Source organism: Cibotium barometz, chromosome 7 (genome assembly GCF_041138505.1).
Source record: "Cibotium barometz isolate CiBa-2024 chromosome 7, ASM4113850v1, whole genome shotgun sequence".
Lineage (NCBI taxonomy): Eukaryota > Viridiplantae > Streptophyta > Polypodiopsida > Cyatheales > Cibotiaceae > Cibotium > Cibotium barometz.
The window spans coordinates 40,480,969-40,553,057 of NC_141052.1; the positions used below are offsets into that span (position 1 = coordinate 40,480,969).

The window sequence follows — 72,089 nt, forward strand, 5'->3', positions numbered from 1 at the left end:
TGTTTTGCTTGGTATTGACCCCATGACTCACAGTGGGGTCGGTACCAAGCAATATAAATCAAACAGGATTTCGTAGACCTTTGTTTCGCTTGGTATTGACCCCATGATTCACAGTGGGGTCGACACTAAGCGATATAAAGCAGACAGGATCCCGGAGGCCTTTGTTTCACTTGGTACTAACCCCATGACTCACAGTGGGGTTGGGACCAAGAGAGATATAAAGCAGACAGGATACATGAGGCCTTTGTTTCACTTGGTACACTAAACCCATGACTCACAGTGGGGTCGATACCAAGCGATATAAAGCATACAAGATCCCGGAGGCCTTTGTTTTGCTTGGTACTAACCCCGTGACTCACAGTGGGGTCAGCACCAAGCGATATACAGTAGACAGGATTCCAGAGGCCTTTGTATCGCTTGGTATTGACCCCATGACCAACGTTATCACAGTGGGGTCGGTACCAAGCAATATGAAACAAACAGGAATCCAAGAGTCCAAGAGTCCAGAGATACCAATATCGCTCGGTACTAGACCCGTGGGCAACATGAGCCAAGGGGGTCAATATTAAACGATATGGGACTAGAAGGACCTCGATGAAACCTTGAGCGCTTTGTACAGACACTATTATCAACATTCACAAGCAAAATGTTAATAGAGGGTCTGAAAGAACTCTGAAATACCTGTAATGGATGTAGAGGCCGATGGCATTTGGCTCAGTTTGGGGGGCGTTGAGGAGGTTGATGCAATCGGAGACTCGGAGGACGATGGATGTAGCACAGCGATGGCGTTTGGCTCTTGCTATTTTATTAGATACTCAGAGGTGAAAAAAATGAACACATGCAAGAAAGTCGATGAGTGAGCACATAGTACATACCATATTCACGCATCCGTTAATGCGTCTGACCTTTTAAATGCCTGCACAAGTGGTATGAGTTGATAACGTCCCAAAACTCCTCGTGTGGTACTAGTTTTCTAAGTCCTAAATCTCCCTTAAGAGTAGTGTTCGGGGAGGATATTTTTGAGAAACGTACCCAAATTCCCATTGGACTCCTCTCAAACCAGCAAATCAAGCAATTTGGGACATACATTTTTAGAAATTTACACTATTTCATAAATTTTCTTTGCATGCTAAAATCCTTCTAGGTTTAAGTCTAATAGGAAATCCTCAAAGCTAACCGCCTCTGTGCGATAAGCTGACACCCATTTGTGTTGAGTTACCTATGTTGTCGTCCCTCTGCATATCGCCATCGCTGTCCCTCTGCATCTCCAACGCCATCGCCAAAGCTTTCAATATTTTCAGCAGGTATGCCCATCTCTCCTTCCCTCCCTCCGCCACCATGGAAACTAAGGTTTCAATTGAAATCAAATTTTCTAGAGTAGTAGTGGGTTGCAAATGTGTAAACTTGAAGGCCAAGTAAGTTTATAGGCCTTCAAGTCAATGCTTAGGGCAAGCCTTAAATTTTCAGGCCTGAAAGACAAACTATTTCAGCTTACAAAATACAACTAAAATGCAAAATATGCCGCTTGTATGTTTTTTATTTAATATATATAAAGGCTTCATCTATTAAAAAATAAATAAAACTTATTGACCCCTTTAAGTCTCTTTAAATTTAGGGGTCAGTACCAAGCAGTGATGGGCTCGTGAATTCCGCGTCAGCCCTATACCGCTTAGTACTGACCCCTCTTTTTTTGGTGCTAGTACCAAGCGATAGGGGGCTTGCATTGCATATCCAAATCTCCTTATCGTCGCTAGGTACCGACCCCATGTATAATAAGCGTGCATGTTCTAATGGACCAAAATGTTTTTTTAGGCATGTCTTCGAAAGAGTTGGACATTGTCTATACGAATCGAATGATGAGGCAGAAGAGTCTTATGCCAGAAAAGCTGTTTATGTTCTTGTACAATGCAGAAGCCCATGAGGGTTTGCATGAGTTGTCTTCAATGTTCAACAAGGAACTTTCTCTTGAGAACGTCATTAATTCTTGTAGGATTGTTCTCGGCGGTGACCGTGAGCAGGAGTATTAAGACACTGTTTCTGCCAATATCATTATGTCCGATGGTGAATGATATGTTCATCCATCTGATTTTGCAACAATAGAAAAAGTCATGAAGAGGAGGCTTAGCCGTTGTCTTGAAAAGATTCCCATCTCGCTACAGTAATAGAGTAGAGGAGAAATGCCCAATACACTCAAAGAAGTGTCGCCTGCTCCAATTTAGTTATGGTTTTCTTTGTTTTCTGCATCTTCTTACTAAGGACTCAGAGCCCCGAGACAGTGACTTTGGCAAGCACTCAAGTGCCAATCAAGGATGATGGGGTTGAGGAAGAGGTGGCTATAGATCCTTGAATTCTTTTACATCTACAGCAGTTGGATTAATCTCCGGTATCTCTAGTGACTCCTCATGTTCTTTTTATGAATTGCAAATGATTGAATTAAATTAAAATGCTATGCCTGTTCTTGTCAAGCTTCTCTGCAAAACAATCTGGTTTATTCCATCATTCGACATCTTGTTTGCAACACAAATTTACCAAACACAACACTCTTGTTTGACCTGCACAAACTGTTGTATTCTCTTCAAAACGGTACTATACTACACCCAAACTATCACAACCAGTGACCTTAATTTGCATACATACACCCAATGAAAACTTTGAGACCGCTTTGTAGTACACATAGTGTCTGCACAACCAATCATCCTTCCTGTGGTTCCAAAAATAGAGTTCTGCAAAGAATCGAAACTTACCCATAGTGGCCATAAACACCTGTGAACTGAAAAAGAGAGGTCCCAACGAATAGTATAGTTGCCCTATAGCTCTGCTCTTGCGAAGAAAGCTCCTCAATCGAAGCTCGTTTGCCAGTGCCTCTCGAAGAGCTCCAGATATAAGGGTGTAGTAGCCAACACAAAGGGGGAAGAGTAGATGAAGCTCTTACCCTCATATCGCTTCCTATGCTTCTCTTGCTTGCCGCTCAACCCTTAGCATTAACCAGGCTCTGATACCATGAAAAGATGCAGGAGAGAAGAGAGCTTGAGCTTTTGCAAGCACACACACAATCACACAAACCCTAGAAGAGAACACACAAGGTGAGAGGCTGAAAATTCTTCTTCTTCTTCTTTTTCACACAACAAAAGAGGTCTACCAAGAAGATAAAGTGACTAACACACATAATAGAGTATATAAAGCAGTCCATAATGTGAACACACTAAGAAGAGTGGGCAGGTGTGTGGACTAGTCAGTGTAGTCTAGCTGTAGAATCTCTAGCGAAGATATGTCGGTGCCAGCTACCAAACCAGATATAGTAATGTAAATGTCGGACGGTCATGCAGGATCCTCGTGAGTGACAACTCATGTTGAGCTTGATATCTCAACATAGACTTAATGGGATGCCTTCTTCAAATCATAACGTGCTTGAAAGATTGCAAACAATGATGTATGAACATAATCCATATGCATATGCACTTTGTCAAATGAGAGAAATGTTGTAGTCAAGTCCACATGCAAATTTGAGAATGGTCATCATCAGTGAAGCTCGATCAACCTCAAGGAAACACCCAGCTCACACAGGAAGTGAGGTAACTGCTATCATGCCGGGTCAAGGAGATGATTTTCATGTGAGGCATAGAGATATTAGAATAATGTCTCACACAGGTGCTATAAAAAGAATATGTAACTTGCATCATTCATATATGCCTCTATTATGTGTTCTGTTTCGGGATGGTTGGCATGTTGGAACTCTAGTCCATGGTAGGAATAGACAAGGTTCAAATGAGGAGACAAAGATTGTAACTCAATGGCAATATTATGCATATAGATTACAAATAAGGGAAGATACAAATGCCTACCTTCTACGCAGTTGTCAACTTTTTCAATAGTATGTTGTTGATGTATATAGTAGCGTGGAAGACTCAAGATTAGTATGGATACGTAATAACCAGAAAGCATTGCATGCTGAAGTATACCAAGGGCTTGTAGATATGGTTAATATAAGCGACAGGGTCAATAGAGTCTCTGGGAACATTGCTAGGATGCAGGGTAGTTCTACCATCTACATATACTAGGGGGGCCTTGATATATGCATCAACTATACTAGGATTCAATGGCAATTGTTAGGAAGATGGGTAAACCTAACCTCTTTATTACCTTTACTTGCAATCCTAAGTGGGATGAAATAAGCAATGCTTTACTGCCCAATTAGGCTGCCCAAGATCAACCTGACTTGATGGAAAGAGTCTTCTATGAAAAGCATAAGGATATGATGCACTTATTGGTGAAAAAATCATTATTTGGAAGGACAGTGGGATGTGTTTCTATTATTGAATTTAAAAAGAGAGGCTTGCCACATGCACATGTATTATTGATATTGGAAAGTGGATGTAAACCAACTGAGATTGCTCACTATGATATGTTGATATGTGGTGAACTTCCTGATAAGGTGATGTTTCATGAGTTGCACAACATAATCAATCATTGTAATGTCCATGGACCGTTGGACCATGTGGGGAACTAAATATGCACTCTCCTTGCATGGTTAACGAGAGTTGTAAACATCGGTGCCCTCGAAAGTTTTCTGAGACTGCTAGCGTTGATGACAATGGGTATCCAACTTACATGCGGCGAGACAATAGTTTCGGGTGCGTCTATTTAGCGAGCCAAGAGCAGTGAGCACAGAGCAGTGAGTAGAAATAAAGTCCTTGTGAAAGTGAGCAAGTAGGGGCATGGTATGATGTTAAGCGAGCATGTAATGTTAAAGAGAAGAGTGAAACCATAGTGCAACTCTATAATGAACAGAACAAAGAAGACTAAAAAAGTTTAAAAATGACTATTGCAAATAAAGCATTTTCAAATGAATGGTGCGGATATAAAAAATCACTACAAAACTCATACTACTTGGCTCGCTAAAAAGACGTTGAATTGGTCATTGAGCTACTAATAGAAACAAACTATTGTTTGCAACCACATGGAAACCACAGCGACTAGATAGCATAGAAATCAAGCCATTAAGATGCACACCAATTTTAATAGCCATACCACTGACACAACAATATAATACTCTTTAGAAACCATAACCATAGGATTTAAAAAATTTATAATCCAAATAAAAATTGTCCAACAATCAGCTACATGCTATTGTAAAAAACATTCAGAAGCATAACATCCATCAAAACATTACTTCCAATAGTCCCAAAAAAATGATTGTCTCAATTAAAAAAAAGACTATCTCTAATGGCATTCTGATGTAGACATGTGATCCTCATAACTGCAAGAGACACAAAGAAAAGAAAATAAGCTTTATCAATACAAAATTATTCTCTACTAACATATTTATCTTTTCAACATGCATACCTTTGCTGAGTATGGTTCTAACAGGTGATCATAGATCCGCTCATGCTTGTCTAACATTATGACATTGCGATCCATAAATGCTGCCACTAGCCCAAGAGTTCCAGTGCCAGCAAACAAATCCAAAATCGTGTCCCCAGGACGACTGAAGACGGAGACGATGTATTTGCTAAGCCGCTGACCTCTCTGACAACCGCCCCGCCATGGTCTACCCTTTCTCTTCACCAGATCCTCCGATGGCACTCTTGAAAATGCACACAAACCATTAACCATATGCCATAAAGATCACCGAAAATCATTTTAAATTCTATCTTGATTTGAATGCATACATACATGTCAAAGATAAGATCTTGCCCTACATCAAGATCATCACCTAGTGCCAAATCCCTTAGTTGATCCCCATGCATCACAAAGCTTGTAGCAGGAGATGTTGAGCGAACAAAAACAGCCAATATTAGACAAGTGACCTACAAGCAAAGACACATTGGTTGTTCATGCATTTTCACCTTAAATGGGACAAAGAAGATTTGCACAAATGACAGCCCCAAAGAGAACAACACCAATACCTGGGTAGTAATCATTTGCCCCATCTTCTTCCCAATAGGTGGAGTACACCTCACAACCTGTCTATGATAAATGCCAAACCCAACGCTCTGTGCAACCTGCTCAATGGTCACTCCTTCTTCCATAGTGTAAAGGCATGTAAAGAAGCCTCGATCCGAGAGACAAGAATCAACAACTTTAAAAGTAGAGTCATACATGCCATCCCCAATCTTATTCCAATATGGAACCTTGTTTGCAACACAACCTCCAATGATGATATTTGAGGGGAAGTCTGCAAATATCAACTCCACACAGTAATCGGACCCTCTACTCTTGACATTCCCTACTGTGCAAATAACATTCATGGCATCAAGCACTTGCTTTCCCAATGAGGATGCATCCTCCATGTTCACAAAAGTAGCTGCAAGGTCCTCAATACTGACATTGAAGGCATAAATGATTCCTATAGACAGTTTTTTGACATTTAACACACATAGTCTCAAGTCAAAACAATCGGATCACGATAGAGATGAGGTAGGAAGCTCACATACCTGGAGCTTGCAATGTCTTGGTTATGATGTCAGTTGGTTGTATCCCGCCTGCACTACTATTGGATGTCTGTTGTTGACTCTGCTCCCTATTTGCTTCCATTGCTCGATTCACCTCCAATGCACGATTCACTATTTCCCTCCCTAAATTCACTGGCAATGACTTACGAAAAGAAGCCGATGCAATCGATGTTGCATGTGATGTGGATGTGGCCTCATTATGATCAATTTGCTGGCTACGAAGCTCCAATATAGACTTATGTTGGCGATACAGATCAAGCTCCTCCTCAGGCACATGGTTTCTTTCAAGGTCCAACCACCACGGGCAGAAACGAGACTCTATGCTTGACATGGCCTGTTCAATGACAAACATGGGTAAACACAACTCACCCTCAATATGAACATGTTTCTCAATCATGGATTCAAAATGACAAATTCAATCACTTACTCTTCCAAGCTTCAAATCGGCATACATATAAGATTGATTGTCAACACAAAGCCACACACTAGCGAGAGGGGGTAAAATATCCAATTGGTGCTCCTCAATTTCAGAAAGCAACCATCTGCAAGCCAAAGCACAAATGATAAAACAACACACAGAAAGAAGCATGCATGTTTTTTAACAAGGAATATCTGGGTTATGTTGGAGGAAAACCTATAAACGACTCGCCGTGTAGCACTTTGTAGGCCTGGTTGATGGTCAATATCATGGCTAAATTTTATGCCTCCTTCGTGCACTTTGAAGTACTTTCTTCTGCATAGAACAACAAAAGAGGTGAATCGGCTCTCACCTGGCAACCTGACTCGATCGGCATTTTTAATATCATTTTGGATTCTCAAACCCAGCTCCGTGATCTGAAGCCAGTAGGAGTACATGTGCAGCCATTCCCTAACCTTTGTCTTATCATTTGGCATACCCTCAAGTGATCGCACTGCAGCCTGAGAGTTGTCCAATAGCTTGACAATGTGAGCCTTATCTGTGTCTCTGATGCAAGCAAAACCTATCATATTGAGCTTTTCCTCTGTGGCCACATGATTGCTTGACGCGTGCCATGGGAGGGAGAGCACTGCACACCAAAAGGCCTCACCATTGGAGGGATCAGCAATCCTTGCATATTTTGATGTTTTTCCTCTGTAGAGAACTTCTACCTTTTGAGTCACATTCTCCCTAGCAGACTCGGCAAGTGGTCCATTTGTTGATGCCTCATCAATTTTTTGCTCCATCTCATCCTTGAACAAGAGCCAAGTCATAATCTGGATTGGCAAATGAAGCCAACTAGGCCTTCCTCTGGCAGATGCACTCTGCATCTCTCTCTCAACCCATAGCTTGTCCTCATTGTCCAAATGTGCCATGAGAGTTGTTAGGTCGGACTCTCCCAATCTTCTTAGTTGAAATAGACGATCACCAAATGTGGTTGGCACAAATGCATAATCATGCGTCCTACAAAACAAAGAAGAAATATGTTAATATTCTTGAGTACAAACAACTTACTTGACATAGAAGGAGACTCTGATGACAAATTAACTTACTTGTTCAACCTGGACAATGAAAACAAAAGCTCACCCACATCCCTCCGCTCGAACACATAAAATTTATAGAGAACACAACAATGCATGGACAAATCCCCTTGAAACCCTGTAATAAAACACAAAATTAGGAAGGACAAAGAAGCATAAGAAACTATAACATCCCAATGAGAACTCACCTATAGAAATGCAGTCCATCCAAGCATTGTGTCGATTATTACCATCAAGAATATGCACCATTTTTCGGCTCAAGTACGGACCCCACTCGGGGTCAAGTGCAAGAGTTTCCTCAAATTGTTGATTCACAGTCCTCCAATGCTCATCCCAAGATTCCTCCCTCTCTTGTGTCAATGGTGTCTCCTCCCCTTCCAAGTCCATAATTGATACTGTGAAAGCTCCCATGCTCTCAATGTACCCACCTAGTTTTTTGAAGCTTCGAGTAAGAGATTTATCTGTTGAGGGAGAAACCTTTTGGATTGCCTCCGTCTGGATCATCCTACAGAGAGGAACACGTGGAGGTGGAGACCTAAATTTGACTCCTATCCTATCTAAAAAGGCTTGTGGAGTAGATGTCTCTAGAATCTTCCCAAAAATATCAACCTTATTTTTTTTCTGCTTGCTTCCTTCAGTTTGGGTTGTGACAACTGTTTCTTCTTGATCCTCTAGTGGATGTGTGTTCTCTTCCCCCTCTATCTCTCTCCCAGTATCCTCAGTATTCTCACCTTCATCCTCATTATCACCACCTTGAGTATTCTCACCCTCATTTTGATCACCTTTATTTTCCTCAATTGCCCCCACTACATTTTGTCCATCCTCCTCATTTCTTTCATCACTATGTAGATGCTGCCTATCCATATCCACCTCCAGGTTAGTGTCATCTATGATATGTACCGCATGCTCTGTAGTAGTAGGGTTTGAGGAGGCGGCTTGCTCCAAAGTGCTAGAAAAATCAGCTTGCCTCCTTGTGTGTCTCGATGAGCTCTCACCTGGGCCAACCTGCACACTCTTTTTCCGCTTAGCAAGAGGTAACTCATCCATTTTTGCACAACAAGAACCTTTCAAGCAAGATGCTCTAGTGAAATGACTCGAACTCATTTGAAAACCAGATAGCCATGCAAAAATACAAGAACAAATCTTCAAATAGTATTGTACTCGTATTGTATAATTAATTGATTATTTTAACAGCAAATTCAGTAATACGACACAAACTTAAAGAAAAGGTGGCACATTCACTAAAGAGATTAAATTCAGTACTGCAACACAATCATCAAACAAAGGTGGCACATTCACTATCCAACAAAACGGCCAACTCATTATAACGAACAGAATATCTTTGAGATTATCATATGGAGTGCTTTGGCCCAAATTCCAAGGCATTCAAAGCCGTATTGAATATTTTAAAAAAATCTCCATTGGAAAATATTTACGGAGCCCTTTTCAGGTGTTCAATTCAAGGCATTCAAATTTATTGGAAAATATATAAAGATTCGGTAGCCCAAATCTGAAGGCGTTCAATATTGAGTACTAAGAAACTTTAGAAGTGATATTTCGCAATCCAACACTTTTTTAAGGACAAACTTTTTTCTTTTTGTGCTATTGTTCTTTAGATGCACATGTTTGCTGGTCTCCTCTCTCGACTGTGTGAGCCGTTTCTCAACCAAGAAGACATCAAATGTGAGTTTTTTGAGCTTCTTGTATACACAAAGTCTGCATAATATAGACAGTAGTAAGAGAGACACTCTATGCAATGTGTTTGAGACAGCACCATATAGATAGCATGTTCTTACACTACTCTCTCCAAATTTCTGCCGCCGGGGGGATCCAAGGGGGGCCGGCGGCAGCCATTTAGGCCCCCCTTGGCGGGGGAGTACGGGGGCAGCGCCCCCGAAGCTTGAAACGAACTCAAAATCGTGACGATTTTGTCACTGCTCGGCAGCAAAACATCCTATTATTTTGTGCGCTGAGCGCACAAATTAATTCAAGAAAAATAGCAAGAGGTAACGCCGCACATCTCATACTGTGTGTGGAGTGTGGCAGCAGCAAAACATCCTATTATTTTGTGCGCTGAGCGCACAAATTCATTCAAGAAAAATAGCAAGAAGTAACACCGCACATCTCATACTACTGTGTGTGGAGTGTGGCGGCAGCAAAACATCCTATTATTTTGTGCGCTGAGCGCACAAATTCATTCAGGCAAAATAGCACAAATTCATGGATGATGATACCTTTCTGTGTCTCTTTGTTGGGGAGAAAGATTGGAGTGGGGAGAGGGCCCTGCGCATGAGATCAGCGTTTCTTTGCTGGGGAGACGTATGATGCTTCATGATCGCTTCTCTGCGTGTGTGTTCGAGGGAAGATGCTTCTGTGTGGAGGACGACTAAAAGCGTTAAGTAATTGCTTCATAAGAAGTAGCCGACTACTAAAAACCCTAAGTTGGGCACTGCACAAATTTTTTTATCCTAACACTAATGAATTTCAACACTAAAATTTAAGGGTTTGGTCAATATTTTTCCGATTTATTTAAATCTATAGCACAGTTATGCTATGGCATCCAACTGGTAGAGTTTTTGAAATCTAATAGGAGATTATGAAAAAGCGCAAGAACTAACACAAAGCAAATATGTGTGTGTGTGTGTGTGTGCGTGTGTGTGTGTGTATACATACACACACGTGTACACACAAACATATATACATATATACATGTACTCTTCTTGATACCCTTCATTATGACTATTTTTGCAATAAATATTTTTATTTGCTTCTACCCATAGTCTTAAAATGAGCCTGGTAAAATTGTATTATGGCTAGTATATGCTATTGATTAGAGCAAGAACATCTAGTATTAAAATATTTTTGGCTAATATTCAATGTAAATTCCTTAATTGTTGTTGTGATTGCATTATGCAGGGAGGCTCGTGTTTTCCTCCATTCTACAATGGGTGCATGCATTCGAGTCCCCTTCTTGAATGGCAAATGTCTTGTGTCAATCAACATGATCCGGGGGAAGCTTGGAACTATTGTTGGTGGGATAAATGTGGAGGCCTTACTTGAAATTGGAGGAGAGTATGAGCCCATTTGTCCTTTACACTTGTATGCAGGGATTGGAGACGAGGCATATTTTATCTTGGAGCATTCATTGTCCTCTGTATATATTGCCAAATCAGAGAATTATTTTGAGACCCCAGAACAAGGCCCCTCAACTATATTTCCTCCCGGTTCTCGAAAGAGTACTCCAATGTAAGTGGCATTAACTTTGTCTTTGACATTTTTTGTTTTGCATTGCGCATTGAATTAGAGAGCATTGTGCTTTACAGTGACTTGGACACTGAAGAGATAGAAGAAATCAATGTCCAAGCACATGGGTCATTGCAAGAGGAGATAGAGGTCTCTCCTGTGGAAAAGTGCTTTCAACATTTGGAAGAGGAAGATGTTCAGTTTGATACTGCGGTCTCTTGCTTTCAAATAATCCGCATGTTACCTCCTACTGATGTCTTGCACTCTTTAATCCATGATTGTGATTACAAAGGCAAGGTAAAAGAGCTTCCCAAGGTGTACCCAGAGTTCAGTACATATGAGCTTGAAGGTGGGAAAGGTATGGAAGGGATGGAGCAAAAATACGAGGGCAACATTTGGACAAAGCCACAAACGCAAACTAGGGCCAATAAAACTTTTGTTCTTAGGAAGAGCTTCTGCGGGGGAACCTTCCAGTGCATGAATGAGCACTGCTCCTTTAGGACACGTATGAATCAACCAAACAAACTCCATTGGAATGGGCAGCTGATAAAATCTCCAAAATATGGGAATTTAGCAATTGGGAGCTTCGGGAACCTTGAGTGTTTTTTCTGCAAGCATGTGCCAATGTGTCTTAAAGAATGTCCTGCCTGTGTCTATTATTTTATGCCAAAAGAATCAATGCATAGCAGACTATTTATTCATTATGGCAAACATACACACATGGTTTCCAAGGGAATGTGCCGAGCATCGATACGAAATATCAAGGCCTTTGTAGCACGTGCAGTGGGCATCGACCACAACGCTGGGCCCAGAAAGGTACAAATGATTGTGGCAAGGGAGGTGGTTTTAAGAGCATTCACTGATGATGACAAGGCACAGGGAGAATTCATGACAGAGAGGGAGCTACAGGAGATGTCGCAAGAGTTGCAAAGTTTGATAAATGTCAAAAAGTACGTAGGAAGTGCAATTTAGCAAAGAATAGTATGCAATTATCATCTTTAATACACTAAGTATGCTTTATGAATGCAGGGTGAAGCAGATGGTAATGCAAACATGAAAAACAACACGGCCTCTGGGTGAAGGATATGAAGCCATTCTTAATCTAAAAAGAACATGCCATTTTGAGTTCTTCCATGGTTCTCGATTTCCATTGCAAGCCACCACTACTACTGAGCGTTGCTTTATCTTTAAGATGTCTACTACTGGACCTGGTTCTGGGATTGACATTGTTCGGCGAATGGACAAGGATGGTAATGGGGATCTTAATCAAGCATGGGTCTGCTTTGATCATGTGCATCGATTGGATGGCATACAATGGGAGCACATGTTTATGACCACATGTAAGTTACAAGCGGTAGAGAGCATTGCTTAATTTGTGTCTTTAATATAACTCTGTTTCCATTTGTGGCATGCAGGATTGGTGAGCTATTGACAATAGCAACTTGTGAATTTAGAGAAGAGGATGAGGATGCTCAAGTCATGTTTTGGGAAAATATGAATTTGGTAATGGTGGAGCACACAGGGAAGGTAGCAAATTTTTTTGGGTTTATGGCGGATGAGGCTGGCGCTAACTGGAATGCAGTGAGACGTGTCTTCAACGATGGAAAGGAGATGATTGAAAGGGAAAGGTCATGTTTATGGCATTGGGAAGACAACCTTCGTGTCCACACGCAGAGGTACATCTATAGCCCACATCAAGAAAAGCACAGGGAGATGTGTGAGAAGTGGAGGACTGCCCCAAACAAAGAAAGTGCCCTTCAGCAATTTCGCAGGATACGAGCATGGTGGGCAACTGGCAAGGCAGCTGATAGAAACATCCCTAAGCTTCTTAGCTGGTTGAGTTGGTGGCACTATAGGGTTAGTCGATGGGGTCATTTCATTTTAAAGGTAATGTTTGTAAGAGATTATTCATTGTATTATTGTGTGCCTCCTACTTATGTGCACTGCATTGTTTTTAATCAATTTCTACCACTCTCTTGTAGGATGGAGAGCCTATTGTCAATGCTCTTGTCCCAAGGACAAATATGTCAGAGACCAAGCATGCAAGCTGGTTGGCAGGGGAGGGGTATAGGCAAAAGATTAGTCTTTATGATGCTTGTGTGACAGATCTAATCAATGCTTACTTCCAATGTGCCAGACAACTGGCTTTCTTGGAAGGAAAATACACAAGTTGTGGACCTACATTGGAGCTTTTGGTTGAGAGAGCTCTTTCTCGACAGAAAGCAAGTCCATCCCCAATAGCTACCTCACGAGCAGTGGATGATGCAGTGGCGGGGACCCCTATGTTTTCAAATAGGGTAAAATTCAAGGGTGAGAATAAAACTATTCGAGCCAAAAGGCCACTACACGACTCGACAGAAGAAAACTTTGGCAACTCTAGCCATAGGCCTGAGTTTAACTATGTGACAAGAGAGAGGTTAGAGCCTGCAATAGAGGTCGATGAGCAATGCAAAGTTTTAGAGAGCCTTGAAAGTGATGTGCATGATACAAAGTGGGCCTTGCGGAGGATACCAACAGTGAATCGAGTTGAGTGCAACCACTGGGCATCAGGGAAAAAGTGTAGCTCAAGGTTGCGAGGGGGTGATGTCAGCCCTTGTTTTTGGAGTGATTGTCAACTATCCTCCTGGAAAAAGGAGAAGTATTGCTATTTTTGTAATACAGATGTTAGGCACACTTGGAAAATTACAAAGACAATATTACATCCACCAGAGGATGTCCCTTGTGTTTGGCCCATTGCTAAAGGTACCAAGTTACAAGTGAAAGAAGCCTGCAAGCTTATTAGAGCAGGATATGACATTGGTATTCCTCTAGAGTTTTTTCTAGAAAAGGAGCTTGCAAAAGGCACTAGCGAGACAAACAAGGAGGTGAAACAATTTCCATATCAATGAGGAATTTCAAAGGCTGCATTTGGTCAAATCACTGCAGCCTTAGATATGCATGCAGAAGTTGTAGACAGCCATATACATATAGAAGGGGTAAAGGAAACATTTAGTATTAATCCATTGACCAATGGGAGCCAAGACACATCTCTGATAGAGGTCACTATTCAGAAGAATCCAATGTGTTCATGTGTGGAGTTCAGAGATAGAGTGGCCAAGAAAAGACCATATCTTGCATGCAAGCACATATACTTTGTGTTCTTAATGATTCTTGGACAGGATGTGAACAACAATATGCATATTCATCAAGTTTGTATTTCTGAGAGAATTGTAAAAGACATGCTAACTAAGTCTATTAGAAGTCATCCTCAACAGCTTTAGGAACCTGCAACCCACTTTAGTTGAAATATGTATGGGGGTCATGTCATACCAGCTGAACCGTAGTACTTGTTTTGGAAAGGTTTTGGTTATTTTATAAATTTTCCTGTCTATTGTCTTTTGTTTGCTAATGGCTCTCCAACATTGTGAATACTATAGATTCAATATCTTTTTAGCGAGCCAAGCAATATGGGTTTAATAGTGATTTTTTGTATCTGCACCATTGGTTCGAAAAAAAAATTATTGCAATGGTCATTTTAGAACATTTCATGTCTTCTTTGTTTGATTGCTACAGAATTGCACTGTGGTTCCACTCTCTCTTTAACATTTCATGCTCGCTTAACATCATACCATGCCCCTACCTGCTCACTTTCACAAGAACATGAGCTCTACTCATTGCTTTGTGCTCGCTGCTCTTGGCTCGCTTTTTGACCACCCCCAATAGTTTCATCCAAGTAAAGAATCATAGGGTGGATAGTGAATGGGTTGTCCCATATAACCCTTTTCTCTCTGTAAGATACAAAGTCCATATATTAACATAGAAATATGCTTTACCATTATAGCAATGAAGTATTTGTATAAGTATATATACAAAGGACATGATAGAGGTACTACACATGGGGTTATTGACAACGTTATTTAATATCTGGATGCATAGTACGTATCCACATCAGAGGCATGCTGGCGCTTATACACCAATATGATTTGCATGATGAAAAGCCTGATATGCAAAGGTTGCATGTTCATTTTTCGATGCAAAATAATGTGATATTTAATAACCATGGTGTGATGTAATTAGTTGTGACAAAAATCAAAGAACTACTCTCACTGAACGGTTCAAAGCTAATCAATTGCATGCAGATGCAAATAGCTTACTATATGTTGATTTCCCTTGCAAGTGGGTGTGGAATATAGCGCTTCAATCATGGACTAAAAGAAAAAGAAAAAATATGATTGGACGTATGTATAATGTTAGCCGAAGTGCAAGTGAGCAATTTTACCTATGCATGTTACTCACAGTGTGCAAAGGTAGTAAATCTTTTGAGGATGTATAAACAATGAAGGGACATTTGTATCCATGTTTTTAAGGCTGTATGTGAAGCCAAAGGAATGTTGGAGAGTAATGAGAAGTGGTATATGTGTCTTCAAGAAGCTGCATTTCAGAAAACAAGATTCCAACTACGTCAACTATTTGTCATTATACTGGTTTTTTGTGAGCCTATATCTCATGGACAGCTTTGGAACAAATTCTCTATCAAACTTTCATACGATTTTTTTCATGGCTTGGAGAGAGGGTGTGCTGATGTTGGTGTTTGTCATTGTATAGAGAAGAATCAAGCTCTATTGCACATGCAAGACCTCTTACAACAATATGGAAAACGGCTACATGAATTTGAAGGCTTGCCTATTCTTGATAGATCGAGTGTTGGAAGAGATGATTTTTTATTCTGTTCAACAGGCTTATTTGTCTATTTCTATGGAAAGGAGTCTAAATAGTTATCAATCAAGATCATTTGATACTATCCTTGAGGCCGTTTCTTTGAACCACGGTGGTGTTTTTTTTCCTTCATGGACTAGGTGGATCAAGTAAAACATATCTTTATAATGCCTTGCTATCTCGATTACGTGGAAAGAATAAAGTTGCTTTGGCATGTGCATCACTAGAATAGCTGCACTGTTACTTTCAAATGGTCGTAAAGCACACTCACGTTTCAAAATCCCATTAGTTCTCAATGCTTCTAGCACAGGTGGTATTAAAGCTAATAGCCTATTGGCTGAGGTGTTGAAGTTTTCAAGGTTAATCATTTGGGATGAGGCTCCAATGATGTATCGGTATGCATATGAAGCATTGGACAGGACATTGAAATACATTATGCAAAGTCATATAGTTTTTGGTGAAAAATTTATGCTCTTTGGTGGTGACTTCAGGCAAATCTTACCCATTATGGCAAAGGGATCGCGTGAGGATATTGTTGATGCAACGTTGTGCCGTTCATATATTTAGAGATATGTGAATGTTTTAAAGCTCACCCAAAATATGCAGGTTTGACAGAGTGCTTATGATTGTACAGAACTAGAATTTGTCAAATGGACTTTACAAATTGGATAGGCCATCCAAACAATCAAGGCAGAGTGGTAATTCCACCACAAGTGTTGATCCATGAGAACTCCCTTTTGTGTTTGGTAGAATGGGTATACAAAGATCTTCAAAGAGTGGAGGATTACGCATGCTTCTTCAAAGACCGTGCTATTCTTCCACCACAAAATCTAGAGGTTGATGAGATCAATGAACTAGCCTTGAGTGCATTACCTAGACTTAAAAGAGAATACCTCAGTGCAGATTCGGTTGTTTCTTCTAAGAATGACAAAATATTGTATCTAATTGAGTACTTGAACAGTTTGAACTTAGGTGGTGGTTACTCTCCTCACCACTTGCTTCTTAAGATTAATGATCCTATCATGCTGCTCCGTAATTTAGACCCTCGAGACAGGGACTTTGTAATGGTACCAAACTAATATACAAGCAATTTCACTAAAAGGTGATAGAAGCAGAAATCATTACAGGTACAAACATTGGAGACATGGTCTTTATTCCTAGGATAACATCCATACCAACTATGCTTCAATTACCTTTTGACATAAGAAGGAGACAATTTCCTGTTGTGAGGCTAGCATTTGGTATGGACAAACATTGAGTGTGTTGGGACTTTATTTGGCCACACAAGTATTCACACATGGACAATTGTATGTTGCTATGTCATGTGTTAGATCATCTGATGCAGTGAAAGTGTGTGTAAAGCATACTGTGGAACACGAAAGCAGTATAGAAAGTTCAAACGAAGTCTTCACAACCAATTTTGTCTATAAAGAGGTATTTCAAATGGCATGCAAAAAAATGTAAATGTAATCTATGCCCAAAAGGTAGAGAACAAGCTATTGATACAACAGCCTACAAACACCAGGGACTACATTCATAGATATCTCTGTGTATCAATCAAGTAAGCATTTGAAAGGAGAATGTTTGCAAATATGTGACGTGCAATCTATGTTGTCTTCTTCAGTAAAGTGTGCATGCTTTGAAGTTGATTGATGTTTATTTTAGAATGACAATTACTTTATTGTGATGTGAAGACAAAGTTAAATAGGAGTTGGATGGAAAATTTCCTTCAATTTATCTCTCACATGGACGCTACCCTTGCCTCGGTAATATTGAATTGATATGTATAAATCTACTTACATTATGCAGATTAAATGGTTGACATTGAGGTAAAGCCACCATGCAAATCCACAATATGGAGTGCCCCATCTATTGCTCAAGGGGTGGTTCAAATTGTTGAGATAGATGTAGGGGCTTAGTGAGTTCCTGTTTGTTTTTTTAACATTTGAATAAGCAAATGTTTTGCTTTTAACTTGCTTTTATATATAGTGGCATTATTTATTTTTCTTACTTGGGTCAAAATACTAAACGTCCATAGAGAGAGAGAGAGAGAGAGAGAGAGAGAGATTGATATCACGGGTATATTGCTTAGGATGGATGTGGCAAGGAGATCATTTTCATTTGTTTATGGTGATAAACAAGATATTGAAGGTAATTTTCTCAACGGTTGCTATAATACAAGTATCATTATTTACCATAATCTATTTAATTTTCATGGCTCAATTGTAGACCCTCCATTTTGGGAAGGACAAGCAACATCTCTAATGATCGAACTATTAGAGAGTAAATGTGTATTACAGTATATATAGAAACTTATTGTTTATGTAGCTTTTGTGTTTTATTTAAAAAATATAAGTTATTATTAATGCTTTTTTTGCAATAGGGAATATCTTTATTTTTTTGAACCTAGATTATTGCTAGGTTTGTATGGTCGAGACACTTACACAACGAGACCTTTGGACTCCTTGGAATTTACAATCTAAGATTGCCGATCAACTTCATGTATATGGAATGTTTGTAGACTATGAAAAGCCTAATAAGTTAGATTTTCAGTGCATAGGTACTGGACATTACAAAATTTTTTGTACTGGACATTACAAAATTTTTTGATTTGCTATCTACAAGCCTGTTCAAACGACATTTGTCTCAAATATTGATCCACCGAATGAGTTTTATAAGGTTTTATCTTTTATCTTTTTTTCTTTAAAAATTATATCTTGCAATATCTAATGTTTTTATCTTAAATATATTTTTTGGCAGATGAAGGCAAGGAGTAAAGGCCTCCAAGGAGAGATAATCCAGTTGCCTGAAGATTGTTTTAATGCTTTGCTCATGTGTATTAAGATTGTCACCACTATATTGGATTAGAATGCTAGATGTATATTTATGCCAAGTTTGGTGCATGGTGTGTTCTTATATAGGTTGGCAAGTGAAGGACCATGAGACCCAAAATGGGCTTCAAATATAAGGCGTATATCTACTCACCCCCAAGGACGAGCCTGTATTTTTATGCATGCAAGAATACTCTTGCCCATCAGGGACGGGTCGTGCCACTAGTTAATATTAAAGCTACATGTTATAAAGCTTATAACATAAGCTTAACAACTCACATCATAAGCTTTGTTATTTAAAACCCTAAAGGCTAACATAAGCTTAACAACTCACATAAAGCTTTAAACCTTATGGCTTAAAAGCTTTAAGCTTTAGCTTTATACTTTAAAAAAGGGTTTCACAAGCTTTATTGTTTCAAACCTATGCTTTCCAAGTTTCCACTCTAAAGCTTTATACTTTAAAAAACTTTGAAAAATTTGAAGCTCTACATTCCAAGATTTCTCACCTTCTATATATAAACCTTAGCTTCACCAAAAGCTTATTAAATCAATAAAGGCCCATAATCAAAGCTTACAAGAGGGTCCATTTGAAGTGCAAACCAAGAGAAGATATTCAAGGCTTTATCCAAGGCTTAACATCAAGATCTTCAACAATGCCACATAGTTTTGTCAAGATTTTCTTTTTGCAAATTAAATCAAAGGCTTTTCAAGCACACTTTGAGCATCAAGTAAGAGGAGAATTTCAAAGCATCAAGATTGCGTGCTTCTTCGACACCTTTTCTTCCACACGTCAATCATCAAGATGATGACTTCTCTCTCGAGCAAGAGGGTAATTCTAAACATAAAATTTTCGATGATATCCAAGTATGCCTAAACCTATTGAAAAGAAAGTTTCACCTCATATGCTTCTTAAAAATAAATAAATAAAAGGATAAATTAATGACAAGGAAGGACCTCTTGAATTTTATGGACCTTTCAACATTATAGAATAAGAATATCTTATGCCCCAATCTATTAATGACCATGAGACTAGCACTACATGCGCATGTATCATTTACTTTGGAATATTTTATTTTGGATGCACCTTTTATTTATATCATCTACCAGGATTAATATGTTTAATCAAGCTATGTGTATGGGTATGATGTCTACCAGGATTAATGTGTTTAATCAGATGTGTGCACTAGTATGATATGATCAAGATTAATGTGTTATGTGCACTGACTAATATTATTTTGGATGAAGGAAATGATTGAGTGACAGATTATGTGTTAATCGAATATGTGTTGGACTACTATGGGTATTTTGGAAGACATGTGAATATCTTCTATGGTTTCATATTTAGGCATCAATATTTTTGTAAGACTAAGGCCTCATACCTTGTACATACCAAAGAGTATTTCATACTTTTGGTAGGCCCAAGACCTTATATTAATACTTGCTAAGTTTTTGTAGAGCTTGTATTCTCAAAAACTCAAAAAGCACTTGTGCTTTGTTTTTGGAATTATCTTTTTAGAAAGCAAGCGCTTTTTCTAATACATATAAATATGGGTGAGTGGTACAAGGACCACACTCATCCCAAGGGAGATTCAACCCACTCTTGTATTGACGATGACCTCTACTCTATTCTTCATGTTTCACTTGTTTATTTTGATTTTAATTTATACAAGTATATGTTATGCTCTAATTTTTGTTGAGAAAATAGAGTTCCTTGTGTCTTAAAGGTCCTGACACCAACATACTTTCTCTTTATTCAAGAAGCTAGCTAGCTCCACGATATTGTGGTCCTAAAATAATTATTTGCAAAGTGAGTGAACCAGCATATAAATATCGACTTTCTCCTCCCATGAAGGTGCATAATGTGTTCCATGTCAGCCTACATAAGAGGTATGTGCCAGACCCATCTCATGTACATGATGACTTTCAACTTCTCGTTGAGACCATTAGATATTTTCTAGTGGAACCTAAGAAGATTCTAAGTGTTTGTGAAAGGATTCCTCAAAATCGAATTCTTCGTGAGTAGAAGATGTGACTTGGCTTGACTAAGGATGAGATGCAACGAGAGTTTCCCGTGTTTCCAAGATAATAACATCTTGGTGAATTAAAAGGATGTAAGGCTCCATTATTTTTTATAAGAAAAATAATTTAAGTTTACTTGTTTAGTTATTTATTTGTATGTTCCTATAGTTGGAAGATTTAAATTGATACATGTATTTGTTGTGTTGTATGTGGAAAAGGGAAATGTGAACATTGGATTAATAATTAGAGGTTATGGTTGTCAAAAGTAATATTTTATTTACATACATACATACGTACGTACATATGTATGCGTGTGTGTGTATACATATATGCATATGTATATATATGTATATATGCATATGTATGTATATATGCATATGTATGTATGTATGTATATATGTACGTGTGTGTGTACACACATACATACATATATTGTCACAACTAGACTTTACAAAATATACACACATATAAATACATACATACAAATGTATATATGTATACACATACATACATACATGTGTGTATGTATGTATGTGTATGTATGTGTGTGTGTGTGTGTAAAGTCTTAGCCGTGACAACTGGAGTACTTACATTAAGTAATAACATCTCTCTTTCTCTCTCTGGACATCAAACAAAGACTTTCCCTTACGTGCACACATTCGTAGCTTTTACTTCTCTTGTATTTTATATATGGACATATAAGCAAAAGAGATCTTCCCTTTCTAACCCATGGGTAAAACAAATATTCAGCTTCTTTCAAAATGTTACACATATTAAGATATATATTATTTTAAACAAGTGACATGAGTTTCTTTTGTCTAGCGGACAATAACCAGATTTCTTATCTCTTACGAGAGAAGAGGATAGGTTGGGTCGGTCGAGTAAGCGGTCGTTGCCGGCACGTCTGAAACCTGCATCTATGATGAGGGTTAGAGTGGAAGTACCACACGACCGTTTTGTTTTCAAGTTAGATATTATTTTTATCTTGTTTTTAATTAGATAATTCTTTTTAAAAATGAGAGAGAGAGAGCATGCAGGACAAAGGCGCCGGCACACACCGGCTACTCGTCTGGTCATGTTGGGGCTCCTCGTCTGCCCATCTCCAAAGCACGTGAGCAGGTTCTCTCTCTCTCTCTCTCTCTCTCTCTCTCTCTCTCTCTCTCTCGATTAAAGGGCGGCCCAATCCCCACCCACAGACACCCCCCACAGTCGTCTATTTGTATGCAGAAATCCCCCTCTGCACTTCATTTTCTCGCCCTCAGACCCCCTGCACTGTCTGCTTGCAAACAAGCTGCCTTTGAGGAAGCCAAGTGTAGCGTATAAATTTACCATTTTGAAATTCCCAAGGTTGTCAACTTTGCAATCACCTTTGAAAAGCATGTCAAATTCCTTCCCAGGTTGTGGATCCTTATTATTTATCGCCCCTTTTCAGTAATCGGATCAGATGAAGATGCTCCTAGCACATTTTTATCTTTTTGAATGTGATCTCCACATGCAGCCCATTCATTTTACTGAGCAAGGCATGGTAGCCTTAGAGAACAAGAAGAAATTTAGTGGCATTTAAAGGGCAAAGAGCAATTTGAAAAGAAGAGAGAGATTCAAACCCATTCCTTACACTATGGGAGGCAAGGGTACCTACCGTTGGGCTATACCAACAGGTGTCATCTTGCCAAATTGCAATATTGCATATAGAGATGCTTGCCGCATCCATGTCCATTCCCTTCTTTCTTTTTTCTCCGAGGAAAGATCCTTCCATTAGTTTACCAAAAATACAACCAAATCGGCTAAGCACATGACCCAATCTCAATCACCCCTTGTTTTCCTTTAATCATAGTTAAGCGCATGAAAATTCTCTTTTCCCTCCAAACTGTACATGCCCCTGCTTGATCATCCGTGCTTTGGTTGATAGACCTCCTTTGCCATGTTTGAAGCCCTCTTGAGTAAAACTTAACCTTCAATAGTGGTCAATTTGGCCCATAGTCACCAGAAACGAGAAACGGGAACAGAAATGTTCAAGGAATGGAAACAGGAAACGAGTTTTTAGGGGTGGAAACGACCGTTCCCTATGACAATATCACTTGGGAAACGAGAAACAACCATGGAAACGGATTTAGGGGTCCTGAAACAGAGAAATGCATTTCTAGGGACTCAAACGGCTGTTTCTTGTTACTATGGTTTGGCCTCAACCCCAACAGGCCAACCTACTATTGAAGACTTGATTTACCTCTAATGTTTTCCATTATATACGTTGTCATGTGACTATACAATTGTACAAAGAGTAGTACTTTTACAACAATACCAAGAGTATCCATGTAATTTCATGCAGTGTATTCCAGATTTGAGATTGACAAGAAACTCTAGAAACTTGTCAAAGAAGCAAGGCAATAGTTTTTTCAGACACAAGAAGAAAATCTCAGTCATCTTCCTTCTTGATAATGTTCAAAAGGAGGCATATTGTAGGCTTTTACTATGTCTACTTAAAATGAGTGGGTTAAGAGAGAATATACCAGCACTGGCAGTAGGAGTGTAACTAGTATGTGGCATCCGTATCACTACGCAAACCCACCATGCATGTTTTGCAAGTGAGAATAGCAATCCTCACTGCTTTGGAAGTGGCAGAGGCATAACCAGCATAAGTGTGTTTTGCAGTTGCACAGGACATGGTTGCAGCCATCCACTTTTTCGATTGTGCTTCCACAAGAAGGACAGCATTTCACATGTTGCTTCCCCTTGCGCCACGATTTCAGAGACAAGTCTGGATCCTGTTTGAATTCTTCATACTGATCACAGGTGAGGCCCAAATGGAACTCGACATGGCAACTAGTGCAAAGACGGACAGAGCATGCACCACATGTGAATAACTCGCTTTGGTCTGTAACTCGGTAAACAGCTGGGCAGTCAGGAGTTGTGCAAAACCTGTATTTTCCCTTGTTTAGAGCAACAAAGGCACTAAGTGATGCCTTCCCAAGCTCATCATGCTGATCAACTGTCAACAAAACCTCCAAATCAGCAAGCAATAGCCTCTGTGAGCAATCTGGGTAGGCACAAGTCAATGGAAAACCTTCCCTGTGGCGGAGAGCTGACATGATCTGTTCCCTGACACAAGCCCGGCAGAAACTATGGCCACATCCAACCAGGCTGTACTTGTCTTCTACTTCACAAAAGCAGATCCTACAATCCTCAGAGTTGAATGCTTCAAAGCTGGTACAGCATTCAGATCCCCTCAAAGCCAAGGCTACCTCTTCTACTCTTTTCTCAACCTTTGACATGTCCTCCCTAGATCCACGAACTAGCAGGATATGGCGTCGGTGGTCAAGGCTCAAGTATGCACCTTCCACCAGAACCTTCAGACCAACCAAATCGACTCCAAACTTCCTGACAATCTCCCGCATTAGACCGTATGGTCTTTTACCACCTCGGAGTTCAATCTCATGGCATTTCTTCCTTTCCTGAAGTTGTGACAAGTTTATGACAAGCCTCTTCAGTGCCCTGGTCTTCCGCTCAGTGGGCCCAAAAATTCTTACTGTCTGACTCCGCTTGTCACAGACTATGTGAGTCCTGGTCTGCAGCTCCACAGACTTCACCATCTGAAGGCCATCCCTTGTGAAAAGTAGCCGCAATTCAGCTTCATCCACTCCATCAGCCACTACCATGCCTTCTATCAATTTCTCCAAGGCAGACTTGCACCCAGCAACTGTGCGAAGACTGCCAGCAGAAATCTTTACAAAACAGCCACCATTCCCACACCTCGTCAGGGTCAACTCTGCACCCTTATTCTGCTGCTTAAGTGCCTGCACTAAATCAGAGATGTCTTCCTTTAAGACAAAGTGAATTGCCCCTGAGCACTGCACTGAGCTGAAAAAGGTTTCCTGACAAGATATGGTTTGCCAAGGCTTGCAAATGGACAAGGTGCGGCCTTCCAGATACGCAATGGCACTTGCTGCACCCTCGTGTTCATTTTCATCGAACTTCACGACAGCTTTGGAGACGTAATCTGAATGGCTGCCGGTCACAAGGACTTGAAATTTTGTCAGAGGAACAAAGCGCTGGATTTCCTGCACAAGTGCCTCCTTGCAGGCTTCAATAGTAGGCTGGTCACTGGGAGGATGACGAGGCAAGAAAACGTCCTCTAGAGTGCAACCAGTAGCCTGCTGCAAGGCTTGCTGTAGCTCTGTCTCAGTGACAGCTGTCCCTAGACCATGTATGAATATCCCCTTATCTCCAGCTCTGCGATCCGGTTTGCACAGTATTCTGGACCCACTGATGGGCATTCCTGAACATGATCTGATGACCAAGTTCTGATCCTCAGACCTACAGCGCACCATGGCATGCCCTTTTGTCTGGCGGCGGGGCCATGTAAGTGTTGCTCTCACAGCTGGAAATAAAGGTCTGCACCTTTCATTTCGATTGGATGTGATGGAGGGCTTTACTTCTATTCGACATTTTCCCACTTTTGCATCATGTAAAAGACTGACAGCCTCTGCTGCTCCCTTTGGAGAGCAAAAGGTCACAGTTCCCCACTTTCTACCATTTCCCAGAGATGAGTCCCTGCGAAATCCAGCTATGCCTTCTGCACATTTGTCAAACATACTTAAGATCTCTCGGTCTTCGATCTCAGTGTCCACATTTGAGATCTCGATGGAAGAATACTCTCCTTGCATGAGCACCTGCCTAATTTCTGCACCTGCACCAAATAGCATAACAGGTGAGCTTTTGCCCGGAGCAGCCTGGAAGACACGTTTCTCTATGCATTCGCTGTTCAACCACCTCTTCTCTTGCTTGATAACCTCATTGACCAGTATCTCTGCTCTTTCCATAAGATCAGGAGTGGTGTAGATATGGAATTCTTGCTTCTCATAATCTGCTTCCAGTATACATCGTTGGTGACCCCCTTGCTGGATTGTCTTAGTAAGGAATTTCAGAGAAACATTAGATCTTCCACATATCCTGCTCAGCACGCACCTACTTAAACTAGGGATTACACTCTTGCTCATCCTGGAAGACTCTAATGCAGGAATATCATAGGGAAGAAGAGGCTCGATCTCAGATAACCACTCAGGTTCCACCACTGTGACCAATGTTAAAAACTCTCGAGTTGTACACAGTAGCTCTCCGAACACAACCCAAACAGGAGACTGGCCAAAGACCAACAGTGATGAAGAGGGATGCAAAAAAGCTTGCTTTCCAAAACAGACAACATCATATCCAAGGCATTCATGTCCGGAAAATACGGCCAGATTTTTGGGCATGGCAGAAAGTATGATTTTCCTTAACATTACATTGCAGTCATCTGGAGCATTCACAGACCAGCGCCAAAGAGGGCACACATGTACCTGTAGCTCTGTTTTTAGACAGTGTTCCATCTCCTTGACACAATCCCGGCACCTTCGCATTGACTTTGCATTGATGCTGTTCTGTACACACCATTTGTTGCGTCTAAACTCTGGTACCATATCCCACTCTTGATAAACAGACAACAACGTGAAGATATCCCCATAAGGATGGCAAAATCTCATCTTCAAGCAATCAGACCTAAGTTTATCTTCATCAGAGCCTGCTCGAAAAAAAACACTACCAGCGCATGATAGCAGACCTGCAATTACAAGGCCCTCTCTCCCCAGGCCCTCAGAAATACTCTTTAGAGCAATGAAGGCTAAGCGTGGGTCACCACCCAGTTTGGCTAACTGCCAGCCCGATGAGGTTAGCTGTGTCTTCCCATCTTTAGTAGCAATGGCACCGAGCTGGCACAGGTTCTCAACTGCAAGGGAGATTGCTGCTGGATTTGGTGAGTCGATAAAATCAAATGACTCAATTTTTTGAACACCAAGGGCCATAAGTTTCAAAACAGCAACTCCCAAATGCACGCGCAGGATCTCTGGCATCCTATGAGGTGCCATAGCTTCGAAGTCAAGCCTGCTGTAAAGCCTATAGCAAACGCCTGCTTGTGTTCGGCCAGCACGACCAGCTCGCTGCATGGCTGCACTCCTGTCGATTTTGCACACTTTCAGTATATTCATTCCAGTCTTAGGATCTACAGAGCTTTCCTTTGCCAACCCACAGTCCACCACAAATTTAATACTCGGAATTGTAAGAGAAGTTTCTGCTACATTAGTTGCAAATACAATCTTTCTCATTCCATCTGGGGTCATTTTAAAGACTAACTGCTGCTCCCCAGCTTGCAGCCTGCCATGAAGCGGAAGGACTAGGGCTGAGGAGCCAAAGTTCTGGCTGCAAGCCCATTCTACTTCCGCTTGTGAAGTAAGAAATGCAAGCACATCTCCCTCATCTGGCCCAGAATTTATAGAAGCCACTGTCCGTATGACTTGCAAAACATGACGGCTATATCCCGGATGGCTGTGCCTAGTATCTGTGTCTTGAAGGTCATCCTCCGCACCTGCCTCATAGATAAAATGAACAGGAAAACTTCGCCCTACCACCTGATACATAATACACCCCCCAAAATAACTAGACAGCAATGCAGCATCAGCTGTGGCAGACATGATGACGATCTTGAGGTCAGGCCTTTTTGGTAAGCATTTCTTTAGCATGGCCAAGAGAAGATCTGTGTTGAGACTGCGCTCATGAGCTTCATCAACTATGACACATCCAAACTGACTGAGCTTTTCATCCACAAGGCACAACTGCAGCAGGGTATGGTCTGTGATATACATGATCTTCGGAAAGTTCTCTGTTCGATAAGCAGGGCTGGTCAGATGACCAACAAGAGGATCAAGTCTACTACATCCCTTGGATTCTTCAGTCACACGTTCAGAGAGTGTCATGACTGCCACTCTTCGAGGCTGAGTGCAGACAACTGAAAGCCCATCTTTAATAAACCCTGCATCTACCATGTATTGAACAAGCTGGGTGCTCTTACCTGAACCTGTCTCTCCATTCAGTACTAGCACCTGTCCTCAAATAAGGATGCATATCTCTGTAAGTTTTTTATTCAAGCGTGCATTCAAACTGTAAAACAACAGGAAACCAACACAAGTTTTTCAACCACTACTCTCAAACACCTGTACAAACGAGCAGTTCTAATATGTGATGGTCCATAGCCTACTTCCAACATCTTCACAAATCACCTTGAAAGCCAACAAATTTTAAGAAAGCCAGCTTGGCAGCCGACATAAGCTCCATGATTATTGGCTTACATGTCACATGTATTCTCTCCTGAGTGTGAGCCGGACATGCTTCTACCCATTGCCCAGCATCAGAGGTCGAGTACGTGGCCAGATTCATGTGTTTGTAAGGGCTATTGTGCTAGTTCATTGTAATATTGTCCAGGTGCCCAATGAGCAGCCAAGCGTGAATAGAGTTATTGAGTTATTCCGTGAGCACACTTAGTTGCACATTATTATTAGGATTGGTAGCCAACTCACCAACATTAAACACTATAAATAGGAGTCCAGGCCTTAGTCATATTCATTCATTGATCGGTCACATCATTGAGTCATTGAGAGCGCAAGAGCAATGCTACCATTGAGTCTCTATTCAGCATTGTATATACTTCATGTTAGTAAAACATTGTAGATAGGTCATCTCTCTCTACTGTGTATTGAGCATGAAGAAGAAGCGGCTTGTTGCAGGGTTTAAGTCTCTGATTAGGCACTAATCGTAATCAATCAATCATCAACACGCTTCCGCAAGCACCCATGTTACATTGGTATCAGAGCTTCAAGTTTTGACCAAATCAAGGCTGCAATGTTTTTTTCTCTCATAAGGACATGGAGATCCATCACGAAGAACTTATCGTCATTAGCGTTTTCACTCGAGTTAGCATTTTTTTCACAAGGGCTGCATTTTGCAAATTCTAAACCACATAGCTCATGTGTGTGTCACCTCAACTCTCCACTTGTCATTATAGCTTTTACTCACCATTCTAGCTCAAGAGAGTCCCAAATCTATAAATGGGAGCCCTCTCTCTTCATTTGAGCAGGCTCTATTGCTGCAAATTAGCCTCTATCACGTTGGCAACTCTTCTCTATTCTTGGTGGTTTTCTACTCCAAGGTTAAGGCCCTCTGCCACCTCTACAGGCTGCCCTAATGCTAATTGTTCTCTCTCTCTCTCTCTCTCTTGAGGCTGCCCATGAAGTATACCAGCTCTTGAGGACTTGTCATGTGCATGACATGCTCATGGACTTTCTCAGGGCTAATCCAGAAGGGGCAGCCAAGAAAAAGACCATTAAAGCTAGGATTTTGGAGCATCAAGGGCTGATTTGGCTAGAGGGGACCAGGATGACCAGGCGGCTGCAAGAGGGGACTGTCGGCTGCAAGAGATGGCTGTCGGCTGGACCAGATTGAGGCGGCTGCAAGGCGCATCACATTTATGGGACTTTACTGCCAGTCGGCTGGCCGACCAGCAGTCGGCCAGCTCATCTATTTGTCCAAGAGCCTATAAAAGGCAAGGATGCTCATTGAGTAGATCATTCATTCCTTTATGGTGTGGATCATTAGGGTCCTAGTTTAAGACAGAATTTTGGGTGTTATCACCTTTTCTTCAAGGCAGCCTAGGGCTGCAGACAAGAACCTTTTTGTACCATATGAATATACTGAATTTCCAGCACATCTCTCTCTCTCTCTCTACTCTCTCTCTATATCTGCGTTTTGCATCAAATGGTTTTCCAGGAGTGTTTAGGGCTGAAAGAAGACTCCCAGAGCTTCCGCGTGTTACATTGGTATCAGAGCATCAAGCTCAGCAAAGCTCAACACTGATTCAGTCCCATATGATGGCGTACAGGTCCAAGGTACAGGAAAGTACACGGATTCAAAGCCCAAGGCAAGGAGCACAGAAACGGGAAGAACTCCAGGGAGATTTGTTGGTGGTGTTCCACAAAGCCAAAGGGGATGGCAGTTCTATGAGCCAGATAGGTTCTCGGGCAACGGTCCCAAGGGAGGTTTATCCTCCAAGGGTGATGTGAGGGTGCCAGACTCATTTCTCAAGAATGAAGACCAAGACAGTGTTCAGAGTCACGGCAGGAATCGATTGTGGACTAGATGGAACAACTGCATAGATCTTCGTCTGAGACAGAGTGGTTTTGGAGAACAGGCCGGACTTTCAAAGAAAAGGGTTGCCAGGGATGGATGGATGACAGAGGGACTTCGGGAAAGGATTGGGATGACGACAGTCATCCAAGAGCAGGTTGGATTCCCGTCATCAAGTTTAACAGAGGGGGATGTCATGTGCATGACATGCTCATGGACATTCTCAGGGCTAATCCAGAAGGGGCAGCCAAGAAAAAGACCATTAAAGTTAGGATTTTGGAGCATCAAGTGCTGATTTGGCTAGAGGGGACCAAGATGACCAGGCAGCTGCAAGAGGGGACTCTCGGCTGCAAGAGATGTTTGTGAGGCGGCTGCAGGGTGCATCACATTTATGGGACTTTACTGACAGTCGGCTGGCCGACCAACAGTCGGTGTCCTGTGCACAGTGTGTGTCTACCGTGTACTAACGGGCGGGCGCCCAAGTGTGGACGCCCCATGACCAACCAAGAGCCTATAAAAGGGTGGCAAAGGTTAGTTATTGGGATATAGAGAATCTCGCGAGTTTGTGAGAGCTCTATGGTCTTGGAGCCTGGATCTAGTGTAGACGTGCACCTGCTTTGCGCAGCCGAGGCCGGCAGCAATCTCGAGGCCCGCGAGGGTAGCTTCGTGGCGGTATGGGACGTCGCGCCAGGCGGCTAGGCAGCCAAGCCCATGTAGGCGCCTAGGCCAAGCGGGCTAGTGCCCAGGCCAGGCCCACGAAGGCGCCTAGGCCAGGCGCCCAGGCCAGGCCGACACGCGCCCAGGGCCACGCTGCCATGATGCCCAGGCCCACGCAGGCTGGCGCAGGCAGCACTGGCCGACAGCAGCACGTGTGACACACGCAGGCGCCGGCAGCACACCAGGCGACGTCAGCAATTGGCGACGGCAGCGGGGAGTATGTCATGTGCATAGTGTGTATCTACCGTGTGCTACACGCACGCAAGACTAGTTTCGAGGCTTGGGGAAGCTTGGAACTAGGTAGGCTGATTGACGAGCTAAGTTAGGGATATACTAACGAGCAGGCACCCAAGTATGGATGGGCGGGCACCCAAGTGTGGACGCCCGATGACCGGCCAAGAGCCTATAAAAGGGTGGCCAAGGTTAGTTATTGGGATATAGAGAATCTCGCGAGTTTGTGAGAGCTCTATGGTCTTAGAGCCTGGATCTAGTGCAGACGTGCAACTGCTTTGCGCAGCCGAGGCCAGCAACAATCTCGAGGCCCGCGAGGGTAGCTTCGTGGCGGTATGGGACGTCGCGAGGAGGAGATTGGTCGGTACGTCATCCTAGTTAGCTCAGCTCGTGGCTTGGTGGGGACAGCCAAGACTGTGGGCTTGCCCACGACTGTCATGGTTGGGAGGTGAGTAAGGCCTGCACCCCCTTGTTTGTTTGTTCGTTTGTTGCAGGATTCGAGTCTCGAACCAAGAGCGATCACGAGGGGATCCTTGGGGTTTGACAGTCGGCCAGCTCATCTATTTGTCCAAGAGCCTATAAAAGGCAAGAATGCTCATTGAGTAGATCATTCATTCCTTTATGGGGTGGATCATTAGGGTCCTAGTTTAGGACAGAATTTTGGGTGTTATCACCTTTTCTTCAAGGCAGCCTAGGGCTACAGACAAGTACCTTTTTGTACCATATGAATATACTGAATTTCCAGCACATCTCTCTCTCTCTATATCTGCGTTTTGCATCAGATGGTTTTCCAGGAGTGTTTAGGGCTGAAAGAAGACTCCCAGAGCTTCCGCGTGTTACAGGACTGTTTTGAAGGCTTCCAGTGTGAAGAAATCTTAAAGGTAAAGGTATTTGATCGTTATATTATAATTTTCAACCATTGGGCATTTGTCTTTTTAATTGGTTATATATGGATAGCCATTGGGCACTTGCTTCTACAGCAATTGGACATGTATTTGAGCCACTAGGCACTTGCTATTGCCTTGGGGTATTGTATCTCAACCATCTAGGCTTATGGATAGCTTTATGGTGTTGGATGTGGGGAGATCTAACCTACACACACAGATACACGCGCACAAGCTCGCACGGAAAACGTGAGGAAGATGAAGTGCTGGAAAGAGTACTTAATGATGATAAAAGAAAAGTACAAAGGATGAGTACTAAAGTACTCTAGGGCAAAGTGCCCACACACAAAAGTGTGTTCCCACGGGAAAAAACCCCTGTCCAGTCAGGGTAAAAAGTGCTCGGGGATAGAGTGGGTTCAAACCATAAACGGCCAGGCAGACATGGACTAACATGACCAACAAACCACCCTCAAGTGAACGGTGTGAACGGGTAGCAGGATGATAACGCTGTGAATGCTGCCCTGCACTTTGCTCCACAGTAAGAGTGATCAAGAGAGATCAAGATGGCAAGATGAACTGCAGTGCCAATGGGAAAAGCAAGCACTATATGATAGGGAAAATGAGAAACCCCAATGTCATAGTGCTAATGCTAGAGCACAGGAGTACATAAACGCATCACCTGAAATGCATGTCAAAGATCATGTGGACATCAGCTGCATCAAATCAAGAGACATCGCATAATACCCCCCCTAAAGGCAAGCATCCAAATGCCAAACTCAACTGCATGGAATCCACATCAATCACAACAAGAAAGCAAAGCATAGCTCTGTAACTGCACCAGTGAGATAAGCATAAGAAGATGTAGCAGATATACGCATGCGTAATGGCAACAAGATCCAGAAGTCATGCCTTTGAGACATGCAATGTAAGCTGCAAGAGATAAACTCATCAATGAAGGGTCTGATGAGGAAAAAATCAGCAATGTTAGGGCTGATAAAAATAAAAATTCAGCAATGGGAAAAATTGAAAATCATGAGAAAAAGTCAGGGCACGGGGTGGGCATCAGCCAATGCTATGAGAGGATGGGTAAACTCTCAACGATGCCATGATCAGTGGCATGTATAGCAAGTGTAAAGATGCATAATCCCACAATGAATAATATACATGTGACATGTCCAAACCATGAGAGCAAGCCAACACTGGCCAAGTGTGTAGAAGGCACTCCCAGTAAACATCACATGTGAGAAAGTGACAATGTCAACACTGTAGAAACAATCCCGCTGCAAGGAAAAACAGCATAAAAGGCATCTCCATTAGACATCACATAAGAGAAAGCGTCTAGCATAGACAAGCATAAGAGTCAACAAGCATAAGTGACCATGAGGCATCACCAACTGCATGTAGGCAAGTAAAATCCCCCCCTAAAATGCATCTGCCAGACAATGCCTACCAAGAAGTACTGACTATAGAGCATAGTCATCAAAAGCAACAACATCAGAAGACATCTCTATAGGTAATGAAGATGTAATGGTCAAGGCTGATACATGTGTAGCCAAATTGGCCTGATCTACACCTATTGAAGAAGATGCCAGCTTCTTCTTTTTTGCACTCTTAATACGCTTCCTGCATTCCTCTATGGTGTGCCCTGTCTTCCTGCAATAATTACAACGCTTTTTCTTTTCAAGCTTGTCCTCTGTCTTGGGAGGATCCAATGGGCTAGGTTTAGGCTCAGATCGATTTCCATGAAAGGGAGCAGCCATTGCTGACTCAGCAGACATCATGTTGTTCCTATTGGAACGGGATTGCTCTTCACTAAGCAAGAGAGTCACAAGGTTGTCAAAAGTGACCGCATTAGGTGCATTGCCAACCAATAACCGCAAAGTGGTGCCAAATGTCTGATAAGAGTCGGGCAAATTACGCAAGACCAACTGAACAAGATAGCCATATGTCAAGACCTCATCAATGTTAATAAGCTACTCTCGAAGGTCTTTCACATGCGTAAGGTACTGATCGATAGAGTCATCTTCAAGCATGCGGTCAGTCTCAAGCTTGCCCCAAAGATAAGCTACATGATCCTCATTGCGACCTGAATACAACTCCGCCAAGATATCCCAAGCACCCTTAGCGGTGGTGCAGGAACGAATATGCGGAATGATGTGTCTACGGCACAATAGAGCAATCAACGCATGGGCCTGAGCATCCCTAGCATCCCAAGTACGCTGCTACTAGGTAGGAGGACGACGAGAAGGTTGACCTGTAGGAGGGCGAGCGAAAATCACTTCACCTTTCGCTAAAGCAGGTGCGAGAAGACGCTCCTCAATGCCATCCACATATAGCCATACATTCTTGGCAACCAATACATGACGCTTCATATAAGCCCACATAGGGTAGTTATCCCCATTGAGCTTTGTCCTCTTGAGGCAGCATGCCAAAGAGGTCATTGTTTTTGTTGGCCATGACAACACAGCAAATCTGTCACAAGTCACCACAAGAGTAGGCAATGCCCAACAAAACTGTAAGAATGCGAGAGATAAATAGCAAGATAATCAATGGATTGAAAGGGAACTCCTTCACCACAAGAGAGATAAATACATGTGCCAACACTGCAAAAGTACTACACTATAATGCAAATCTGTCAAAGTGTCCACAATGGCATACATGCACTGTAGGAACCCACAAATGTATACATAAGCCGTGAAAAAACACCACAGCAAAAACTGTACCTGCACCTATAAGAAGACTACCTGCAAATCACCTTTACGTGTAAATTTTACCAATTTCTACAAAATCCCCAAAACCCCCAAATTTTGCCTGACAAATTTAGTCGATTTTGATAATTTCAGAAAAGGGAAATTCTGTGCAGAAGGTAAAAAACACCTGTAAACCTGTGGAAACCTGTAAGACACTGTAGAAAACCTGCAAACCTCTATGTGGTGTCAGATGTGGACATCTTTCCTTTACAGTTTTGTGGAGTTAAGTGGCATATGTTTAAGGTTCTAGCCAATTTAAGTGTTTAATAATCGAATTAATCATCAAGTGTTTTAAGAAACCCCTACTGCCCACTCGGCGTTACATTGGTATCAAAAGAATGGAAACTCTCTTAAATTGGGACATGTGGCACGACAATGGATCACAGTGAGACAAGTGGCCTCACACTTGTAACCTCAGCTCTCCACTTGCCATTATAGCTTTTACTTGCCATTCTAGCTCAAGAGAACCCCAAATCTATAAATTGGAGCCTTCTCTCTTCATTTCAGCAGACTTTATTGCTGCAAACTAGCCTCTATCATGTTGGCAACTCTTCTCTATTCTTGGTGATTCTCTTTCAAGGTTAAGGCTCTATAACACCTCTACAAGCTATCCTAATGTTGGTAGCTCTCTTTCTCTCTCTCTCGAAAGCTACCGGGGTCTAGTCTCTATGTGGTGTCAAATGTGGACATCTCTCTTTTACAGTTTTGTGGAATTTAGTGGCATATGTTTAAGGTTATGACCAATTTGAGTGTTTAATTGCATTAATGGTCAAAATGGATTCTTTCAGTTATATTGGATTTATGAGACTCTCTCATCTCGCCCACTTGATGGGACATGATTATATCTTGGATATATAACTTGAAGCTTAAAGTAACGAAACATTTCCCAATATGAAAGGAGTCTGATTGACTCCAAGACGTCTAAATATATGGAAACACAAGCTTTGGGAATGGGAGATTATCCAAAGCAAAAGATCTAGCGCTTGGAGCTTGATCTAGGCGCTCAAGATGGTTTCTTGGACATGATTCTACATGGTGCACACATACATTTCTAATAAGGTGGAATACAAAGGATCATACTCCTAGAATCTAGGAGGATTAGTAGTTTTGGACAACCACCAATGGAAATTCCATTCGTGTCATTACGTCCATAAGCTAGTTTACCTAAATAAATGGGGGGGGCTTGCTGAAGCACCTTTGCCAGAATGTCTATGAGTTGAGATACTTTTAGAGATGAAGTTTATAGGTCGGAACCATCTCTTGAATTAAAACATGTGGCACAACAGTGGATCAAAGTGAGACAAGTTAGCCTTGCACTTGTCACCTCAGCACTTCACTTGTCATTATAGCTTTTACTTGCCATTCTAGCTTAAGAGAGCCCCAAATCTAAAAGAAAGTGACGCAAATAGAAAACACAGATGCAAGCCTAGGTACAAGACCTATAAATGCTGAAAACGGATGTTTATTGCTCAAAACTAAGCACGAGGGAAGCCCATAGATGCTGTACAATGGTAAGAAGCAGAAGCAGCTGCTAATGACCTCAACTGGATGCAAAAGAATGAGATAAACTCGGGAAAAGGGGATTATCCCTTATATACCCCCGAGACGCTGGTCGGCCAACTGTAGCAGGCTAATAGCAACACAGTAGCATAAAATGTTGTAGAATACCTTAAAAATGGTAGAAAAATGCTGAATAATATCTGCTAAGAAATGCCAATGCAGGATATAATCCAACACCTCCTCTTCAGCACCAAAGGGGCGGTCCAATACCAGCACGCTAAAGTAACACCTCCATAGTAGCTCTCGGAAGTGGTTTGGTGAAGAGATCAGCCACATTGTCCTTGGTAGAACAACAGGCTAGTCGAAGAAGTCCCAACTCGATCCAATCACGTACAAAATGATAATGTACTTCAATATGTTTGGATCGTCCCCGTATCACAAGATTTTGAGCTAGAGCAATAGCACTCTGAGAATCCGAGAAGATAGTAATCGAGGAAGTATCGGCACAGCACAAATGCTCCAAAATATGATGAATCCAAAGTGCCTCAATGGAGGAGAGAAGGTAGGATTTATACTCAGCCTTGATGAAAGAAGCAGAAATAGTCCTCTACTTTTGAGACTTCCAAGAAACCAATCCAGAACCAAGCATGAAGCAATATCCAAATGTGGACCTCCGAGTCCTCCTCTCAGGCTATGCCCAGCAAGAAGAAAGGGAGAGAGGTGGGAAATTGAAAGAAGAGAAAGAAGGAAGATCTCTCTAGGATGTAGATCCATGTCCTTAGCACCTAGAAGAGGGTTCACCAATCCAATCAACATAAAAATCAGCAATCTTTGTTGAAAATTCAGAAACACAACAGTCCCAAGTGTCATATGAAGAAAACGCAGCAATCTCGAGGAAGCATCTACTCCCGGAAGAAAACACAACACCTTCTACGCTGAAATCTGCAGAAAACGCAGCAAACTGTCGAAGCCTCCACTCCAAATCAAAAAACACAGCTCTCTTTTGCTCACAGGTCAACGTTTTTCTCTGATACCATGAAAGAAAGTGAAGCAAATAGAAAACACAGATGCATGCTTTGGTACAAGACCTGTAAATGCTGGAAACTGATGTTTATTGCTGAAAACTGAGCATGAGGGAAGCCCGTAGGTGTGTACAATGGTAAGAAGCAGAAGCAGCTAATGACCTCAACTGGATGCAAAAGAATGAGATAAACTGGGGGAAAGGGGGTCAGCCCTTATATACTCCCCTAGGATGCTAGTTGGCCAGCTTTAACATGCCGACAACATCACAATAGCATAACATGTTGTAAAATACCTTTAAAATCGTAGAAAAATGCTAAATAATATCTACTAAGATATGCCAATGCAGGGCCTCATAAATGGCCAATATAAGCATGAAAATGGTAATGTAGACCATTTGGAGATGATATAATCCAACAAAATCTATAAATTGGAGCCCTCTCTCTTCATTTAAGCAGGCTTTATTGCTACAAACTAGCCTCTATCATATTGGCAACTCTTCTCTATTCTTGGCGGTTTTCTGCTCCAAGGTTAAGGCTCTCTACCACCTCTACAGGTTGCCCTAATGCTGGCTGCTCTCTTTCTCCTCCTCGCAAAGGCTGCCCATGAAGTATACGACTGTTGGGGACTGTTTTGACAGCTTCCATTGTGAAGAAATACGATTTTCAGCCATTGGGCATTTTGGTTATATACGGACAGCCATTGGGCGCTTGCTACAACGGTTGGGCATGTATTTGAGCCACTGGGCACTTGCTATTGCCTTGGGGTATTGTATCTCAGCCATCTGGGCTTATGGACAGCTTTATGGGCCTATGATTCAGCCATATGGGTTTATGGACAGCTATGTAGGCTATTGGATAAGCTATGTTGGTCGGTATCCACACGGAATATACATATTCCTGGTATTTTCATGGAGCTTTTTAATGACAGCCCGTGTAAATGAATTATTCATGGTTGTATGTGGATAAATCCGGAGCATGTGCTCCCCCAAAGCTTGTGCCCCACACGGAGTTACAGGTATACATGCGTAGAACATGGAATTTTGGAAGATGCAGAGAGCTCTTTGGTGTACCGGAAGTCACCAATATTACACACTTTATATAGGTGTGCTATCAAATAAACCCTAATTTCATCTCAAAGGTGATTTAACAACAAATTAGCTTAACAAAAAAATGCCCTAAAAACTGTTGAGTTTTCAGTATAATGTACCAAAAGGGTAAAAATCTGGCAAGCCATAGGCTGCCCCATAAAAGGTAGTCTTCACTCCAAAAAGTCCTATTCTATGGTTCAGCTCCTTAAAGAAATGAATGATTCCTAATAAACAAGACTTGTGCTTATATAATATTCTCTAAGAGCTGGTCAGCTGTCGGCCAGTTTCATGTCATCCAAAAATCATCATGGCCATCATCACCTTTCACACGCCGCCTTGCCGACTGCTGTCCATACCTTTCAAAAGGCTGCCGACCTACTGTCCATCCTGAATGTTCTGTTTTTCTGGGATTAGCAATGAGATCAGCATGTCCATGTCATGCACATGACATCCCCTCTTCCTAAACTTGATGACAAGATTCCAACTTCTCACCCTAGATGACTCTCATCATCCCCTTGTCTCTTCATGGACACCCCAACTTATCATCCCTGGCAACCTTTTCACTGAAAACCTTGCCCTGTCTCCAGTTCCACTCCAAATCTATGCATCTGTTCCACTTTGTCCCCTTTCCTTCTTGCCCTGTCTCTTAACATTTTCTTTGGTCTTCTTTTCCTAAGTATCGAGTTTGGCACTCTTAGTCCACCCCTTGGATGATCATCATCCCTTGGAACCATTTTCCTGAACGCCTTTCTTGTAATGGCCCAATTGCCATCCGACTCACAAGGCTACCATTCCCTTTGGGTATTGTGGAACACCACCAACCAACTGTTAGAAGTCATCTCCTGTCTAGATTTATACACCATTCCGTAAATACGTATTTGTTTCACAGGAATTCCATCAATAAAGGACATGTAGCATGATGTGCCTTAACTCTACTGCTAGCTTGGATTAAATTCTGCTACTTTCTTGACTCTCTATCTCCTCCTCTCTCTCAACTGCTCCAAGTCTTGCAGAAGATATGTAGAATTGGGAGTACAAACTCCAGATTCCTAGCTAAAAAATCCTTGTCCAAATAACTCTCATTGCCCAGCCCTTTGTAAGCCCGTAAGTAATATCATAAAAGTCTCCAATCATTTTCAAACAAGCCAAAAAGGTACCCAACGTTAGGACCCTTGGCCACGCTAGTTTACACATTCCAAAATTGCACATTTCTACTCCATGCTGATTTAGTACTGATTCTACCCTAAGGCTAATCCTAATTTCACACATGCATATACACTAACTACCATGTGTAATCGTCCTCAACGATCAGGGCACATCTGTACAAGGAGGACTGGGTGACAAGTGAAAGCATAAATGACGAGAATACATTCACTGTTGCACAATTAGCAAGAGCAAACATAATTGGCATCCAATGCTTCCATAGAATTGATCTTTCAGACTTTCAAATCCAGCCATGACACACCGAGAGGTTTTTGGAACCAATTGTGACCCTAGGTTGCTAGGGTAAAGACAATGTTATCATCTTCGGCTATGCTTTTTCACAAACCCACCCCACCCCCACCCCCCTCAAAAAAAAAAACAATCCAATGGGGCTCAAGAAAGTATGAGTGTTGAAGTAATTGTACTTAATGAAAGGGTCTCCAAAGGTTGACACTCACACCAAAAGTGAGCAAGAGAGCAAAACATTCAAAAAGGAATTACCTCTCCTTTTCTATCTGTACATTAATAAAGATGGGGTTGGCTAGCTCATCACCCCCACATAGCTCCACATTAGCACCCCCAAGCCTGAGGCTTGACAAAACCTCACAACGGCTCCTCATCCAATCCATACTTTGAAGACTCAACTCTCACGTGTAAGGCTTGAGCCTCGCATAGGCCTATTCCCGTCCAGGTCTGGACTTCCCATGAGTTCTCCCCATGGATGGTAGTCCCCCAATAATGAGCCTTTTACTCACGTAAATAATTAATCAAGTTACCCTTCATTAACTTTACATGGGGTCATTAGCTTAAAATTAACTAGTACTCAACTATTGTTATAATCCAATCATTGATCAACATTAACCAATCCACATTACACACACACTCTTAAGTCCGTGTCAAAGTAGCTGGGCCATGATCTAGAGCATTACCTGATTGGTGTAAATGTGGCGAAGAATGTCACTGCGCTTTGCATAAAGCGGCAAACGTTCTTTGAAACGGCAAGTTTCTCTGTCTATCATGCAGTGCAATTGATGCCAAGTCCAATCATTTCCAAGCCTCAACAATGATGTTATTCCATCGACAGATTCTTCCCCTAACCTCTCTAAACACCTTGAATGTATAGCCAACTCTAAAGACTTCAGCCCATTGAGATATTCGGCCAACTGCTCTGCCATCATCTGAATCTGCATCAAAGTGTCCCTCTTCTCAGCAGTAAGTTGGGTCCATAGTGCAACGCTATTCCTCCGCTTTAGTTTCTGTTTTATCTCCAGCAGATCGTTTTTTAAACTCTCCAGCTCTGACTTGCAGTTTAATACAGCTTCCCCACTTTCAAGTGTTGCCAAATGACTGAGAAAGACTTCTTTCAACTCCCTGTGCACACGACTCTTGTATGCTCCATTGTCCCGATCCTCTTCCGGAAGCTCAGGTGTGAAGAAGTGGACACCTTGTAAACGAAGCTCCCACAGGCCAACTACCGCTTTGGCAGCTACATCCCAGTTGCGGAAGGGGAGGACGGCCTTTAGAGGTTTCCTATTTCGAATAGTAACCACTTTCAATAATCCAGGGCATGCAGCTTCAAGGTCAGGCATGTCTCTCGATTCGGCCAAACCATCAGACACTCTGGCATGCTGGAATAGCAGCACCAAAGCATCATTCTTTGCACTCAAGCTCATAACATCTAGCTCGGAGTTCACATCGTCTATGTCAGCCGTCCCACTGGATGCATCAGTGCACCACATTATTCTGAACAATGTGTTGGAAGGAGAAACGTGGAAGGAGAAACGGTGTCAGGTAATCAGCCTGAATGCATGTGGTGTGGAAGACAAGTGCAGTAGAATATAGCCCCAAATAAATCAAGCTCTCACTGTCTGCAAATGCGAGTGCACCCAATATGATTTGTTTTTTATAGAGACTGCACAGAAGCACACTTCCATAAAGGCAAATGATGCGTGATTGATGGTCCTTGTAACCTGAAAAGATACACACAAACCCAAAAAACAATATCCACTCATGATCTTCCCTAACCTGCATGCAAGGCCACAGAAAGCAGCTCCATATCTGCTACTTTGAAAGAAAAAAAAAGATGTACCTTATTCAAAATTTCCCCTCGTTTCCTCAGCTAATAAAAAAAGAAATGTGTCTTCAAAAACAGAACCTCACATAACCAACTCAAAACCTTCAAAAAGCAATAACAAGGAACTTGGGAAATTTGGATCCTCCCTCCATGGTGGAGTGCTCTTCCGGGGTATTCGTAGTGGGAGGCTCGTCGAGTCGTGACACCGAAGCGCAATAAGACCACCACTCTGCTCAAGTGGGATGCTTGTAACCGGTTCTTGCCCGGAGCACAATAGTTTTCTCTGGAAAAAGGTGTTTCGTTGTCAAAACCCAGGTTGTGGGTTCGAACCCTGCTGACTACCCCGATTGATGCCTTGCTGCCCCTGATTTGTGGGATAAGGGGGGTCCCATGGGTACTAAGCCCGCTTCTCTCTAATGCCAAACTTTTTTTTAAAAAAAAAGCTTGCAAAATGCAAATGATATCCTCCGTCCATCCTAATCCAGTGGTCTTGAACCCACTCTAATTGGAGAGGGATGGATTTGAACCCTCAGTAAACAGAACAATCTTCAACCCGCAACCACAATAGCCCTGCCACAGGACAGGGTGCCTCTCTGGCAAGGCAACTGGGCAGTGGCCCTGGTATGCTAGATTTCCATTTGTGATATGATTTTTTGGGAAAATACAGAAGCTTCTCTTTTGGGGGAAAAATAAGCAAAGAGAAAAACCTATAGTATTTCAAATAGAAGTGCACAATAATTAAATGTTCCACTTGTGAGATGATTTTTTGGGGAAACACAGAAGCTTTTCTTTTGGGGGGAAATTAAGCAAAAAGAAACAGCTATTGCATTGCAAATAGAAGCGCACAACAATTAGATTTTAGGGGGACAATACAGAAGATGAAACTTTTTTCATTACACTGTTTCACCCTATTTGATGAACTTAATCCCTTCGAAAAAACCATTAGATAATTATCTTACAAATAGAGCTGTGAGATGAATTAGAGCTAATTATGTGTAGACAGAAGGGATGGCTAATTGTCTGATGAGGAGAAAGCAAAGCTAGACCTAATGGTTTGCGCTAGAAAGAAAGACACGGCGATACCTGGAGAGGAAAAGTTCTCCGACTACTTTAGCTTGAAGAGAGGGAGAGGCGATGGCGATGGCGATGGCGATGGCGATGGCGATGGTGAAAGAATGATTGGAGTTGGCCCATTGTTGCGTAACGCTTTCCGGCAGTTTTTGCTTGAAAACAGGCTCTGGCAACGAAGGCGAAGGCGAAGACGAAGATGAAAAAGATGAGCTCTGTGCTAGGGTTTCTTCTTCCTTTCTCAAGCTCTGCGCAGCAAAGTCAGCAAGCCAAGCTCCATGATTCCTGCGCCCCTTTCTCTTCCCCCTTGCTCTGCAACCAGCCTTTCCTTACAGGCGGACGACGGTAAGCTAAAATCCATAAATAATTAAATAGTAATTGCAGTACTCTTAAAAATCCAGCCTTTCCTTACAGGCGGACGACGGTAAGCTAAAATCCATAAATAATTAAATAGTAATTGCAGTACTCTTAAAAAATGATAAATGTCATTAAATTTTCTAGTGGAATAACCATATAATTATATAGCAATCAATAATTGTTAATATATACTTTTTGGTGCAATTATTTATATAATTATTTGGTGGAAATAGCTTCATAGTAGTAAAATAAAAATAGCATATAGTGTTATGGCCCTAACTATATAATATTTTAGTAATAATAGTAATAATTGGTGATATATAATTTTTTGGTGCAATATTTATATAATTATTTGGTGGAAATAGCTTTATAGTAGTAATAAAAATAGATAATGTTATATTTAATAGTGATAAAGGAGAATGCCAAGAACGCAGAGGTCATGGGTTCAATTCCTCTCCAGTCTCCACCACACCCCCACCAGGTACAAAGCCTGCAAAGGTCATGGGTTCAATTCTTGCCCACCACACCCCCACCAGGTACAGAGCCTACATGGCATTTCTTTCAGTACCCTCTCCTGCAATGCAATGCAATGCAGGCTGAACACATTTTTTTTTTGTCTCGCGTACACATGTTACCATTTAAAAACCATCATTGGCTCTCACAAATTTTATTAAACTTGAACCTACACATTTAGAGCTAATCTTCATTTAGGCTTATGGCTTGGATCATCAATATTACTACTAAATTATGATATTATACATTATATCCATGGGCATAATTTCTTTTTGTAAAAATACATGACTTATGAGATTTAGCATGCATGTCTTATATTGAAAAAAAAAAAGTTTGCCACATTAGAATGCAATAGACAAGTGTGTGTTTAATTACCAATGACAAAGTGTGTGTTTAGAGTGCAATAGACAAGTGTGTGTTTAATCACCAATGACAAGTGCATTTTATTTTTTTAGCCATATTACCTGTTTGTGCCAATTTTCATCATATTTTATAGGTAAATTTTGCAAAAACGTCAAATAATAAATTAAAAGTGGTGTTTTATGTGCATTTTTTCAAAACAAATACTATTAATAAGCAAGGTAGTGCATCAAAAATCAATCCTTATCACCACCCTCACAAATAGCATAGAGACAACTCATATGTACCTCGTGCTTTCAACACTAAAAGCTAACTTTCTAACATCCACTAAAGAAAAGGTACTTGGCACACGCCTTTCGATGAAGAAGATATTCAGTCCCTTGAAACTAGAATGGATCATTTCGGTCCCTTGAAAATGTTCATAAGTAAAGTGGATTTAGCAACAATGAACAATAGCCAAATGTTGGGATTATAACTAAAATGTATCATTTATCATTTTAGTCCCTTGAAAATTTCAATTAGCATTTTAAATTTCGAGCTTAAAAAATATACTACGAATCAAGTTTTTCAAGCAATACCTCACCCCCCTCTTCTTTTTCAAATCATTCAAAAGTTAAGTATTTTTTATTAACAAGCATAGAAATGCATATAGGGTTGGATAGTTAACAATAGTTTTTGTTGGGCAAGGTAATTTGGTGCTATTCACCATAGAGGATGTGCTTGTTTTTTACATAAAATTGTTAATATGGTGCAATACTTGTTTTTTACATAAAATTGTTAATATGGTGCAATATGACTTTGCAAATCAAAATAGGGATTTGATTGAGGTATTAATGAACAAAAGAAATCTCACCATGTATTAAAGGCACAAATGACTTGATGAGACATAAAACAACTACAAAGCAAAAGCACCATCTCTTTGTGTAGTCTTTCTCTAGTATTAATGCAAAAGAAAGCTCACCACTTATTATCAAAGACAGAAATGACTCGACGAGACATAAAAACAACGACAAAGAAAAACATAATCTCTTTACATCATCTTACCATTGTGGTATAATATCAATGCACCCCAAAAGTGTACCTTTAGTGTAGGTGCCACACAAGTTTCCTTTTGCATAGTCCTACCATTGTGGCATAATTTTGATGCACTCCATAGTACAATGGGCCCTTAGTGGTGTAGGTGCCATGCTAGTCACACAAGCTTCCTTTTGGTAAGCCCAATAAATTGGCATGCCACATTCACATGCAAATTCTCATGCTATTTTGATTCCAATAGAGCCATAATAGAGAAGCATGGTTAGAGATGATCACTTTGACCAATGACGGTGTTTTAAGGATAATACAAAGCAGCATGGTATCCACGTTTTTGAGACAAGTTATTCAAAATCTCAAATGTAACCTTTAAAAGAATCAGATAGCAACATTGACCAAAACGACTTTGACCCCTTGAATTGAGAGGGTAACACTAGGTCCTCTTGCAGAACAAAAATCATCATATTTATGTTCAATTCTAGTGGACAAAATGCTCCAAAATTACACCCTTCACTAATATAACCTTTATTGAAAAAGTTATACCATTACACAAGTCTTGAGGGTTAAGTTTTGAACTTCTTTAAATAATTGATGAGCATAAATCTTTTACAATGCATAAATTGATAGATTGACGAGCATATCTTTTACTTTTTTGAACAATTAATAGATTGATGAGGATAAATATTCTAAAATGCATGTAGAATAAACTCTATTGAAAAAGTTATACCATTACACAAGTCTTAAGGATTACTTTTTGAACTTTTTTGAATAACTGATAGATTGATGAGCATAAATATTTTACAATGCATGTAGTTACATAGCCCTGTTCATGTGACCTTTCAACATTCATAACCGCTTCTTGCCCCACATAAGCATTAAAACCACATCAAACTTCAAGGCCCTCCTTGTAAATTACCTTGTTTACACTAAATTGGCATCATCACCTCAATCTATCAACCAAAGGTTCTAGATTGGTTAAGAAAAATTAGCTATGAGTAGCCATGAATAATAATAATAATAATAATAATAATAGAAGAAATGCAAAACAAATCTTTTTTCACCCTAAAAACTTACATTAGTTACATTTAGTTTTTTCATTGCGTGGATTGACTTCTTAATGGTCGATAGGCTCTTGCCTAAGTAGTTCACTCATGACCCACCCCTACCCCAGAGGTCATGAGTTTAAACCTTGACAACTCCTTGAAAAATAAAATAGATCAAGGCCCACATATAAGCATAGAATAGTAGAGAACAAGCTCTTCATGAAAAGATTTAAAAAACATCAAAGCATAGAATAGTAGAGAACAAGCTCTTCATGAAAAGATTAAAAAACATATACTATAATGCATCCTTCTTCCTTTTAGACCAAGATACAAGATATAAACTAATGTAATTGCATGCTTTCACACAAATATACCAATGCAACATGGTAATCCACCTAGCTTCAAAGCCCTTTGCATGTGGGTTGTGATGGCCATGTGGTGGAATCCTTGGAATTTCACCACATGTGGGTTGTGACAAGCATTTGGTGGAATCCTTGGAATTTCCATGTGGCACCATGGGCACATATCATATGCCCCCTCAATTTCACACCATTATCCTCCAAAAATCTACATGAGAAATCCCTCACCATGTCACAAGCATGCCACTTGAAATCTTCATATTTGTTTAAAACTTGGGTAAGCCCCCTTTGCAAGGAAGAATGACCTCCTTGCAAAGAGGAATGACCTCCCCTCCATTAGGCACATGCCGAATAGAATCCCAAAGTGATCATGATAAAAACACCTTGTGTTGTGATCCAAAGGTGTTGTTGACATAGGAGGCATATTTTTTCCATTACTTTGACGAAGTCATTTATCAGGTAATAACAATCTTAAACGGATGATGAATATTAGACTATGCTTAATGAAGTTGAAATGAAATGGCAAATTATAGTGTTGTTATAGGTGCACAGTGTGTTGTTTTGATGAAATAGCCCTCCTAGAATATCAAAGAGCTTGTAAAATATTATATTTTCCTTATTTTTGTTTTCACTCATAAGTACTATTGTCTAGAGATATGGTACTAACTTGCGGTCTCCATGTACCCTTGACAACTGCTTTGGTTTAATGATATTGGCCAATATGTTGAATTGATAATATTCACCTACTATGGCATGCACTTTCATGAAATGTACCAATATTTTTTATCAATTAATTTGGCAATATGTTGAATTGATAATATTCACCTACTATGGCCTCTACTTTCGTGACATGTACCAAGATTTCTTATCAATCTATTTGGTAATATATACAATATTCAAGATGAAGCATTTTTTATGTAGCTATAAGATGAAGCAGCCTAATGGCTACACTAACGGTACACTATTTCAACAATATTATTTCAACCTAATGGTACACTACCTGTACACTATTTCAACCTAATGGTACACTATTTCAACAATATTATTTCAACCTAATGGCACACTACCTGTACACTATTTTAACAATATTATTTGTACACTACAAGATGAAGCAGCCTAATGGTACACTAATGATACACTATTTCAACAATATTATTTGTACACTGCAAGATGAAGCCGCCTAATGGTACACTAAGGATACACTATTTCAACAAATTTTGTGTGTGTGTGTGTGTGTGTGTGTGTGTGTGTGTGTGTGTGTGTGTGTGTGTGTGTGTGTGTGTGTGCGCGGTTTAGTGTAGCTTCTATGGCTTGTTTTTTAACTACCTCACCTCTTTGAGAGGGTTATGTAGCATGATCTTGAGGAGTGCATGCCCTTCTCTCCAGGATGTTACTCCCTCAATCTTGTTTATGAGCTCTTCTTTTGCTGGGTTGATTTCTACCTTAAGTTCCTTTTATGAATACGACTCCTCGCATGATTTGGTGAAAGAACATCCTCTTTAATCCGTTCATCTCGAGAAAGGCTTCACCTATTTCCACCATTTTGAGATCTAGGTTAAGGAGCTTAAATTGGCATCATGTGGTTGGCCACTTAAATGATCCCTCTCTAACACTAGCTCTGTCTACATTTTTGAGATCTAGGTTAAGGAGCTTAAATTGGCATCATGTGGCCACTTAAATGATCCCTCTCTAACACTAGCTCTGTCTACATCAACTCCACTTCCCTTCTCTCCTTAATTTACTTAACCCTGCAGGTCCCTATAAATGTTGGCTCTCTTTTAATATAATAAAATCTACTCAAACTCACACAAATGCGGGGTCACACATTTTAAAACTCTCCCTTGATCGAAGCATCCATAATTCATTACTTGTGCCTGTTTACCAAATAGTGAATATGTCATCCTTGCATGAGGAGAAGAAAGGAAGGAATGCAAGGGTCTACCGAGAGTAGATAACCCTCTCTTGTGGAGAAGCTAGGGTCCTTTACCAATGTTGTCGCCAATGGAACTATGCAAACGGCAAAGAGGGAAAGAGTTATGGAAATTTCAATCTCAACCTTTATGCCTTCGTGTATACAAAGAGTGAGGGAGAGAAGGAGAAGGAGAAGGAGAAGGAGAGGGAAAAGAAGATAATAAAAAGCAATCATCACTGTAAGCACACACTATAATTTATCATCACTGTAAGATAATAAAAAGCAATCATCATCACTGTAAGCACACACTATAATCCACAAGCATGTAAGCATCAAAGAGAAAGCAAGCAAACATGCAAGCTATCACCACAAGAGCACAAGAGAAACTTGGACTTAATTGTGCTAATGGGATTATACGATTTCTCAAAATTACTTATATACAAATCAAATATGTATAAGGTCCACCCACCCAAGGCATGTCTAGGTTCCCAAAAGTTAATTAAGCTAATTTCCTAGGCTCATAAGCTCGGCAAATACTAATCTTGGTCATTAAGTTCAATGATATTCCATAATGTTTACATGAAGCACATTGCGTGGTTGTAAAAAGATGTGGTAAAAAGGCACAACCACACATGTGGTAAAAAGGCACAACCACACATGAGGAGGAATGTTAACCAATGTTGTGTAGATGTTTGGTAATAGGTGGGGGGGTGTTAGTGAGGCAAGGGGTGTCGAGGCTAATGGGGGAATGCCTGACTATGGTGGAAGAGGTGGGCCAATGATAAATCCAAGAATGATGCTCCAAAAAAATCTTCCTTCTAGAGGTGACAACATTGGTGGCGGTGAGAGGTGGATTGCTTGTAGATGGGGGTGGTGACTACAAGTTTTCTCGACCAATCTTAGGTACTATCTCTGGTACATAGGAGCTAACAGATGGGTCAATAGACAAGGAGGGCCTTAAATTCTCGTGCTTGTGCCACTTGTCCTTTATACAATCATCGTTCGTCGTCGTCGCCATCATCATCATCCTTGCCATCTCCCTCTTACTTGACTATGGCTACAAGCTTCATGGACTTGTAAAAAGCATGAGCATCCTTGTACTCCCCATCTGTAAAAAGAATTGGCTTCTATATACTCCTCATCCTAGGGGTAAGCCATGTGCTCAGTGTCAAAATATGCAGCGAAAAGATGCATTTGTATTAGTTGGATTTACATGTTAGATGGATTCTATGACTAGGTTTCGTGCAACAAAATGCCATCCCCACCACTAATAGATGCCATCTTTAAGGATTATGGAGGAGGAGGCAGGGTATGGACATAGTCCCTCTAGAACTATGAGCTCTACTAGCTCCCCCTCATCTAGTCTCTTTGAGCATGTGAGGATATGAACCCAACCTTTGAGGTTTAAGGGTAAGGGGATGGTAGTTTTTTTTGAAGAGGGTGGTGGAATTATTGAAAGAAATGTTACTTTGAGGCTTAAGGGTAAGGGGATGGTAGTTTTTTTTGAAGAGGGTGGTGGAATTATTGAAAGAAATGTTACTTTGAAAAAAGAGAATGGCTAAGGAGGCTTGTGGGAATTTGGCAAGCATTTGGGAGAAGGTGGTAGTAGAGGATGTCATCTTCAATGAAGATGTAAGAAGGTTAAGTTTCATGGATATGTAACGGACTTCTAGTACATGGGGTTATGGAGCATAGAGGCTCAAAATGTTGGTGATGTCCGCATCCATCTTGTGCTTAGCCTGTTGAGGTAACATGTTCCTCCATGAAAGTAGCCTTTGTTTATGAAAAATTATCCTCAAGTTGTTGGATTATTTTGTCTGTCTCTTACATGTCCAATCGAAAAGCTTCCTTTTTTTGAGAGTTTGTTGTCAAGAGTATCCATGGTGGTAAACCATATCCTGGGCCTATGCCAAATTTGTGTTGTTTGTATGAGCTCTTTTTGAGCCTACTTGCTTGCCACTTTGATCTCCTTCTACTCTATCTAGAGTATACTCTTATCCTCTCCATGCTTGATATCTTTGCAATGGTCTCTAGGATTTGCACCTATAATTGATCATTCAGGGCAATGGCCTCTATACTTTTAGCTAATGGTAGATTGCTTGGGATAGAAGGAGTGCTTGCTATGGTGGTAGATGGCTTGCTATTTGCTATGGTGGTAGATGGCTTGCAATGGTCTCTAGGATTTGCACCTATAATTGATCATTCAGGGCAATGGCCTCTATACTTTTAGCTAATGGTAGATTGCTTGGGATAGAAGGAGTGCTTGCTATGGTGGTAGATTGCTTGCTAGGAGGCTTGAATCTGGTCTTTATTTACCTATCCATGTACATGCTTACATTGCCCAAGCTCTTGGAGAAATGACGTAAATCCAATTGGGAGATCTAGCATGTAGCCCCTAGAAACTTTTACAACCCACCATGAAGTGCTCATGAGATAAGAAATTACCCTCGTGAATCCAACATAGGGTATTATGAGTGTTCTTGGCCTTGGCTCTTGGGTTGGGGAATCTACTAAAGCTAAGTGTATTCTTGACTTGTGGTGGTCGTGGCCTTTGATAAGATGAATGGACTTGTGGTAGATGCACTAGGCAAAGGCATTTGCGCTCCCTTATCACCTTGGTTTTTGCATTCATAGGGGTGATGCGAATAGGGGATAGGGGTGGTAAGCTAATGTCCATATAAAGGTGCAAATATAGGATAATGAAGCTTGTCACAAAAATATGCTATAAAAGCTCATCATTTCCCATGTCAATTTCTTCTTACTGTTCAATGTGCTACCTCTTAGCTAAGAGGGAGTTGACATATGTTTCCGCCTGAGTAATTGGTGTGGGGGGGGGTGATGCATTTTCACATGAGTGATCCCTCTTCTTGCTTGCTTATATGCTCTTGGATTCATGCATGCTAGATGGATTCTTGCTTGAATGGTTTTCTTGTAGGTTTCCTTCTTCCATTAGCCCCTTCTTCCATTTTGTGGGAGAAAACCATGAAGAATTACCATCCCTTGTTGCCTCCATCCAGGCATAGAGAGCTCTCCCTTCACCCCATTGGCAAAGGAGCATTCTAGTGTGATAACAAAGTAGCCATATCCAGTGGCCAAGTGTGGAAGATGATGTGGCAATGTGTGGTTAGACATTAGCAGACTGTGTGTGTGTGATGGCCATATCTAGTGACCAAGTGTGGATACTTTATCTAGTAGTTTAGTGTGAAAATTATCACTTGGCTATTTTGTGTTTGTGTGAATGAGAATGTAGATATGGCAGCCCATGCTTGTGAATGAGTGAGAGTGACAACAAAAATGAAATTTTAGGGTATGTGTGTATATGTCCCCTCTCTTTGTGTGTGTATTTGTCCCCTCTCTCTTTTCATGGTATTAGAGCCTAGAAGCTCTCACATTAGGGTTTGTGAACCCTTGAAGCTATGAAGAAGCAAGAACATGTGAAGTGAAGCAGTGAAGCTGTTGGAGAAGGCATTGGAGTAACCATTGAAGCTATCTCAATCTGAAGCTTGGCCAAGAGGTGAGTGTAGCCAGACCCTACTTGTGGATTTGCAGGACGTTCGAGAAGATTTAAGCAAGATAAGTGGGATGCCTATGTATTTGTTTGGAAGCTTTATCCATTGTGGATAAGGTTGACATATTGAGCAACACTCTGAGCATGCATAGCATTGGACAAGAATTGGATCTTGAAGCATGTATTGGAAGTCTACATGGGCTATACATTGATTGGTATCTTCATTGGTTCAAAATAGGGTAGATCGGCTTCTTGCAAAATCAGCACAAACTACTGAGGACCTTGTGCAGTAGACAACTAAAAGTAGAGCTACCCATATTGTTAAACCTCAACTAGAACATTTAAGCCTTAACCTTGAGTGTATGAGCTTGAGTACATTGCAATAATAGTAAACGAGCTGCTGTGCTGCCAGCTATGCTAGTAGGTGGCATAAACTATTAGTTGTATATTCAGCATACAATGCAAATGCAAGGTGCAAATGGGAGCTTGCCCCAATGTGTTGAATCACTTGCATACATGTTTTAAGTATCAACCAAGTGAATGTGAGCTTGAGGAGAGCACAAACATAAAAAATGAGAAATACAAGTCTTGCAATTTATAACAGTGAAAATAGAGTGCATTTCTTGAACGTTTTTGAGCTATTATGAATGGTTCAAACATCATGTAATGTGGACATTATGAATGGTTCAAACATCATGTACATGCACTATAAGATGTGTTAGAGACAATGAATCTTGGTGTTTGTATTGGTTGGTGAATTGAAGGCAAGTCAAAGTATTGTTATGAGGATTCATGCTCAAAGTAGAGAGCAATCTTTGAAGAATTTGAGCTTTATTAAGCTCTAGAACCTCTCCAAGTGATGCATAATGGATGTATATGTGGTATACATGCATAGATTAATTAAGCTCTAGAACCACTCCAAGTGATGCATAACAGATGTATGTGTGGTATACATGCATGGATTAATTAAGCTCTAGAACCACTCCAAGTGATGCATAGCGGATGTATATGTGGAATACATGCATCTACATGTCTATAAGCTCTTAATGAGCATGGAGAATTGATTTGAGGGTGTTTTACAAAAGTTGTAGAAAGCAATAAGTGTGCATAAGGTCAAGTGGTGATGACAAGTGGCCTCGAGTCTCAATCAATATCACCTTGGAAATTGTGACATGTATGGATGGCATCGGTGATCAAAGCACATGATTTTATGGCAATGTGGACATGTATATGATGTGTATCATGTATCTTGGATATTCATGGTTGAGCCAGTTTTGATGTACAAGTTTTTGGGATTCCACATTGTCATTGTGAAGAGCTTTTATACATGAATGTGGTGAGTGGTGTGCATTGTAACGCATCACATTTGGTTGATTTGTTAAGTGCCTAGTGAGAATTATGTTTGGCCAAGATGGGTGATAGTCTTGCACAAATTGTTGGTTGAAAGCTTCATAGGAACAATTTCTAGATTTAGAAGTATTGCACGACAAACTTTTTGAAAGGCAAGGGCTATTGGAGCTTGGTGTCAGGGTTGAGGTAGAGCCAAGGGGGTATGTAGACTCTCTGACCCAATACTTTAGAGCCATGAGTCAAAACTTCCAAGCTATGCCACTTGTACAAGCCTCCAAGTCCTTGTCTACCCAACCATGTTTCTTGGGGAAACACCCCACCTTTACAAATAAAGCTTAGCTCACAACATGTTATTATGAATAGAATGTTGTGTAATGTTTGAGTGGGCTTCTAAGCTGTGCCAAAACTTTTCACACTTCTAATGCCTCATTTACATGCTGCTGGAAAACAAGGTTAGTAGATTCCTTTACTAAGGATTGTGAACTATGATATAAATGATTTTTTATGAGAAGGATTTTGACTTATTAAATGATGTCCTTTACAAATGCTCTAACTAAGGTGGAAAAGAAGAAGAAAAAAATCCTTCTAGTTGGCTATGGTCTCAATGAATGCTTGTGATTTACTACTCCCAACAGACACAAGCACATCAACCTTTCACAATGAACCCAAACAAGGACACAAACCTAACAAGACTTCCATGCTTCAAAACACTAGTTGCATGCCAAAAATAAACCATCACTAAGAATGTTTGCATTCAATATTCCAAGAAGATACACCACTATATTTCATGCTAGAAAATTGATGTTTTATGTAGTGCACAACACATCAAAAAAGCTAAGTTCAAGATCATAGTACTTCTAAACAAAACAATCTAGGTGTTGCAAACTCATACACACCAATGGATCTCAATAATAACAATCCAGAACACACAATGCACCTATGATTCACATTCCCAATAGCAATCCATAGCACACCAGGTTAATCAAACCTAGGAACATCAACATCATTATAGCAAAAAATAGCCCAAAAGATAGATATCTATGAGTAGGACCCACAACATAAAAACCAAAGCATAAATGCCAAAATGAAAAAGACAAGACCCAAAAGCCTAGAGATAGTGTGACAACCGAAAAGTGTATCTACTAGTGAAAGAACCAAGGCTAATCGCCAAGGCACGAAAACAAACAACGACGGACCACTGCCACTGAAGTTGCTACTGTTCTTTTGCAATGTCGTCCATAAATCGAATGTTGAAAAGGATAATCCAAAACCAACTCACGGTCATAAAAGGGCTTAATCACCATATGGGGTGCCATAGTATCTACATACAAATCCACACCTACATAAATGGAAAAAGAATGAAATAAAGCATTGTATCGGCACCACATTTAAAACAAACATGCTCTTAATCTTAACCATTTTCAAAAATTTATTCATAATCCTTGTGCTAAACAACAAACCTTGATCTTGAAATTGTGAATTCTTTGGCCGATCACCTCTCTTTGATGTGTCCCTATCTCCTATTTCAACTTCAGCCCTCTACTACTCACTAATCTTTCTTTGCTCTTCATCTATTTTCTTTCTCTACTCATCATTTAAATTTCCCATGGATCCTGAATTCCCTTTAAATGCCTCTCAAAGAAGGTCCTCTCCTCCTTTATACATGTCCCTTGAGCCATATCTATCCACCAAGGATAGTGCTTCCTCTTCTAATAGGAAAGCACAATGTTGCCATGCGGTGTCTTATTCTCACATAAGATAGTTACAATGTACATGCAGGAAGCAAGTGGCGAGAGCATTATCCAAGCCTTACATATCACTGGCATTGCATCCAACTTCTTCAAATCCACCAATTGTTGCAAAAATGTTGATACACAAACCACAAAAATAACACACCAACATTCCCATCATTGATTGAAAACAATCTCTTACCACCACAAGCATCCAAAAAATTAGACACATCATACCTGTACACCAATTGATAATGTAATATCAACTTGCTTCAAAGGCAAAGCACCAATAGACATCATGGATGCAAATGGCTGATACAAATCTCCATGGTGCCTTGCCATAATGTCATCCAAGTAACTTTTTAAGGTGGGCTTCTCTGGCAAGATGATGGGCACCTTTGAGCCACTAGCCACCAAAACCTGTTGAAGGAGTTCTGTGGCCTCGCTCAAGACATGGTCCATGAACACCTCCTTGGCCAACCAGTCTATGAATGGATGATCCATAGATGGCATACCAAAAGAGCTTTTGATGTTGTTATCAAAACCAAGCAACCTCAATAGATGCAACTGAAAACTCTTCAAACAATTTACAATGGAAACCTAATATAGCTTGGCCTCACTAATCTTGGTCGAAGGGTCCTTAAATGGAATCTCCCACATGGTATCAAACCACTCAGAAACATGAAAGGGATTCACAATGGATATCATCTACAAAACATGAAAAATCATATGAACCAAAGCAAAAAAAGAAATAACCACAATGAGAATTTATATATGTGCACGAACGAGGTTCCACCTGTGCCATCCTCCGATTGAAAGAAGTTGCGTTAACTGTCTTCTTAATTTGCACACTGCTGGAGTCTTGCTCCACCTTAGACATGGCTGAGGGAAGCTTCTTACATTGTGCATCAAACTCCGCATTCCATTTGCCCTGATCATAAACACTTTTTCACTCTAAGGTGTGTGTCCAATGTATCAAAGTAGAAACAAGGAAGGAAAATGACTCTGACCATAAAGAACCTCGAACTCATTGTTTATTGATCTCCAATGCCTATCCCAACCACCCTTAATTTCATTTGTCACCTCAATAGAGATCCCATCTGGCTTTGAAATATACAAGATAAAAGAGGTTTTCATTGTATTGTACCCCTCCTTTTCTAAGGCTCGCTTTAAAAGAGACAAGTCCTTTCTTAACTGCCTCATGATAGAATAACTAGGCATCGGCAAAGAGGAATCAAAGGGACTACCACTCTAGGATTGACCACTAATGAGTTAAGAGTTTTTGACCCCTTTGTCCCTGCTACTGACTTTGGCATAACCTCCTTCGTCTAACCTCCTTCATCTCTATCTCTTCCCTTGTTGGCTTCCCAACATCATTTGCTTGCTGTTCATCCACTTTGTCTTGTACAGGCACAAGAGCCAAGGAGCTTGAGTCACCAATCTCTTGCTCCACACCCACTACCACGGAATCTTGTTTTTTTCTCCTACTACTTCTCTTATTCTAAGTAGGGACTGTAGCACGTTTTTTTGCCTCTATTCATTTGATACACAACTAGAAATAACTTTAGACATAAACCATTAAACTACTTGCATTACTAACTTTGTACACTGTTAACTAGTAGTAACCTTAAATAAACTTGAGACAAAAACCATTATACCATATTGGATTTCTAACCAGTGTAACCACTTTTGAATTTTTAACAGACGCACATATTAATTGAAACAAAAGCTGCAAATATAGCACAATTAAAGAACTCCCAGAAGAGGGAGAGAGCCTATGGACCTGTTTGGCAAAACAAATCTGCTCACGGTAAAGCTTTGTATGGTTTTGACGTACTTCTATCCTCGGCAAATAGTCCAGCAATTAATGCCGATCGGGTCCCTTAATGAAAATCTAGAGAAATATTTACCTTAGGCATGCTCTGGGAAGAGAGAGATACGAGTTGCCTTTGGACTTGTTTTACCAGTGAAACAGGTCCAAAGTCATATGTAACCTAGTTGGTGTGCAGAGATTTGCTTTAGGAGAGGTAGCTAAGAAGATTACTAGCTCCCTCGTGGTTGAGAGTGGAAAAAATTGATATCTTGTAGCCGTGGCTCAATTGGATTGAGAATCCCAAGTCTCATAGGAAAATGAGGCAAGATCAATGTAGTAGCCCAAGCAACTCTTGCCCTATTGTCTTGTGCTCCATTCGAACCAATCCTCACCAACATTGTGAGAGCTAGCCAATATGTTTAGAGAAGCACTAAAATGAGAAGGCATACAAGATCATAACCAAGAGTACCTAGTTCATCCCCATGAAAATCCACCCAATAAGTGAGAGTTGTGTGTTTTGTGTGCCATTGTGTTTTTTGTCTTGTATTTTGAGTATTAACAAGGCCAAACAAAAAATACAAGGGTTTGTGTGCCATTGTGTTTTTTGTCTTGTATTTTGATTATTAACAAGGCAAAACAAAAAATACAAGGGATTTGTTGTCTTGATGGCATCATTAGAATGATGTGCCTTGATAGTGGGCATAGTGGATATGATGAGGATTGCTGGGCATAGTGGGCATATTATTTAAGATGCAATTGCACCTATTTTGCCAACAAAACGGGTTTAAATGAAATCTTTGTGTGTGTGTGTATTGCCTTGTTGGTCCTTCTATTTGATGTACTAGAGAGTAGATGGCCATCTTGCTTCCTATGTTATGGAGGAAGGGATTCTAAATTTGCACTGTGAGAGGGGGTACCTTCCAAGCTTAATAGTTTCTAAGCATCAAAGATGCCTCTGGACCTATTTCACTGGTGAAATAGGTCCAAAGCCACCTTTCCTTTCCTCCTCATTCACCTTCATATTGTCTAGCACCTCCCTTAAAATGCCATGAAAGCAATCACCATGTTGCTGGTCCATACTATTGAATATCACTACTTGTGCAGATTCTTGTTTCTCCATCAAGTTATAATTGCATTGTGCCTACATGAGTACCCATATATTGAGAACAAGATGAGAATATCGTCACAACTATTTTAGGAATGGTATCAGCGAGTGTGTGGGCCACACACTTTGCCTCCATTTTAGTGTTTCATACTTAAGAGTACTCATGTATGACCAATTGGGCATGTATGTGCATCACTTTAGGTAAATAAGTCACTACCCCTGTCTTTGCATGTGCACATGGACATTACATGCCATTAACCTCATCTCGTGACAGCTAGGAACTTACATATTGCTGGACACATGGGAGAAGCCCTCAAGTCAGTGGGATTTCTTAAATAGGGGGACTGACCGAGAGTCCAATTGCGAGTGGGATTCAGAGTGTGATTTTTGATGGGATAAAAGAGAGAAATGGAAGAGATGGGAGCCTTTGAAACATGATTGCTTTCAAAAGGATATCCAAGTGGAGGATCGGATGGATTATGATCTAGACACTCATCTCATGAAGTGTTCGAGGCTACTCTACATCAACGTCCAATAGTCATAAGAAAGTACATTGAGAAAGGATGAAGGTGTAAGATGACCATGATTTCCAAGTTGGTATCTAATCTTTCCTTTCATGGGCATGTAGAGGGGATATTCTCTTTTATGGATTTCTTATAGACAATGTGGTATCCTTTCAATAGCAAGCTAAGTGGCTATTACAGTCATTAATATCCCATAATCTAAAGAAGAAAGCCACGAAAAAGTTTATTCCATTGAAAAGAGAGAATAGCGAAAGTCGATGGCTGGCAAATGGAGAAGTTGGCAGAGTGGCCAGAGAAGTTAACAATTAGCAACGTCACAGCGATTCAAGAGGTCGACAACAAGGAAGACAAAAGCTAGTACCCTAGTTTGCAAACGGGTTCCCCACACACACATAAAACCCCTTGGAACCTGTTTCGCCAGTGGAACAAGTCCAGGGAAGATTTAAACAAAACCCCTTTATTTCTTCTTCTTCTTCTTCTCTCTCTCTCTCTCTCTCTCACACACACACGCACAGAGGATGGTGACTCTCTCTCTCTCTCTCTCTCTCTCTCTCTCTCTCTCTCTCTCTCTCTCTCTCTCACACACACACACACACACACACACACACACACAGAGGATGGTGACTCTAGTGTCTACGAGTAGAGCTTTGATAAGGCTCTTGGCATTCCATTAGTGGTTACTCTTGGTGTATGTAGACTTACTCAAATTAGATACATTGCTATTGACATGTTGAGATATGATGAATGTATATCCCTTCACTATGCTTACATGATTAAAGAAATACATGATATAGGGTCCACTTACTTTGAGCAGGCACTTGGAAATAAAATTTAATGGGAAGATGTTGCGATGGATGAGGAGGTGGTAGCATTGGGCAGCATTGCATGCAAATGCAACATCATGGGAGTTAGTGGGTGTTAACGTCAAGCATAACTTAGATGGATTGAAAGGCAATATTGGTTACCAAGGGTTATGCGCAAACCTATGGGATTGACTATGAGGAGCCCAATTACAAGAATGGAAACCATGAGAGCTATTATTGCTATGGTTGCACAACGAAGGATTGGTGTTTACATTTGATGGATGTGAAGTTTTTTTTTTGCATAATGATTTACAAGAAGAGTTATACATGATGTAGCCACCAGGTTATGAGAGTGATGCACACCTAGATTTTTTGTATAGGTTATGCCAAGACTTGTATGGCTTGAAGTAGGTATGGCCAAACAAGATCAGGGAGTATCTTATTATCATTGGGTTTGGAATATCCAATGTAGATTTTTTACTTTATGTGAAAAAGGTAGATAGAGGGATTTTACTGTTAGCCATTTATGTGGATGACTATCACCATCACTGGTGATAGTGATGCTGATATACATGATGTCAGGATTCTTTTTAATAAGCAAAAGTTTGAGATGAAGGATTTGGATGAGCTGTGCTATAACTATGCCGCCAATAGTTTATAGGTTATGTGATAAAGGATTTGGGAAAGCTATACTAGAGTTGTGTCATAGTTATAGTGCCAACTCATGTAGCCATGTTTACACTATGGACCAACCTTTATATGTTATAGGAGAGTAATTTCCCTTATAGTATGTACTCTTATCCCTTTAGTTTATGGTTGTATAGAGAATAGAAGAAAATATAATAAAATCAGCCATCCATCTCGCTCTTATGACTTTCTCTCTCTTTTGTGTGTGTGTGTGTGTGTGTGTGTGTGTGTGTGTTTACAAGGAACTCAAGCTCTCTCTCTCTCTCCCTGGCATTCTCTTTAGAGTTATCTATGATCAAAGGGGGTTTTAGACTATTCAAGTGAAGCTTTTGAGTTTTTAGGGGTGCTTTTTGGACTATCTTGGAAGGTACTTGCAAAAAAAACCAATTGTATTGGCTCTATCCTCTATGAGGAGCCAAGATAAGCAGTTAAGGGAGGGTGAGAAGTGTTTTACCTTTACTTACCAATTTTTGGGAAGAACATGGATGTCGGTGTTACATTACTTGCCAAAATGTTGCTAGAATGTCAATAGCAGTTATATGAGCTCCTTCTTGTTGATGGCTTCTTGTCGGTGGTAGTTTTGCCTTGTTATCGACATTGATTTTGGTGTACCACTAGTGGTTACCTACTTTGTCAAGTTACAGATGGTGCTTTAAGCTTGCCCCAGTATGGCAGTGACCTTGCGAGAACACCATTGGCATTATTGGTATGTGGCCCTCAAGGTTTGCTTATAGGTCATGCTAGATTGGGGACTAGCATGACATCGTCTTGGTCTCCTTACTAGGGGGATTGAAACTTTGTTGGTGGCTTTGATGAAGTTGGTTGTTGTCTTAGTCAGTCATGCTAGCATCATGTGTGTCAATATTAAATTTGCTGATGCATATGGTTTGGATGCCGATGAAGGTGTTGTTTTGGGAGAGGTCAGGGGATCTTGTTATTAGAGAGGTCAAGGTTGGTGGCTTGAGTTGGTATGATGATAATGTTGTTGGTGGTAGTTTTATTAGTGAAGCTAGGTACAATGTGGTTATGGGGGCCATTTTGGTTTCTTATTGTCAGAGAGGTCGGGGGTTAGGGTTGATGTAAATGGAGATCTCTCTCTCTCTCTCTCTCTCTCTCTCTCTCTCTCTCTCTCTCTCTCTCTATCACACACGCTCTCTCTCTCTCTCTCTCTCTCTCTCTCTCTCTCTCTCTCTCTCTCTCTCTTGCACACATTGCTCTCCACACTCACATACTCTCTCTACATCTCTACTACTCTCTCAATCACTCTCTTAATGCCTCTCTCTCTCTCTCACCACTCTCTCAATACCTCTCTCACCACCCCTCTCTCAACTCCTCTCTCACCACTCCTCTCTCAACCACTCTCTCAACACTCTTCTCTCTCACCTCCCTTCTCTCTCAACCACTCTCTCACTCTTCTCTCCCATTGGAAGAAAATTTAAAAAAAGGAACTTGCTACTAGGGAAAATGGAAGCATTAGAGGGGGTGGGTGGAGCGAGGGCAACAATGGAGCTGTTAGACAGAGAAGACAGGTGTGGTGATGGTGGTGGTGGCTAGGGTGTAGGCATCGACACATGTAGCCTAATAACATGGAGAGGGAGGAGGAGATGGGTGGGGGCACAAGGCCCACAGGTTGCGTAAATGAGGGAGTGTGGACATGCAATGTGGAGGGAAGACAAGCATCGGTAGAACAGAGGTTTCTTGGCAAATCTGTGTAGGTAAGGAGGTGCTCTTGGTGATGATAAGCAACCATTAATTTCTCCATGATAAGCTACTCTCACCACTCCTAGTATGGACAATACTGCCAGTTCTCTAGAGTACGATGCTAGATTCAGCTAGCTCTCCATAGTGCGCTATTTTTCCAACTCCATCTTTATTAGATAGACTTACCATTGGAAGAGTATGGTATGATGAAATTGAAAGATAGACTTACCATTGGAAGCATCAAGTTGGATTATAGAGGGATTTGCATATGCATGCCAACCCATTAAGTATGGTATGATGAAATTGAAAGATAATCTCATTAACTATAAATTGAAAGATAATCTCATTAACTATAAATTCTGGATAAACTTTACCATTAGCAACACCAAGTTAGATTAGAGAGGGATTCACGTATGCCTGCTAACCCATTAAGTATGTATCATGAAATTAAAAGATTACCTCATTATGGCAAATTTTGCTTTTGTCATAGACCCCACATAGCACTCTTGCATGCTCTCCATCTTGTTCAAGTAGAAGAAGCCAATTTTATCAAGCATGCCTTCCACTTTCAAAGTTTTCTTTACCATCCTAGAATTTCTTGAACCCATGTGTGGATCATGAAACAAATAACAAGTTTTAGATGTCGTAAGCTCTAATAGCCCACCCAATTAAATAACAAAGAGAGAGAGAGAGAGAGAGAGAGAGAGAGAGAGAGAGAGAGAGAGAGAGAGAGAGAGAGAGAGAGAAGTTGTTTCCTACTATAGTCATGCTGACATGGGCATGTTGATAGTGCAAACTCCATAAATGGAGAACCTTCTCTTCCCAAGATGATAGGTAGACTCATTGGTCTTGAAAACTAGCCCCCCAAAGGCAATGGGCAGTGAAAAATTGCATTTGAAGGTAAGTTGCACAATTAGTGGGTGCAAGTAGGTGGATGTGTTGGAGAAAGGAAAATAACCACCCATGTTTTGGGGGTGAGCAAGGGTCCTTAGTTTCGGTCATTTGTCCCACATGGGAGTCTTTGGTGTAACCTTTTGCTTCCAATATAAAGGCTAATCTTCTAATAGAAAAGCAACTAAACTTTTGGTCAATTGCATATGCTCACTTGTGTGTGCAAAAATCGCTCTCTCTCTCTCTCTCTCTCTCTCTCTCTTGTTATAGTCACATCATCATTAATGTTAATTGTCTTATTAATCATGTTGCTTAATCTTCACTTCTATCCACCTTAGCTTCTACATCCCTAATTTCTAGCATGGTATCAGAGCCATGTTCATCTTAACTCTAGCCTTTATCTAAACCCTAGTCCTCTTTATGATTCATAGGCATCACTAAGCCTCATTTAGCTCCATAAATTTACCATTAATCTTCATTAGCCCATAATCTCATCTCTTTCTCCTCTTTGGAAAAATATAGCTTTCAGTGTTTTGATCATATCTCCCTCCATACTTAACAAAATCTAAAACTTTTTTATTAAAACAAAGCTCTTTCAGACTTTATCTATAGCTAAGAGGGCTTGGCCTATCTTATAGCAAATTGGTATAAAACTACACTGCAACAACATAATGCAAAAAATGTCAAAATTTCTCAAAATTGGTGCCATCTTCAACAATTGATAAAATTTCTTGGAGGTGTGTTCTATTGGGTCATTACTCTACACACACACATCAAATCTTGAAGCAAAATAACAATTGGTTGGGGAGAATCAAAACAAATCTTCATTTTTAGCCCATTATCATTAACCATGTGCTTATCACTAATTACCTTAAGTTTTTTTGGTGTTTCAACCTTCAAATCATAAGTGCATGAGTTGCTATTAATGCCAAATCACTTCTTTGCAAATAATAAAAGCCCCTTCATTTTAAAGATAATGTGGGGGAGAGTAAGATATTAAGTTCCTTGTTAGCAAAACAAACATACAAAAAGAAGAGCAAGACTTAAGAGAGAGATGGATGGCTAAATTTCCTTCTATCTTCTTCTCTTCCCTACAACCATTAACATAAAAGAGAGAAGAGTACATATTATAAGTGAAAGTACTCTCCTACTGTAACATACAATGGTTGTTCCATAGTGTGAACTATTGAGATTTTAGTGATCTAGCATCCACATTAAATCTTAGTGGATAGAGTTAGGGATAGAGACTCTAAGGTTATAAACTCTCCAATTACCATGGTTACCCTGGGTAGGCATGGTGGGTACTTCCCCTGATCTAGGAGTCACTTTTAGGTGAGTTAGGTGAGATAATCTAGGGGAGATGGAGTTGATTTATGAATTCTAGGTGTCTCCCTCTTGGAGATCTATATAAATGTGTTCTCTGCACTCATTTGTGAGTAAGAGAGGAGACTATGATATAGCTTTGTGCTACGCACCATTTGTTGGAAATATCCTTGGTGGTTCCTTTGTGGTAAAAAGGCCTCTCTCTATTACATTGAGGTAATCATGGTGTTTATCATTTGCATCTATTTCACTCTAGGTCATTAGCATTGTGTATGCTCAAGTATGGGGTTGTTTATGCTTAAGCTATTACTCAATCTAAGTGATTAACATCATTAATATTGCAATCTCATCTATTTTTTAACATGGTATTAGAGCCTCCCTTCTTGGGAGCTTTCTCTATTTGAGAAGCGTGTGGGTTTCATGAGTGATTTTTTCACCATCATTCTCTTCTACCATTAAATGGCAAATTGGTGAGAGATTTCTTGTTGCATTTGTTGCAAGAGTGGGCTAATTTTCTTGTCTTATTGAGTGGCACTTTTGAAGCATTTAATCAAGTCCTAATCAAGCTCTTTGTGAGTAGATTCATCACCTTCATTTGTGTGAGCATCTCCATCATCCTTAGTGAGCATTACTTTGTGGAATACCCCTTATATGCCATCTTCATTTGCTCTCAATCTTAGTGCAAGAGGAGAGATTAAGAGAGGGAATACCCTTGCTTCATCTTCATCTTGGGAGAGAAGCATTCTATGTGAGAAATACTTCTGCATAACAACATTTAGTAACTCTGCATCTTTAAGTAAGAAAGTAGACCTGAGAGAGAGAATTTCTCAATACTTGGAAGAGAGAGAGAGTGGTCTCAATCCTGTGGTAAATAGACATCATGCTTCATTGACCTCAAGGTAACTTGTGTGCATTGTCTTGCAACACATATGGATGTGCCTATAGGTTGTGTCTAGCTCTAAGTGAGCTAAAGCAAGGTCCTCAAAATACGTTATATTTCTAAGCTAGAGATAGAGTGAGCCAACCATGGTAGAGTCTACAAGCTCTGTATGAGCTAGTTTAGCTCATTGAAGACCAAGCTCACAGAGAGCTACTACAACGGCAAAGTGCACCACATTTACACTTGGTCCGTTTTCTTGTTCGATGTACTAGGGTGATGAATTTGAGGATGGAGCGCAGAGCTGGGTGCATAATTCAATGCCTCATTTCTCTCCTTGAGAAGAGGGAAAACGCCCCTTTAAATTTAAATCAAAAGTTTCTATTTTTAAAACCTTAGTGGTTATTTAGTTTTCAAACCTTTGTGATAAAAGGCTTTGGGTATCCTTACAACTTTGTGAGAAAAGGATCATCAAACCTTTGGCAAAAAAGGATTATTAAACCTTTGGCATGTTAAAATATCACTTGTGAGGGAGCATTACACATGCTTTTCTTGTGAGTGTCAAGCATTATGTACATTGCTGTAGAGATATAAAGAGCAACATCTCATCTTATTCTATGTGAAGGATTGGATTTCTTTCAGTGGAGAAATGCCTAGGTTCATTCATACCAAAACCAAAGCACAAATCAAATTATCTAAGGAGTCTTAGAAAATAAAAAAGGAGAAGTCACAGTTCTACTACTACTATCTTGCAAAATCACTTGAGTTTTTAGAATTTATTTGTACTCATATGGTGAAGGCAAATTCTATTTGGGGTAGTTTCTTCCATCACTTTGTGTAAGTGGAGTGGGATATGGGAAAAGTGTTTTCCATTGTATCCCTCTAGTTATAAAGGGCACCTTTTTGGTGTGAGGGGTCACTTAGTTGAGCTTGGTTACCATACCATTTCGACCAGTTGTATAAGATCATGAGAGACTGATAAAGGATCTCTCTCATCATTGTGTGTGAGTTGGCATAGCGTGTGCATCATGTCTCACTCGTCTAGTCATATTTTGGTCATTTCTTGGAGAAATATGAGAAGTTTGATGTCTCCAAATTTCACACATGGAGCATCAAGATGCATATGGGCTTAGTGGATCGAGATCTTAAGGCCATTATCAATGGAACAGAGAAAAAAGCCAACTAAGAACCCTGACAACATTGCTAAGTGGACAAGCAATGAATCCAAGGCACTTTGATTTATCATTTGTGGATTAGCTGACAATCAAATTCATCAAGTGAACTCTTCTAAGAGTTCTCATGAAGCTTGGAACTGTCTTAGATCAATATTTGGACAAGTTAATGCAGCAGCTAGGATGTTCCTTATGGAATGAAATTGTATAGGCTTGAAATGGATGAAAGAAATTGTATAGGCTTTAAATGGATGAAAAAGATAAAGTGGCTAATTATGTTAACAATGTAAGGAGTCTCATAGATCAACTCAGTGGGGCTGGGTTCAATATTGATGAGAGCAGGAAGCTATCTTCATTTTAGTTGCTAGTATGCCTAATGCTTATGTGAGCAGTGTGTGTTTGCTCTTGCAAGTTAATCTAACATGACTCTTGCATCAGTTGCCTCTTCTTTGATTCTTTAAGAAACTAGGATGGAAGCCAAGAAGACTTCCTAGGAACCTACTTCCCAGATTACAGTTGAAATAGCTCTCATCATAGATGAGAAGAAGAAAAAGAAGTTCCCCTGGACTTGCTACTTTTACAAGAAAAAGGGACATGAAGCCAAGTTTTGTTACAAGAAGAAGTGAGATGTGGAGAATAAGAAGACTGACGACAAGAAGATTGGGAGTAGCTATAATGAGGCTAATGTGGCCATTGATTCACTTTTTAAAGCTTTGTGCTAGTTATGTTTAGGAGTCTGTGTGACCTTCTTGACTACACATCTTGTGTGGTATGAATCTAGATTAAGAGAGGGTGTTGAGATTTTAGTGATCTAGCATCCATTAATATTAAACCTTAGTGGATAATGCTATGTGCACCTTGGGGATAGAGGTCCTAAGGTCATAAACTCTCCAATTACCATGGTTACCCTGGGTAGGAATGGTGGGTACTTCCCCTGATTTAGGAGTCACTTTTAGGTGAATCAGGTGAGATAATCTGGGGGAGATGGAGGTGATTTAGGGATTCTAGGCACCTCCCCCTTAGAGATTTATCATTTTCATTTATGATGTTTATTGCTTAATCTTTTACATCCTTAGTGCATCTATTTCACTCTAGGTCATTAGCATTGTGTATGCTCAAGTATGGGGTTGTTTAACATCATAATTAGTATTGAAACCTCATCTATTACTCAATCTAAGTGATTAACATCATTAGTATTGCAACCTCATCTATAATCTAACATGAACTTGACTATATGAGCTGGCACTATAATACAGAATGGTCGATCCATAGTGTGAACCTAACTATATGATAATCTCACCAACTATGCTAGTGGCATAAGTGTAGAAACCATCACCCAGGTGGGTCATCAATGTCCGTAGCACTAGTTGAGCTTGATATCTTAACGCTCCTCCTTGAGCACATGATACACTCCAAATAAGCTTCTAAACCTGTGGAGGTTCTCTGTGTCCAGTGCCTTCGTGAAGATGTCAGCCACTTGATCCTCTGTGGTATACAAGATCTACATTACTTTCTAGAACCTTCTCCCCAACAAAGTGATAATGTCCCTTAATGTTCTTTGTTATAGCATGGTATATTGAGTTGTTTTACTGACCAATTATATGCTACTCATGTTGTCACAATAAATGATAATAACCCTATTCACGGGTTCACCCATATCACTAAGTAGCTTTTGAAACTAAGCTACCTCATAAGCTACCGTAACAACACCATTGTTCTTTCCCTCTATACTTGATAAGCTAATTGTATATTTCTTGGTGCTGCAACTCATAGCAACACTCCCAAAAGAAAACATAAAGCCACTAGTAGAACTCCTGTTTGTGACACTATCAGCCCAATCAGCATCTGTACACACATGTAGTTGCATCTTTGTACCAGCCTCATAGAAAAGTCCATAATTAACTATGGACTTTATATACCTAACTTAAAGAATTTGTCATCCACATCCTAGTATGGTTTCATAGGGACTTGCATAAACTAACTCACAAGTCCAATAACATAGCTCAAGTCTGGCCTAGTAATGGTCATGTAGGTCAAGCTATCCACTATGCACATGTACCTTTATTCATGCTTAGTGAAACATCCCTTTTGGAAGTTAACATTGATTTTGAACTAGGGGTAGCTAGTAATTCATCTAGAAAGGACTCCTTTTGTAGATGGATGAACTTCTTTGTTGCCCACAAGCACACAGTCAAGAGGAGAAAATTACATATAGAAGCCTAAGAAGTAACTTCTCCCCATGTAGACGGACCTTTACTAGCTTTTCTATGTTGAGGCCATAGATCACATGAAACCTACACTTGGTAGTGGTGGAAAGCTGACCTAAATAAGGTTACCCTTTAGACCAAGATACTAGTTTATAAAATTGATGCGGATCCCATGAGCTTTAAGCTAACCTAAATAAGGTTGTAGATCACATGAAACCTATACTTGTCAACTATGGGGGAAGCTGACCTAAATAAATTCATCCTTCTACAAAAGTGAGAGGAGTCCAGGAGCTTTAAGCAAGCCAAGCTATGTCGGGCTGCTAAATGCAAGCTTAATAAGGTCAAGGCCAAGGCAAAGAAGGAAGCAAAACTCAAAGAGCTTTGCTGAGCCTTGAGAGAGATATGAGGCAAGTACCCAAGTACTTTAAGTCCTACAACGGAGACAAAGTGGTACATACAAAGAACATGACAAGAAGGCTCAAGGAAGCTGGGGAGAAGCGAGCCACATGCTTCTTATTAATGGCCCTACTTAGGTCAAGTAAGTAAACTTCATATGCCCAGGTGAAGAACCTAAGCCAATGTTTATAGCCAAGGTCCTCACCCGTGAGTAAGAATCGATAGCATTGCTCAAATAATTTTAGGATATGTTACCTAGAAATACAAAAGGAATTCCTCTAAAAAAGGGTGAAATACACCGTCTCCCAACATGAAGTCATGAAACCATCCAAATAGAGAGCCTATCACATGAATCCAAAGTATAGAAAAATGGTCAAAGAAGGGCTAGACAATCTCATCGACCCAGGACTTTTATATGAGATTGAGCACACTGAGTGGATATCACCATTATTAAAAATAAAGGAAAGCTTAGAGTGTGTGTAACCTTAAAAAAAGCGTAATGATGCCACCACAGTTCTGAAAAGATGCAGGGGGAAGAGAGCTTGAGCTCTTGCAAGCACACACACACACTCACAAAACCCTAATAGAGAACACACAAGGTGAGAGGCTGAAAATCTTCTTCTTCTTCACTCAACACTCAACACACCATATACAAGATAAGAGTACACTTAATATGAAAGGTACTCAACCAATACATACACGGGTTCTCTATAGTGTGAACCCAACTAAAAATGAGCTGGCGCTATAACTATGCCAGTCTCTAGAATGGCTGTCACACAGCCTGTCATCCCACTGGCCGCATATCACCCAAGATCTCACCAACCATGCTAGTGGTGTAAGTGTGGGGCCTATCCCCCATCAGTGTCCACCGTCTCACTAGACGAGCTCGATATCTCAACACTCCCCCTTGAGCTCAACTCCATCTCATGTACACCAAGCGAAGCCTTGAATCTGCGGAGCTTCTCTGTACCCAATGCTTTGGTGAAGATGTCAGCTACCTGATCCTCTGTGCTGACATAAACAAGGTCAAGGTCTCCTGCCAAGATCTTCTCTCTGATGAAGTGGTAGTGAACCTCTATGTGCTTCGTACGAGCATGAAAGACTGGGTTCCTGGCCAACTGTATACTGCTAATGTTGTCATAGACCCAAATCTACAAGTAGCTTCCTCAACCAAGCTACCTCACATGCTGCCATAGTAGCTCCTCTGTACTCGGCCTCTGTACTCGATAGAGCAACGATAGTAGGCTGCTTCTTGCTGCTCCAAGTCACAGTAGCACTCCCCAAAGAAAACATGAAGCCACTGGTAGATCTTCTATCTGAGATACTACCAGCCCAATCAGCATTTGTGTACCCATGTACACATATCTCTGTCCCAGTCTCATAGAATAGTCCACAATGCAAAGTAGACCTCACATACCTCAGTATGCGTCTCACTGCATCCAAATGCGGTTTCCGTGGAACGTGCATAAACTGACTCACCAACCCAATACCAAAGCTCAAATCTGGTCTGGTGATCGTCAAAGTGAGTTTGAGAGCTTGAGCTCTTACAAGCACACACACACACACTCACAAAACCCTAATAGAGAACACACAAGGTGAGAGGCTGAAAATCTTCTTCTTCTTCACTCAACACTCAACACACCATATACAAGATAAGAGTATAATTAATATGAAAGGTACTCAACCAATACATACACGGGTTCTCTATAGTGTGAACCCAACTAAAAATGAGCTGGCGCTATAACTATGCCAGTCTCTAGAATGGCTGTCACACAGCCTGTCATCCCACTGGCTGCATATCACCCAAGATCTCACCAACCATGCCAGTAGTGTAAGTGTGGGGCCTATCCCCCAGGCGGATCATCAGTGTTCACCGCCTCACTAGACGAGCTCGATATCTCAACAAGTTCACGATCACTACCCCTTGCCTTCCACCAAATACATGTTGGAAAGAGTCGCCTTGAAGCAAAAGCTTATAGCTTGTTTTGCATGCCTTCTTAGGCTCTACAACCAAGTTATGATTGACCTAGCCCCCCACCAATGCAAAATATCATTTGCTATGTCTATTGCATCATTTGCTATAGAATGGGAGACCTATGCATATTGCATTATTTGCTATGGAATGGGTAATCTATGTCTATATTGCATCATGCCATTTGGCTTGACCATGCCCTTGCTAGCTTCTTGATGTGTATAACTTTCAAGGATCTCCTTTGGAAGATCCTAGAAATATTCATTGATGACCTATGTGTATTGCATCATTTGCTACAAAATGGGGAACCTATGTGTATTGCATCATTTGATATAGAATGGGAAACCTATGTGTATGCATCATTTGCTATGGAATGGGGAGCCTATGCATGCCCTTGCCACCTTCTTAATGTGTATAACTTGGATTGCATATGGAAGATCCTAGAAATATTCATTGTGATCTATGCATGTACTCCAAATGGAAGGAGCATCTTGCTCTTTAAGAGATATAGACTCTAGTGCATCTTGCAAAACCCACTTAAATGCCAATTCTTGATTAAACATGGTGTCATCCTTGGACACGTCATCTATAATAATAGAAACTATATAGATGAGGATAAGTTCTACGTTATCTTACACTCATCAATTAAAAGTGGTGCACAGATTCATGGGGCATGTACGGTATTATAGAAGATTCATCTTCTTGTATGCCATATATGCCAGACTCTTGTATCTTGTATAAGATGTTGATTGTCTTTGGATGGATAGATAAATGCCAATGGCCATACAAAAAAATCAAGGAGTTAACAAGAACACCCATCCTGAGATCCCCTAACCACGATCTAGTTTTCCATGTATATATCGATGCTTCAACATTTGCTATTGGATGGGTATTAGTATAGTTAGGGAGCACAACATAGACTTCCAATGTGACCTTTCTTAGCCATCAACTCAATGACAATAAAAAAAACTATATAACCATGGAAAGAGAGGGATTAGCCATGGCATATGCTATAAAGAAGTACATGCATTACCTCTTGGCTACCAAATTTGCTTTCATTGTTATATTTGTTGGTGAATAACCTTACACCGTGGGGTGCATCATTAGTTCAACTTCACCATCATTATGTAAAAGGGATTTGTGAATGTCTATGTCAACCAAATTTCTATGTAAAATGGGTTTGTGCATGTTTATGTCAAAACGACATTTCCAGAATTCCAATTGGACAAGAATCCCCTCTACGAGTGGAAGATGATCTATTTAAGGTTGCTTCATTGTTCCACATTGATCATATACTAGATTGGAGAAGACATCACCCACTTCTAGGACAATGGATTTACCATTTACCATCTCATTTAAGGAGAGATACATGCATCTCATTTAAGAAAGAAGCCCCTTATCAATTGATAGTAGTAGGATTTCCCATCTCTCATCAAGAAGGAGAGATACATGCACCTCACTAGGAAGGAAGTCCCCTATCAATTGATAGTAAGATTTCACATTGACCATCTCATCAAGAAGGAAAGATAGCTACACCTCATTGGGAAGGAAGCCCCCTATCAAATGATAGCAAGAATTATTTACAAGATGGGTGAAGATAACTTTGTCGTCGTTCTTGAGCAAGCCCATTCTTACACACTTTGGTAAGGACATGATTGCCCATAAGGATCTCTAGCCCGACTTGGTGTCCTACAATCTTTGTAGATGTAATTGAGTTCGTTAAATATTTTAATTAACAAAAGATTGAACATGGCACCTCAAGCATACATGGCTATGGTGTGCTTTACCCTAATTACTATGATTAAAGAGAACACTAATCCTATGGTGGATGTAGCCTAGTTAACAATATAATGATGATCCTAATAATTTAATCAAGGTTGATTTAAGAACAATTAGGTTACAAGATGGAAAATTGTACTCATTGAGAGGCTTGAAAGCTTCTTGTTCCTATTGATATCCAAGTGTGATGTGGTTGTATGCTCTTGATCCTGGTCCTCTACTCATACCTTTCCCTCAATGGCACCACAAATCTCAATGGGAATTGGTCATAGGAATGACCATTCTTTGGGGGAGAGAGAGATATGCTTAATTTAAGCATAAATGTAAACTTTATGTGTTTAATCACTAAAATTCATTAGAGAGCTTCATTTGCATTGAAGAATCATTCAATTGAATACTTCTCAAGCTTGAGAGGG

The 72,089-nt window shown here is 40.6% G+C and overlaps 2 protein-coding genes across 3 annotated transcripts in view; both read right to left on the minus strand.

Moving 5' to 3' along the window:
* LOC147637008 (uncharacterized) overlaps window positions 1-10,315 on the minus strand; it is a 14,748-nt gene extending 4,433 nt beyond the window's left edge. The window contains exons 1-6 of the mRNA XM_086800993.1: window positions 10,184-10,315; window positions 8,427-8,954; window positions 7,087-7,370; window positions 6,880-6,994; window positions 6,672-6,786; window positions 1,220-1,345 (exon numbers count right to left, since the gene is read on the minus strand). Coding sequence (XP_086657119.1) covers window positions 1,220-1,345; window positions 6,672-6,786; window positions 6,880-6,994; window positions 7,087-7,370; window positions 8,427-8,954; window positions 10,184-10,282 — 1,267 coding nt within the window. The 5' untranslated portion in view covers window positions 10,283-10,315. The remainder of the gene's footprint in view (window positions 1-1,219; window positions 1,346-6,671; window positions 6,787-6,879; window positions 6,995-7,086; window positions 7,371-8,426; window positions 8,955-10,183) is intronic.
* A 12,567-nt stretch (window positions 10,316-22,882) lies between these two features.
* LOC147637009 (ATP-dependent RNA helicase DEAH12, chloroplastic-like) lies at window positions 22,883-42,653 on the minus strand. 2 transcript variants are annotated; one of them, XM_086800614.1, is made up of 3 exons: window positions 42,275-42,653; window positions 40,047-41,087; window positions 22,883-27,645 (listed from the first exon to the last, which is right to left on the minus strand). In XM_086800614.1, exons 2-3 carry the CDS (start codon window positions 40,854-40,856, stop codon window positions 23,290-23,292), a joined length of 5,166 nt encoding a protein of 1,721 aa, XP_086656740.1. In that variant the 5' UTR covers window positions 40,857-41,087; window positions 42,275-42,653; the 3' UTR covers window positions 22,883-23,289. The 2 variants fall into 2 exon arrangements, with proteins under 2 accessions (XP_086656740.1, XP_086656741.1); XM_086800615.1 differs by lacking the exon at window positions 42,275-42,653 and having other exon boundaries at window positions 40,047-42,272.
* Between the last annotated feature and the right edge of the window lie 29,436 nt (window positions 42,654-72,089).

What these genes read in the sequence shown, in the direction of transcription:
- LOC147637009 (XM_086800614.1), bottom strand. Translation starts at nt 40,856, where the DNA reads ATGTGGTGCACTGATGCATCCAGTGGGACGGCTGACATAGACGATGTG. An exon ending in GCCACATTTACACCAATCAG is followed by an intron (nt 27,646 to 40,046) that starts GTAATGCTCTAG and finishes ATTTGAGGACAG; the next exon opens with GTGCTAGTACTGAATGGAGA.